The 72089-nt window shown below is 40.0% G+C and overlaps 1 protein-coding gene and 1 pseudogene across 2 annotated transcripts; both read right to left on the bottom strand.

Annotated features, from left to right (window-relative positions):
• Positions 1–21123: 21123 nt before the first annotated feature.
• LOC308408041 (Fc receptor-like protein 5) lies at positions 21124–60126 on the bottom strand (annotated as a pseudogene). Its single transcript has 12 exons — positions 60005–60126; positions 58942–58977; positions 58626–58741; positions 58156–58306; positions 57217–57480; positions 56816–57094; positions 34275–34541; positions 33874–34152; positions 23521–23643; positions 22883–22990; positions 22439–22593; positions 21124–21648 (listed from the first exon to the last, which is right to left on the bottom strand). The product of its transcript is annotated as an Fc receptor-like protein 5 (transcript).
• Positions 60127–62708: 2582 nt separating this feature from the next.
• LOC308408037 (uncharacterized protein) lies at positions 62709–65395 on the bottom strand (the record flags this gene model as incomplete). The annotated part of the gene is made up of 8 exons (XM_080900086.1): positions 62709–62990; positions 63158–63217; positions 63888–63944; positions 64026–64076; positions 64417–64472; positions 64593–64608; positions 64715–64834; positions 65146–65395. 8 exons carry the CDS (start codon positions 65393–65395, stop codon positions 62914–62916), a joined length of 687 nt encoding a protein of 228 aa, XP_080756212.1. The 3' UTR covers positions 62709–62913.
• Positions 65396–72089: the final 6694 nt, after the last annotated feature.

Below are 72089 nucleotides of genomic sequence, written 5' to 3'. Positions count from 1 at the left end.
TCTGTCCCTCCACACAGAGGACTCAGTTCTGCTTCTATGCGTCATCTTTATTTACTCTTTCTCACCCAGGCTTCTAGACTTCTGATTGGCCAACATTTCAACAGGAATATATCAAAACCTGTTGCTTCGTTTCTGTGTTCAAGTGTGGACGGGGGTTTTTTTTATAACGAAAACGGAAAATCTCAGTTTTGAAAAATACCCGTGTACGTATGGATGTAGCCATAAACTCTACCAGTGATGAGCAGTAATTACAAGCAAGCACAGCGTTCTTGCACCATTTCGAGCTGATGTAGACACACAAGCCACCACCATGAGTCTTACCGCATAGAGCTGCATTTCTGTCGGCACAAAATGTGGTGAGCCCATGTAGCTGAACGGCGGCGTCCGGGCCTCTGTCACTGAGCCATGTTTCTGTGAAAACAAGGACGCAGCAGTCTCTAAATTCCTGCTGTGTGGTCAGCTGGAGTCGGATGTAGTCCAGTTTATTGTCCAGTGAGCAGATGTTTGAGAGCAAGATGGATGGAAGAGCCAGTCGGCTTGGATTTGCTTTTAGTTTAGTACGGACCCCGCCCCGCATGCTGCACTTCCGCTTCCTTGCACACCGCTTTCGGTGACCCGTCCTCCAGCATCAGGCGACACCGAGGACTGAGGGCCTGGTTTCGGTAGCGACCCAAGGACGCTCAGCGCTTTCAGCAGTTCCGGGTCAGTTTTTGTGTGATGCTTGTAATTTAGAAGTGTTTGCCATTGGTAAACCCGAACACCGATTATTCTCGTTGTGGTGTTTATGTGGCTCGGAGGTCACGATAAAAAGGCAATAGAAAAAACACAAAAACTGCACTGTTTGGTCCAGAGTGGTCGCTGCGTGCTGTTGCCGCACCGCCATCTCACATCTCATCTACTTGTAATAATAATACTTGTAATAATTCTACTTGTTCCCACTGTGTTCCCCACCTGTTTCTACTCGCCTCATATCCTCTTGTAGTTATTGTCTCAGTCTTCCGTCGCTTTTTCAGTTTTCTGCCTCTGTTGTGTATTTGCTCTTGTTACCCAGATACTTAGCTGTGTGTATTCTAGTGTTCCCTGGATCATTACAACACTTGTGTGTTCATAAGTCAGTTTTCCTAGTATTGATTCCTTTTGGACATTTTAAACCTGACAGCAATAAAAACTTGTCTTATTTTGATTTTGTCTACGGATGAAGCTCTCTACAGTTTGTAATCTGTCCACTTAAACATGTTTTGTCTGTGGATATAGTTTCATTATTCCTCATCCTGAACAGAACTCATAGACTGGGCAGCATCGTTCCTCTTTTTAGTAGTCCTGTCAGCAATTTTTCTTTTTGTTTATAAAAATAGAACTTCCAAGCAAATCGTTTCTGTGGGGTACTGTGTGTTTAATAATAATAATGGATTGGATTTATATAGCGCTTTTCAAGGCACCCAAAGCGCTTTACAATGCCACTATTCATTCACTCTCACATTCACACACTGGTGGAGGCTACAGTTGTAGCCACAGCTGCCCTGGGGCAGACTGACAGAAGCGAGGCTGCCATATCGCGCCATCGGCCCCTCTGGCCAACACCAGTAGGCAAGTAGGGTAAAGTGTCTTGCCCAAGGACACAACGACCAGGACAGAGAGCCCGGGGATCGAACCGGCGACCTTCCGGTTACAAATGCAATTCCCAACCCCCTGAGCCACGGTCGCCCTGTTTCCCCGTCCTTCACTCGTGTATGTTTATTTGAAGAGGAAAAACCTTCCACGGGACTCTGATATGAAAATATACAAACAGAAATATAATTCAGAGCATGTAAATTGTCTTACAGGCGTAATCAGGTCTAAGTTACCCTCAACAACAAACTACGGTAGAAAAAACGTGTGGCCCTGCAGCGTCTTGCCTCTGCTATGTTCCCCCCCCCTCAGCACCGTGTGCACTTATTTGCATAAATCCATGATGCATAGATTTAAAGTATAAACCTAGCCTTTAAAGTGAACATATTCAAAGTTTTACTTTACCAAGCCAAAACACAATAAAATAATTTTAGTTTCACTATAAACATGAATTTACTTATTAAATTACTAATTACCCAAAATAAGTTTAACAGCAAATATAAATTGAACTATATTAACCTGGCTCCCACACTGTGTGTCCTGCTGTGTAGACTTGCCTTTCTTAAGCTTAACATAGTTTCCTTGTGTTTCTCTTCACTTATTACAGCAGTTCTGGTGAAATCACACTTCATAGGCTGACTAAGGCTGCACAGAAAACGTAACATAGCAGGAGATCAGGGACTGTCATGGTGCTGCGTCTTTAGACCCAGCTTTAAGTTACAGACCAAGATTCATATTCTTCAGTATCCTGAGTAATTGGGCCTAATTTTTGCTTCATACATTTATGATACCATATAATGTTTTTGTGTTTACACCATCAGGCTATAGTTTAGTTCTTGGTCATAGTTTGTTTATGTTCTGCTTCAGTTTAATCTTTCTTCTGTGTCATGGATTCAGCCAGACGCCTCCAGAAAGACCCTTTATATTGGTTCTGATTAGTATTAAGCATGATTAACTATCACCAACCTACTTAACACACATGATGACAGGCCACAGACTTCCACACTCTTATCTTCACCACATTCCTGCAGTCAGTCTCACACACAGAGACTAATATGTTGTAGTGATGGGATTTCCGGCTCTTTTTAGAGATCCGGCTCTTTCGGTTCGGCTCACTAAAAAGAGCCGGCTCTTTCGGCTCCGAACCGGCTCTTCAGGTTGTTTTGTTGCTTTAATTAATTTATTATTAACAATACTGTAAAATTATGCACAAAAGGAATTACTAACGTTAAAAAAAAGTGGTTTTATTTATATATGTTTATATATAAATATATGCGGTGGCCCCTAGAGACAAAACACGTACAAACTCCAAAACACATTTCTAGCATGAACTGAACTTCCAAAGCAGAGCTACTAGATCACTTAAATTACACAATTGAAAGCATATGTGTATTGTTTGTGTATACACAGGCACTCATATATATATATTCAAATAATTTAAAAAAAAAGTTCATTTACCTGTTATTACCACACACCAAATCCGGTCGTTGGTACTTGCTGGCTTGTGTAGCCACAAGATAACAAAAGCTCAACACTGCGCCCAGCATCCTGGAGCACTTCTGTTGTCTTTTATACGTGTTTTGAGTTTTTATGTGCTTCTGAGCTTTAATGTGCTTCTGAGTTTTTACGTGCTTCGGAGTTTGTACGTGTTTTTACGTGTTTTGGAGTTTGTACGTGCTTCAGAGTTCGTACGTGATTTGAAGTTTGTATGTGCTTTGTCTGTAGGGGCCACCGTAAATATACTTTTATTTATTCACTCCACATAAAATGTAATAAATAAATCATATAATACAAAAATCAGCTATTCACATTTCAACTTTTAACTATTTAAATTTTCAGCTTTTTCCTTTTACAAATTTAAAGTGAAAAGAACACAAAACACTGCAAACCACAACACAATTAAATATAAATTATAATATGAAAACAAGAAGAACATGCATATTGTCTGTCATATGGACCTGCATGAATAAACTTTCTGAATCCTTTATCTTCCACTACTGAAAATAGTTGTGGATGATTACTATACCTTTCTAATGTAAATGGCCTGCATTTGTATAGCGCTTTTCTAGTCCCTAAGGACCCCAAAGCACTTCACACTACATTCAGTCATTCACCCATACATTCACACACTGGCGATGGCAAGCTACATTGTAGCCACAGCTGCCCTGGGGCGCACTGACAGAGGCGAGGCTGCCGGACACTGGCGCCACCGGGCCCTCTGACCACCACCAGTAGGCAAACACGGGGTTAGTATCTTGCCCAAGGATATTTGGCATGCAGCCAGGAGGCAGCCTGGGATCGAACCACCGACCTTCTGATTAGTGGCTGACCTGCTCTGCCACCTGAGCTACAGCCACGTTGTTGTCCCTGGCTGTCTCTCCCTCTGGCTCTATTCCTGTGCTACTTGAGTGTAACTACCGCCCCTCCCCCCTCTGCCCAGCATAAAGCACAAGGCTCACGTGCACAGTGAAGCGGAAAAAAGTGCGAGAGAGAGGGTGAGAGAAGGGAAAAAAAAAAAAACCCACGTGACGGCTCGCGATAAGGAGCCGGCTCGCGTCGTTCACGTCAAAGAGTCGGCTCTAAGAGCCATTTCGTTCGCGAACGACCCATCACTAATATGTTGAGGTTGGAGGTGAATGATGCCAGTGCAGGCAAAATCCAGACATTAAAACAATTTTCATTGGTCAAACTAGGTTTTCTTTTTCATCCTATTAATTAGAGTCATACTTCAATTACAATTAAGCATGATTAATTATTTGGAGAACAGCATATAGATAAACATATAGATGTTAAATCCTCGTACTCCACTTTTGAGAGTGTGTTTCACATACCTTGTTAAGTCTTTGTCTCTGTGGTAGGTGTTCGTTACTCCCTGTTTTCTTTTGGTAACCTTTTTCTTATATGTTAGTGGTCAGCTTTACTTTCCCCATCATTTCCCCAGTTAGTCCCAGCTGTTCTTCCACCTGTTTCCTCTTCCTATGTTACTGTCACGGTTCTGGGTCAGTTTGACCCAGTATTTTGAGTTGTCATGTTTTTGCAGGTTTAGTTTAGTTCCATGTGTCATTTTCTGTCTCTCTATGTCGAGTCTGCGTCTTAGTGTGATGGTTTCTTGTTCCTGTTTTATTGTGAAGGTCTGCGTCTCATGTGAGTGTGTTCAGTTTTACCTCTGTCTCGTCCTGTTGATTGTTCCCATCTGTGTCCACCACCTGTGTGTAATTCCCCTGTGTTTCTCTGTGTATTTAAGTCGTGTCCTCTGTCATTGTAGTTGCTGGTCCGTCTGTGTATCCACCATGTCTCACCCGTGTGTTCTCCCTGCTGTCCATCCTCATTCTCCTCTGCTCGTTCTCATTCAGGTTTGTGCTCTGTAGTTTAGTTGTTTTCCAGTCTAGTTTAGTTCGAGCTCCATTTGCTGTTTGTCCATATTTATTTCGTGTTCAATAAACCACCTTCACTTCTCCACTACTGCCTGCGATTGGATCCTCATTTATTATTTTCACACGGCTTATCTCACTCGCCGTGACAGTTACCTTTTATGCATTTATTGTTTGAGTCTCGCCTTGTTTCTTGTCGCATTCAACCCTCTTTGGTTGTGTGTCTTCTGTCTTATCTGTTTAAAGTTGTTCTGTGAGTCACAGAGAATAAAACCAAGATTTTTTTCTTTTTTTGAAGTTTATTACCATGTTCTGCACAGTCATCACATGACAGAAACAGTAAACAGATTATTATCTTTCTTTTAAAAAATGGTTTAAAAAAAAAAAAACAACCTAATTTTGACTTATAATGAAACAGATTTAAATAATGAGAAAGCTGATTAAAATGAACATTCACAATAAAATTTGAATATTTACAGTATAAGAAATTTAAAAAAAAATGATGGGAGAAAGAAGTATGTACAGTTATTTCAAGTAATCTGATGGATACAAGAGGTCTGGTGTTTGCCTGAATGGGAAGTCTCTGGCAGTGTCACTTTATCTGACATGGATGGAGTGCTGCAAGAGTTTGTCTTTTGGCAAGTGCAGCATCACACAGGGTGGTCTGCAGGTGGTTCTTGTGGAGTCTTCTTTATTTTCCATTAAATACATTTTCGGTGCTGGCTCAATCGACAATCAAAAAACAGCTGAAGAGCTGCTGTTAAGATTTTAGAGCTGTGGCTGAATTTGGATTGACATTATTGTAGTTGCCCTGTTGAGGTGATCAAATGAAAGCATTTCATGTGTAATTATTAATGATGATAATTATCAAGGTATTTTCTCATGGTCATCATCTCACATTTTGTGCACTCACTTGTCTTGTTAATGACTCTGAGCTGAATCACAGATGTGACATTGTTGTAATCACCTTCTGCTGGACCTGAAATAAGAATCTGATTGACTTTCATGTTAAACACAGTTATTGTATAATCATCCAGCTTCCACAAGCTCTATATTAATGAAAGTGTAAACTTTACCATTTTCAGTGTTCTCACATCTTCTGACTGTCTCATAGACACAACGATCACCTGCAGGTCAGAGAAAATCAGTCACCTCATGTCTGTGATACTAATTTAAACACAAATGTTCTTGCAAATAACATTTATATTAAAAAGCTACAGCAGATGTAATAAGTACAGTCTTGTTGCAAATAGCATCAGAATATTTGAAACTGCATGAAAAACTAACCATGAAGAAGAGAGGAGTACACTTGCTGCTGATCTTCATCCTGACTGAGCATCTGGTCGTTAGCAGCACCTTTATTAAAAATGTAAAATTAGATGTTTGTTTTATGTTGTTGTGGATTATACATTCTTGTGAACAGTTTGCATTTTATGACTCAATGCTGCATCTGTGTATTTAATCATTTAAGATATACAATATGTAATATTAGAAGAAAAAACAGCTACTCACCTTTCAACTTTTTACAGCAATACAACAAGAGCAGGATGAAAATAAATGTAATTCCAGAAATTGCTCCAATGATCATCAGAACAGGAAATGAAGAGATTTCAGGACTCGAGACATCTACTGTGGATAAGAAACATACGTTTAAAGCTGAACTTAAAGTTTAACCAAACGGACTAACCTGCTGCATTATTTTGTTACTTTGATGTGTCTTTGCATTTAGCCCTCTGTAGGTTGATGATTTTCATTTCCAAGTGTTGTTTTATTTGTAATTTATTTATTGAACAATCTACATGTAACAACACTTACAGTTTAATGAATATTCATGTCTAAAAAGCATCCTGGTCTCAAAGCCAGATCATCAGTTGGTGCTATTATGATGGAAGAAAGTTTTTAAAGTTATTTTATTTTATTTTACAAAACAGTGCATAATCTCATTCTCTCCAATGATCTCTTTACTTCTAATGGAATTAACACAGTTTTGTCACTGATCCAGTTGGTTTTGCAGATCTTGTTATTAATCTGAAAGAAACGATGCAGCATAATTCAGTCATAAAAGCTGATTTAGAACTGAATTAACTTCCTTAAAAACTTATTTGAGTTCATCGTTACAGCAACAAATCACAACATTTAAGCTATTTTATTTCTGCACAGTTACCCAGAGCTGTTTGTGATTTAACTTCAGAATAAACTGTTTCATCAGCTGCTGCAGGAGCTGGTTTCCCTGCAAAGAAATGGTTTGTCAAATGTGATTTCAAGTACCTCTTTGTTCAAAGTGACGACTTGATTTATTTATACAATTTTCCTTCTTGTGTAAAACATTTAAAACCTAAAGCAAAAAATAAGTTACTTATTTTATTACATTACTTACCTTTGTGTCTCTTAGGTTTCGCTTTAATGTAATAGACCTGTGCGTACAACAGACTGTCATCTAAAAGAGGATGGACAGATAAGCAGCATTAACAAACTTGAGTGGCTTTAATTTCCTTTATATTTCTGTCAGTTAACACCTACAGTAACTCATCACAGGAACTGACTGAAGGAGGTTTTGAAGCTCTATTGAAGACGAGATTTTATGACAACCTGTTTCTTTCTCTGCTGCTGTTAAATCTCATTTCAGTGTCAGATCACTTCAACCTTCCTCCACCCTGGTTATTAAGGTCAGTGACCCTATAATCAGAATCAGAATGGGGTTTATTGCCAAATGTTGAGCAGGTTTACAACATTAGGAAATTGCTGCGGTGCTTCAGTGCAAACATAGTGTCATAAATAGCACTTAAATAGACATGAAAAAATAAAAGTAGGAATAAGAATTAAAAGTGCTACGTAGAAAGATATGTGCATGAGATATACATGAGAATAAGAATTAAGAGTGCTACGTAGAAAGATATATACATGAGTGCAGGTGGTGATCAGTGCCAAACATGGAATGATGCAGTGACACAGCGTAGGGTCATGTGTTAGTGGTGGGAACAGTCATACGGTTATTGTTCATGTGTCCGACAGCAGAGGGGAAGAAACTGTTCTTATGGCGAGAGGTTCTGGTGCGAATGGACCGGAGCCTCCTGCCTGAGGGGAGCAGGTCAAACAGACTGTGTCCAGGGTGAGAAGGGTCAGCTGAGATCCGAGCTGCACGCCGCAATGTCCTGGAGGTGTACAGGTCCTGCAGAGATGGGAGTCTGCAGCCAATCACCTTCTCAGCAGAGCGCACAACACGCTGCAGTCTCTGTTTGTCCCTGATAGTGGCTCCAGCGTACCACACGGTGATGGAGGAGGTGAGGATGGACTCGATGATTGCAGTGTAGAACTGCATCATCGTCCGTGTTGGCAGGTTGAATTTCTTCAGCTGCCTCAGGAAGTACATCCTCTGCTGGGCTTTCTTGATGACGGAGGTGATGGTGGGCTCCCACTTCAGGTCATGGGTGATGGTGGTACCCAGGAAGCGGAATGAGTCCACAGAGGTGATGGGGGTGTCAGTCAGGATGATGGGGGGGAGTGGGGCTGTGTGCTTCCTGAAGTCCACAATAATCTCCACTGTCTTCTGGGCATTTAGCACCAGGTTGTTGTGGCTGCACCAGGACACCAGACGTTCAACCTCCCTCCTGTAGGCAGACTCATCCCCGTCCGAGATGAGCCCAATAACGGTGGTGTCATCTGCAAACTTGATTAGCTTGACAGACTGGTGGGTGGAGGTGCAGCAGTTGGTGTACAGGGAGAAGAGCAGAGGAGAAAGAACACAGCCCTGAGGGGAGCCGGTGCTGATGGTCCGGGAGTCCGAGACATTCTTTCCCAGCCTCACATGCTGCTTCCTGTCCGTCAGGAAGTCAGTGATCCACCGGCAGATGGGATCAGGCACATTCATCTGGGAAAGCTTGCCTCGGAGATGGTCTGGAAGGATGGTGTTGAAGGCAGAGCTGAAGTCCACAAACAGGATCCTGGCGTAGGTTCCTGGGGAGTCCAGATGCTGCAGGATGAAGTGTAGGGCCATGTTGATGGCGTCGTCTACAGACCTGTTGGCTCTATATGTAAACTGCAGGGGGTCCAGGAGGGGGGCCGTGAGGGTCTTGAGATGGGAGAGAACTAGGCGCTCAAATGACTTCATGACCACAGATGTCAGAGCCACGGGTCTGTAGTCATTTAGTCCAGTGATCCTAGGTTTCTTGGGGACAGGGATTATGGTAGAGGACTTGAAGCAGGCAGGCACATGACATGCCTGCAGTGAGGAGTTGAAAATGCCAGAAAACACTGGGGCCAGCTCGTTTGCACAGTGTCTGAGGGTGGCAGGAGACACGCCGTCTGGGCCGGGAGCTTTCCGAGCATTCAGATTCTTAAACTGCTTCCTCACATCTGCTTCATGAATATGAAGAGTTGTGGTGGGAGGAAGTGGTGTGAAATCCTCTTTTGTGTGGGGTGAGGAGGGGGGTGTTGTAGGTGAACAGTTTGAAGGTGGTGATGGCTCTATGGAGGGGGGAGAGGTGGGGGAATTAGTGTCCAAAGTGCCTCTATTGTTGGGGCCGTTGGAGGTGTGAAGGCTGCCTGATGGCTCGTCAAAACGGCAGTAGAAGTCGTTTAGGGTGTTGGCCAAGAGCAAGTCATCAGTGGAGTGGGGGGTTTTAGGCTTGTAGTTGGTGATATTCCTAAAACCTTTCCACACAGAGGCCGAGTCATTCTCTGAGATCTGCTGCTGCATCTTCTCAGAGTGCTGATGTTTAATCCAATGATATCTAACTGATATCATTATAACCTTCTTAAAATGATGAAATAATGGTGTAGTCAATGTTGATTGCTTGCTAAATAAAAAACAAGAAAAAAAGGTATGTATTATTTTACTCACCGTTGTCTTTCTTGGTTTTAGCTCTATCGTGGGAGACCTGTGCATACAACACACTGACATCTGAAAGAGGATGGACAGATGATCAGGATAAAAGGTTAAGTGTGTTCATTTTCATTACATTTATATCTCTGTCAGCCAACACCACACTGATCACATAAATCTATTGAAGATCTGTTAAAGATGAGATGTTTGTGTCATGTTTAAAAACCTTTTCTATGAAAACCTGTTAGCCCTCAATTTAGTGTCACATCAGCTCAACCCTGCTCAGCATGACCCTTCCACTAAGCTCAAATCCAAACCTTAAGGATCAGATTTCACTCACTCTGTTGACAACAGGACTGAAATTAATTCCACATAATGCTTCTAGGTTAAAATATTACAATTACAATAATAAGGTGAACGTGAACGCGCGCAAAGCTACTGGTCCGGACGGGATTCCCGGCCGCGTCCTCAAGTCATGCGCGGCTCAGCTGGCTGGAGTGTTCACACACATCTTCAACCTTTCCCTCTCTCTGTCTGTAGTCCCAGCCTGCTTCAAAATGGCCACCATCGTCCCTGTACCCAAATCCTCCACCATCTCCTCATTGAACGACTGGCGACCTGTAGCCCTGACCCCCATCGTGAGCAAATGCTTCGAGAAGCTGGTCAGGGACTTCATCCGCTCTGCACTACCCGACTCACTGGACCCTCTACAGTTCGCATACCGCCACAACAGGTCCACTGATGATGCCATAGCCCTGACACTACATACTGCCCTCTCACACCTGGAGAAGAGAGACACGTATGTGAGAATGCTGTTTGTAGATTACAGCTCAGCATTCAATACCATCGTTCCCTCGAAGCTGGACAGGAAACTGCAGGATCTAGGACTGAGCAGCTCCCTCTGCAGCTGGATCCTTAGCTTCCTGTCTGACAGATGCCAAGTGGTCAGACTGGGGAGCATCACCTCATCCCCCATCACACTGAACACTGGTGCTCCACAGGGGTGTGTACTGAGCCCTCTCCTGTACTCACTCTACACCTACGACTGCACAGCCACTAACAACTCCAACATCATTGTGAAGTTTGCGGACGACACTACAGTGGTGGGTCTTATCACCAACGGTGATGAGACGGCTTACAGGGAGGAGGTCAGCACCCTGACCCACTGGTGTCAAGACAACCATCTCACCCTCAACGTCGCAAAGACAAAGGAGTTGATAGTGGACTTCCGGAGGTGCAGAGAAGTACACACCCCCATCACCATCAACGGCGCTGCTGTGGAGAGAGTGAGCAGCTTCCGTTTCCTTGGAGTACATCTGGCTGAGGATCTCACGTGGTCAGTACACATAAACAAAACAGTGAAGAAGGCGCAGCAGCGCCTCTTCTTTCTCAGGAGACTGAAAAGATTCGGCATGAGCCCCCGCATCCTCAGGACCTTCTATCACTGTGCCATTGAGAGCATCCTCACTGGATGCATCACCACCTGGTATGGCAACAGCACCGCCTACAACTGCAAAGCTCTCCAGCGAGTAGTGCGGTGCTCTGAACGGATAATTGGAGGTGAGCTTCCCTCCCTCCAAGACATCTACAGGAAGCGGTGCCTGAGGAAAGCGGGGAGGATCATCAAGGACTCCAGTCACCCCAGCCATAAACTGTTCAGACTGCTTCCATCAGGAAGGAGGTTCTGCAGCATCCGGTCCCGTACCAGCAGACTGAGAGACAGCTTTTTCCATCAGGCCATCAGACTGCTGAACACGTCATAGACACCTCAGCTTCACTACTGGAACTTCAACACTATGCACTCCACACTGTATATAAATGCCACTTGTTTTGCACATATTCAACTCTGTATATTTTTATATATTTTATTTATTATTTTTTTTTACTATTTAATTTGTAAAAATGTGTACACACACACACACACACGTAGGATAATATTTAGTATACACATCCAGGAATGCATACACTATTATATATTGTACATATATTTATTAGTTTCAGATTAGCCATTCTTGTATTTTGCTCGTTTGTGTTGTTGTGTTTTGCATATCTCTGTTGCTTGTGGGGCTCGCACACAAGAATTTCACTCGCATGTGCTGTGCCAGTGTGCCTGCACATGTGATGTGACAATAAAAGTGATTTGATTTGATTTTAATGTTTATTCCGTAATCTGGCATGAGAAAAGCAAAAAGTAATTTCATCACAAAAAAACATACCAAAATAAAGAAAAAACAATAACCTCTGAAATTTAAAAAACAAACAAATAAAAACATATATCCAAAGATTTTAGAAAATGAAGAAATAAATTGAATTTATGTTTGTATTTTTTTTCTGTATGTTGATGACCTCAAAGTTGAACTGACTTTGTGTCACACTGGAAGGACCAAGTGTTCAGCTTCTTTTGTTTTCTTAGCTGTGTGGTGTGCAGCTGATTTCTTAAACCTTAAATCACATAGTCTACATACTTCTGTGCTACTGTGTCTACTTTACCAATTTTTGTGTCATCGTGGTCTTTGATTGATTCATAAACACAAGAATCACCTACAAAACAAGCCAATGTTAGATTAAAAATTGAAGTTCTAATGTATAGATTTGATCATTAAATCAGCAAACTCAAAACAGATATATTGGACTTTGAGTTTAAAAATGTTCAGTAAATAAATGAATAAATAAAGCAACAATAAAACTTGTCATGGATCAGGCTGACTTTGGAGAGTAGAAACATGCTGACTGTGTTGAGCTTCATCCTTGATCATGTGATTCATTGCAGAGCTCTGATTTGTGCTCCGAGTCCTGGTAGAATTAAAATAAAGTAGTAACCCTGTAGATTTAATAAGAAACAGGGGATGCAGTTCTACTACTGGAGAGGGGAGATTTGAACCAACCTGACAAAGAATGAATCTGTAACGAATATACAGTATAGTAAATTGTTCTGGTGCAGAAATATTATAATAATAATGGATTGGATTTATATAGCGCTTTTCAAGGCACCCAAAGCGCTTTACAATGCCACTATTTATTCACTCACTGGTGGAGGCAAGCTACGGTTGTAGCCACAGCTGCCCTGGGGCAGACTGACAGAAGCGAGGCTGCCATATCGTGCCATCTGGCCAACACCAGTAGGCAAATAGGGTAAAGTGTCTTGCCCAAGGACACAACGACAAGGACAGAGAGCCCGGGGATCGAACCGGCGACCTTCTGGTTACAGATACGCTTCCCAACCCCCTGAGCCACGGTCGCCCTAATTACATGGAGTGTTTAGGATACATCTGTGAATTTTATAATTACATCATATTCAGTTTAATATCAGATTGATAATGGTCTCAACCTTTGACTGTTTGAAGCAACACAACAGCAGAAGAAGAAGAATCAGTAAAATTCCACAAACGAGTCCAACGATCAAAGGAGTGAGAAATGAAGAGCTTTCAAGCTCAGGTGCTGCTGTAATAATACCAGGTTTTAATTAGATGTATTTATACAGATTATCAACATAGTTTACATGGGGACATTTTAGAACATAAAATACTGTACTGTTCATAATATCACTATTCCTGATAATAACTGAAAATATTTAATTTGCCACATCTTCCTCTGTGGTGATTATTTATTTAAATAGTGATACAAAAGAAACTTCTGAATTTCATACCTGTTCATCACTTACACGTCATAATATTTTGATTAGTTTGTGATTTCTGTGGAAAATCATATGAGAAAGCTTCTAATCTGGAGCTGTTCAAACTTGAACAGATGTACACAACCACTCAGCCTCAATGTGTAGGACCATTTAAAGGTTTCTTTTATCCATGTTATTTATAGTGTTTCCTGTTCATATTGTAACTCGAGCAAAGGTCTTTAACCCAACAGCATATTTTGATTCAGGTGAGTGGTGATAAATTCTGTGAATAGTTTAATCATTCAAAAACATAATGTCAGTTTTACAGAGACAAATGTTTGTATTGCTTTTCTTCACTTTGTATATATACTGTAATGCGGGCTACCTGCTAATCCTTACTTAGACTTAGATCCTCCCGCGCCGATCGGCGCATCGGGCGACAAGAGAACGCCATCGAACTCGGTCTATTGCGGCAGTTGTTGCTTCATCCCATGACAGTTCAACTGAACGTAAATCTTCAAGGAAAGTCCTCCTCCATGTGGAGTTTATTTTTAGATCCACTGGCATCCAAGTTCACGGTCATTTTAGTGAACTTTTAGTGAAACTCTTTTCTTGCTGCGTCACGACTGACTTTTTAGCTAACGTAAGCTAAAGTGGCAGTTTCTGTTTTTGACGCTGTCGCCGGTACGAGATTCCGGAATGGCACCACTTACCTCAACATCCAGCTTTGAAAGCTGCATCAACCTGAGCTAAAAAGTGATCGAGCTGGAACAAAGGATATCCACGCAATACCAAATCCAGGGGGCTGAATGCAAACTTGACACGATCCTCCTTGGCAAAGCTCAAACCACCGCTACTAGCGCTGAGCTAGCCGACACAGTGCACCATCCAGCTGCTGTGTCCCAAGATCCCGCCAACAGTCAACACAGGCTCTCAACTTGCGTCGCTGGTGCTTCTGCCAAGGACGAGAACTCCTGGTTTCAGCTAGGGGCCAGACCCAAGGCTCTGGTCAGCTCCACTCCATTCCAACCAGCGCCATGGACCGTGGTTGAGACGCGTGGTGGCTGCAGAGGGGGCAGGAGGATCCGTCTCTCGCACCCTCACCCCTCCGGCGCGGTAGTACTGGAGAATAAATTCAATGTCCTGGATCCTGTGGACTTTCCTCCTCTGACCGCTAGCCCTCACCATCCCGCTGTGTCGCTGAGGTCTGCGCCATCTCCACCGCTACGCTCCCGGAGCCGCGGCGGGCAACCCGATGCTGTGGTGCAAATTCACCGCGGAGAGCTGTGCTTTACCCCGGCTCCTCGGAGAAGAGGACCCACGGCGCGGCTACCTGGGAGTCACCCACGCAGTCCGGCTGGCGCATCTCCATCTGAACACCCCCAGTGCCGCGGTGCGGGCGTCTCAGATGGCCAGCAGCCCCCGGTGGCACCTCCTCTCTCCACGCTGGTCCTCAGGGATTCCATCGTCAGGAACGTGCGGATGAGGGGGGTGCTCACGCTGTCATTCCCGGGAGCCACTGTTGTTGACATAGTGGACAGAATTCCCAACATTCTGGCATCCCACCCACAGGTTAACTGGCTCATCATCCACATCGGCACCAATGACATCCCCAAACAGCAATCTGAGCTGCTGAAGTTGGACTTCCTCCAACTCTTCAGCCTCCTTGGTCAGTTGCAGGTAGGGCTGCACGATTAATCGTTAGAAAATCGCGATCTCGATTCATACTTATGTGCGATCTCATTTCCAAATGACAACAATTTTTAAAAAAAAAAAAAAAAAAAGAAGACGATGACGATTGTACCGCATTTTGATCCGGGACGTAATCTGCATGAAAACAAGTGCTCACTCTTCCTGCTCAACAAATGACAAGGGCGGCGCCTTATACCACGTGATACAGAAGCTGTGCCGTGTGATGCTAAAATTAGCAGGGAAAAAACAACAGAGAGCACGTCAGGGATGACGAGAAAGTGACAGGAGAAAATCCGTCCCGGTCAACCACCCAAGCATCAATAACGGGAACCTTATACAGCGCTTCCCTATACCCGTCGAACTCCCGCAGGCACAAAGAAATTACGGAGGCTATCCGGCTGTTCAGTGATGACGTGACGAATCCTACTTCGGGGCCTAAAGTAGTCTGCGTTTAATATGGCTTTTGTGTTGTTAACATGTTTAATGTTATGTATTTTCTTCTATTTGATCTCAAAAAGCTCCTAAAACAGTCAGTGATCACTGTTGACCTCCCTCGGCTTTTATTACCGCTAATCATTTATTTAAGCTCAGTTTTTAAAACCTTAGGATGTAACTACAGCCCAGCCCATGCAGCAGTATATGAATGACTAACCTCGTATTATGGATGGATTATCTCAGTTGTTCTCCTGGCTGAAGTTTGGTCCTTTTACAGCATCCTGCCATGCGATTACATTTGTTCCTGACCACCGAGAACACTCACGTTAACTTTTATCGAGTGGAAAAAAAGTTAGCTTGTTTATATTATGCTAACATAGCTGTGTCGCTAGTGGTCACGTAGCACATCATTATATACCAGCTAGCCCAACTTCAGTAACCCTACAAACGTCACTGCTTTTTAGTTTTCTGTCTTCATTTATGCTGGAAGTGATAACAGAGCTGTACGTTTTAATTTGTTTCCAAAACCCCGCAGTCAGGACATGCTATATTGTATTTAGACAGAAGCTAGCGAGCTAACTCCCTGCTAACTTCTAACTCCGTTAAATGTCATAAATTCCGTTTTCATGGATGCCTGGATGTTAAACTCAATTGTTACACCTGGTAGAGCAGAACGCTGATCATTTTATTAAAGATGAAAGACTTTAGACAGTTTTTTAACTCTCAGTAATGCCATAGTGATCGTTGGATATATGGACCTGCAGCGGAATTTAGGTCCAGACACGGCTAGTGACGTCAGACTGAACAACCGGATTACTTATGACCTGACCAAAGATATGGCTCCCATCAACACTGTGCAAAACGAGGGATTTAGGAAAATGATCAACACCCTAGACAAACGCTCCACAGTGCTGTCCCGCAACTGTTTTTCTATTGTTGCACTACCTGCTCTATACACGCAGTGTCGAGCAACAGTGGAGACGGAATTTCAAGCAGTACAACATTTTGCGGCAACCACAAAACATGAGACATTTGTTGTTTTTATGTTTATTTATTGTTTTTATTTTCAGTTTCAACTGTTAGGAAGTTGATGTGCAGTTAATAAGTGCAATAAATATTTATATGGGAAAAGAAAATCGTGAGAGAATCGTGATCTCAATTCTAAGCCAAAAAATCATGATTCTCATTTTATGCAAAATCGTGCAGCCCTAGTTGCAGGTGAGTGCTTTTATCTCCGGGCCCACCCCCACCTGTGGCAGAGGGATAGGCCGTTTCAGCCGGCTGCTCAGCCTTAACACCTGGCTTTCCTCCGCCTGTGTCTCCCACGGCGTGGGTTTTATTAACAATTTTGATGCCTTCTGGGAGAGGAGGCATCTTTTTGGGGCAGACGGGCTCCACCTCAACGCCTGGGGACGCCGTTTGCTGTCCGCCAATTTGGCATTTGGCGTGCAGCACCCCCGCACATGGCCCTGTCACTACCCCAAACCGACATTACCTGCTGATCTGTCTGCCACTGACTGATGTTCCCCTGGTTCCAGCTCCTATATTTGTTCCACTTTTAACAGTAATACACAAAACTCTGGACTTGGACCTCTCTCTCCCACAGTCAACACAAAACCCGTCATAATCACAAACAGAGAGCAACAGAATTATCATAAATCCAGTAACTCCAAAAACATTAATAACCTCCAGCCTCTTCAAAAATATCAACATCCATTCAACTCTATTGTCAAAAATCCACCAGTCTCAATCAGTATGGCACTTTTAAATGTCCGCTCTCTGTTGAACAAGTCTTTTATTATTAATTATTTAATTTTAGATAATAAACTTGACTGTTTATTTTTAACTGAAACATGGCTGGGTTCGGATGCACCAGTTGTTCTCACTGAGGCCTCCCCACCAAATTTTAATTTCTCTTTTTCTATTAGAAGTGGTAAGAGAGGTGGTGGGACTGCATCTTTGGCCAACAACACACTCACCTCCAAACAAATTTTATTTGATCATTTTACCACTTTTGAATTCCATGCTATTGTTTTCAGCAGCCCTCCAGTTTTATCTGTCACAATTTATAGACCACCTAAAGACAGCGCTGCTTTTATCAAGGAATTCTCAGAATTTTTAACAAACATACATTCAAAATATAATATGATAATTTTAACCGGTGATTTTAACCTGCACATAGATAATCCTTCTGACCCTGCAGCAAAAGAATTCTTAAACATTCTTCACTGTTTGGATTTTACCCAGCACGTCACACAGCCGACTCACAACAGAGGACACACTCTGGACCTGGTCATCACCCATGGGCTGTCCACCAGCGTGTCCTCTGTTGTTGACTTGGCTGTCTCTGACCACTACTGTGTGTTTTTTAACATCACCGGTTTTATTCAGCAGGAGACCTCAGTGCGAACTGTGAGGAGGCGCTATCTAACCTCTGAAGTGGCTGCAAATTTTACCAGGGTTTTAGACGAATGCCCCCCTGTGATTTTACCTGCACCCTGCGATTTGATTTTTAATCATTTCAACAGCAAACTGAAGAAAAGCCTTGACTCCGTTGCTCCACTCACCACCAAAAAGATTAACGTAAAACATGCATCACCCTGGAGAAAAGAAGAAGTCAAAAAACTCAAAAGAAATTGCAGGGCAGCAGAAAGGAGATGGAGGAAAAATAAAAATACTATCAACCATCAAATATTTTGCGAGCAACTTAAAATGCACAATAATACATTAAGGAACTCAAGAAATTCATACTTCGCCAAAATAATCAGTATTAACAAAAATAATCCCAAGGTCCTCTTTTCCACCATAGATCATTTATTTAACCCTGATTTTAACAGCTCCCAAAGAACCCCCACAGACTCGCTCTGTGAGCAGTTTGCAGACCACTTCAGGGGAAAAGTCAGCGCCATCAGATCTGATATTTTATCTAATCGTGATATGTTTGTAAACACATCTGAGGGCTCGATTGTACCTGAGGAGACACTGGACAGCTTTGTCCTGGTTAATGCTGAGAACCTTCAGAAAGTTTTCTCCACAGTGAGACCCACCACATGTCCTTTAGATCCAATCCCCTCTTCACTCTTTAAAACACTTTATGGATTCTTTGAAGCTGAGCTTTTATACATGATGAATTGCTCTCTTCAGTTGGGTGTCTTCCCTGCTGCCTGTAAAACGGCGGTGGTGAGGCCCCTTCTGAAGAAGAGCAATTTGGATTGTAATGATTTTAATAACTACAGACCTGTATCCAACTTACCATTTTTAAGTAAAATCTTAGAAAAACTTGTTTTTACTCAGATTAATGACTTTTTGAATGATAGACAGATCCTGGAGATATTCCAGTCTGGATTTAGGGTGAACCACAGCACAGAGACTGCTCTCCTAAAGGTTCTAAATGATCTTAGATGTAACTGGGACTCCCAAAAGCTCTCAGTCCTGGTGCTACTGGATCTAAGCGCAGCCTTTGATACAGTAGACCACGCTATTCTTTTAAACAGACTGAAACACATGGTGGGCCTCTCTGGTGCTGTACACAACTGGTTCACTTCCTATCTCTCAGACAGAACTTTTATGGTGAGTATGGATACATGCTCCTCTAAGATCCATAAAATGACATGTGGTGTGCCTCAAGGGTCGGTTCTAGGCCCTGTACTTTTTAATTTGTATATGCTTCCTCTCGGCGGTGTCATCAGGAGGCATGGAGTGAACTTTCACAGTTACGCTGATGACACTCAGCTGTACATCTCCATGTCTCCTGATGACACCAGACCAATGGATGCCCTTTTTAACTGTATTCTAGATATAAGATCTTGGATGGCAGAAAACTTTTTACAGCTTAACCAGGACAAAACTGAAGTTTTAATCGTTGGTCCTGAGGCTCAGAGAGAGAAACTCTTGTCTAAATTACAGGCATTTTCACTATGTCCTTCACTACAAGTGAAAAACCTGGGTGTTATTTTTGACTCTGAGCTTGGTTTTATCCCACATATTAAACATGTAACCAAAATTGGATTTTATCATCTAAAAAATATAGCCAGAGTCCGCCCTTTTCTCTCTCGGGCCAACACAGAGATGCTGATGCATGCTTTTATTACCAATCGCATTGATTACTGTAATGCCCTGCTCTCTGGTCTTCCTAAGAAGAATATTTCAACTTTACAACTTTTGCAAAACTTGGCAGCTCGTGTGCTGACGAAGACCAGAGGGCGGGCTCACATTACACTGGTTTTAGAATCGCTGCATTGGCGCCCCGTGTGTTTCAGGATCGATTTTAAAGTTCTTTTATTGGTTTTTAAATGTCTTAATGGTCTTGGGCCTTCTTATCTCTCAGATCTGCTTTTACCATATGAACCCTCGCGGACCCTGAGGTCCTCTGGTACTGGCCTTTTGATTGTCCCTAAAGTCTGGACACATACTCACGGAGAGGCAGCTTTTCAGTGCTATGGTCCTCGTCTGTGGAACAGCCTGCCGGAAGAGCTCAGGGCCGCAGAGAACGAACATGTTTTTAAGAACAGGCTCAAGACCCACCTTTTTAATTTAGCTTTTACTTAGCATTTATTTATTTTATGCTTATTTATTCTATCTTGTTATTCTATTATTAATTTAGGCTTTACCTAATATTTATTGATTTTATTCTTATTCATTTTTTAATCTCCTCACTCTATTTATATGTATCCCGTTCTTATTTATTTTATCATTTTACCCTGTATATATCCTATTGTGTCATATCTCCAGTGTTTCCTCGGAGGGGGCTCTCTGCACCGGGGCTGTAATCGAACGTGGCTGCTGGGTCTCTGCGGGTCCTCTCAGCCTGGCTGGGGGGCTCCTTTGCCTCCCTCCTGCTGTGTGCCCAGCCTGGAGGCTGCGGTCTGTGACCGGCTCCCGGTGCAGACGGCTCCCTGTTATAGTGCTTCCTCACTTGGCTCATGCGAACCCAGCCCAATTTTTACTCTTGAAGTGTGCGCGTGTGTGTGTGTGTGTGTGTGGGGGGGGGGGGGGGGGGGGGGGGGGGGGGGGGCAGCTTTTAACTATGTAAAGCACTTTGTGCTACATTTTTTGTATGAAAAGTGCTTTATAAATAAAGATTGATTGATTGATTGATTGATTGATTATTTTAGGTCTTCCTCGCCGTCTCTTTCCATTCTTTGGGTTCCACAGAACCGCGACACGGGCAGGTCTCGGGTCCGGTAGCCAAAGGATGTGACCGGCAAATCTGAACCGACGCTTGGTGACTTGGACATGGAGCGGCTCTACTCCCGCACGGTGATATACTTCTTCATTGGTAACGCGATCCCGGTATGTGATCTTGAGCAGCCGTCGAAGACAACGTTGTTGGAAAACGTCAAGATGGCGGTTGATCTTTGCAGTTGATTTCCAAGTCTCCGCTGCATACAGTGCTGTCGGTATAACGATGGTCTTCAGTATCGATGTTAAAATATTCCGTGATGCCGTTGTCTGTTCGGACGCAGCAACTAGAGCTGCGGTACAACGCTTGGAACGCGGAAACGAAGCGGTCGGGTACGCCGTAAGACTTGATGATTTTCCAGAGCGTGTCTCGATTAAGGCTATCAAAAGCCTTTTTAAAGTCAACGAAGTTCACGCATAGCCTTTGCTGGAATTCGAGGCTCAATGCAGGACCTTCCACTTCTAAAACCCGCCTGCTCCTCGCGTAGCTGTTCGTCCACCGTTCTCAATAGTCGCCGAAGTAATACCTTTCTGAACACCTTCCCTGGGATGGAGAGGAGGGTGATGCCACGCCAATTATTGCAGTTTGACAGATCACCCTTCTTTGGGAGTTTCACGATGGTACCTCTTGTCCAGTCGCTGGGTACTTCGCCTCTTTCCCAGCATTTGTTGACCAGAGTTGTCAAAGCTCTGACCATAACGGGGTCGGCGTACTTCAGGAGTTCCGTGGTGATTTCGTCGGCGCCGGCTGCCTTTCCACTCTTGAGAGACTTAATTGCCGCCTTTGTCTCATCCATAGTGAAGGGGCCAGTGTCCACAACGAGTTCATCATTTTTGGCTAACTCATTGTCCAACAAGGGCGTGTCTGGGGCGGGTTGATTCAGGAGGTCTTTGAAATGTTCTACCCAACGCTTATCTTGGTCTTCCTGCGTGACGAGAGGATTGGTACTCCTTGACCCGAAAAGGTGCCAGTGAGGTCACGCACGATCCGGAATAGCATTCTCGTATCATTCCGATCAGCAGCTTCCTGTGCCTCCTCTGCTTTCCGCTCGACCCATTCGCGTTTATCCCTTCGACAGCTTCGCTTCACCTGCCGATCAAGGCGTCGGTACCGCTCCTCTGCGGCTTGCTGTTGTTCATTTGATGTCGTCTGATCCCGGGCGATTTTTGCTCTTCGTTGTTCATCGATTAGCTGCCATGTTTGATCTTGGATCCAACGATCCTTGAAGGTACCTCTTCACCGCCCGATGGCCTTCTCAGCGCTGGCCGCCACAGCAATTCGAAGACACTCCCAGTGTGCCTCCAGATCTTCGACTTCTTCCAAGATGGCAAAGCGATTTCAGATCTCAACGTTATATCGGTCGCAGAAATCGCAATCCTTGAGCTTGGCAACATCGAAAGGGCGTACGCGGCGAGCATCTTGTCTTGTTCGTTTGAGCCGCAACTGGATCTTTGCCATAACAAGATAGCGGTCAGACCAACATCCGCGCCGCGTCGAGTGACTACGTCAGCAGTAGCTAACCTCCATCACCTCGATATGCAAATGTAGTCGATCTTATTTGCTGTTAGACCATCCGGGTTTCTCCACGTCTTCTTGTGAATTTGCTTGTGACGAAAGTATGAGTTCCCGACGCAGAGATTGTTTGCCGGACAGAAACTAGTCAATCGCAGGCCATTGTCATTTGTATTCGCGGCCGATCTATGCGGGCCAATCACCTGCTCAAAGCCATTTCGATCAGGTCCAATCTGTGCGTTGAAGTCGCCCATGAGTATGACGAGGTCATGCCGGTGCACCTCGTCCAGAACAGTTTGAAGCTCGTCGTAGAAGGCATCCTTGTCCATATCATCAGCGTCCTCGGTCAGAGCATAAACTTGAATCACAGTGGTTTTCGCATGGGCGGAGATAAATCTTGCCACGATCAGTCGTTCAGAGATTGGTTGCCAACTGACCAGAGCGGCTACCGCTCATTCCGATAGGACTAATCCTGCACCTTTAACGTGATCAGTGACGTGTCCCGCATAAAGTATGCTCTTCTTGTCGCTGACAGTTCGCCCACTACCAGTCCATCTTACCTCGCCCAGGCCTAAGATGTCCAACATGTATCGCTCAAACTCGCGCAGCACTTGTGCTAACCGTCCACTCTGGAATAAAGTTCTGACGTTCCAAGTCCCGATCCTTGTCCTTGTCTTTGCCGTAAAGAGGGCGCCGGGCATCAGGCGATGGATGTCCGATTGACGGCTTTCTTCCATCGCCGTCATCAGGTGGCGCTATTCACCGGTAACATCCCGTATTCGATATTTCTCTCTTGTCGTTTCTGTAGCGGTAAAAAAAATTTATGGGGTCGGGTTGCTAGCCCAACGCCCAACCCTCCTCCTTTCTCATCCGGCTTGGGACCGGCCATGGCGGAGTTCTACGTGCTAATAAACAGCCTAAAAATGTTTCAGCTCAGAAGAACATTCACATTTTCTCTGCAGACAGTGTGATTTTTTTAATAATGATAATCATGCAGTAGATAATGAGCGAGCGTGTAATTAGATTCTATTCTAAATATTGTATAAAGAACATAATGAATAGTGGAAAATTGAAATAATCACTCTAATCTGTTGAATACTGGTCTGCGCTCTCCCTTTACACCTGTACACTCCATTATGGGGTTAATAAGCATATTTAACTTCCTGAATTGATTTTTCTTTGGATGTTATCCTTTCATACACACACTCAGTGTCTTCTCCATGGATCTCACATCTGATCATTATCTTATCACATTTTGGGTTCCTAGAAGAATAAAAAAACTCACCGTTTTTATCAATCCTGACTGACTGGCTGTCCTCCGAAACTGACTGGCTGTCCTCTAAACTGAAGGTAACAACCTCTCCAATGAAAAAATTGGACCAGTTGGGTTCAACAGGTAGCACAGCATCTAGAATCCAACACAAACAGATCATTAGCAATCCGAAACAATTTTATGTACTCAAAGCAAAATCTGTTCATAAAATGAAAATATATTGATAAATAAAACGATGGAAATAGAAATGGGATGTGCTGTACAGTGATGAACTACGCTGAGAATAATCTTTACTGAATAAAAGAAATTTAAGAGAAAGCGTTTCAGTCACCTCAAGCATGTCCAGTGCAGAGGAGCACTATAATAAAGACAGAGACATTATCAAACTAAAGACAAACAACTATAAAATAAATCAAACACGTGTGGTTGTACCAGTGGCTGCTATGATTTGTTTGTTTGTTGTTGGTAACAAACATGAGAGTCCTCTGATCACATGACCTGCAATGGTACAAATGACTGATGCTCTGTTCTTCTTACTAAAACATGTTTATGCATCAGTATGAATCAAGCAATAGAAGTCAGTGATGTACTCACAGAATAGGCCCAGCTCACAGAGCAAAGTGGCTCCCATCCTCACATCCAGCAGTGACACGTCTGAAAACTTCTACAACTTTCTGTAAAGAGAGAGAGTGAAGCAGCAGCACAGCAGATACCAAAGAGGTGTGAAGGAAATCAAGAGTTTTTATTACTTCTTTCTGCTTCCTTCCTTTTACACAGAAATAAAAATGTAACAAGATCTAACTACAGCATGATGTATTTATACTCTGCTGCAGACACATATCAGGCAGAGATTTTTATCAAAAGGACTGTGACACAAATATACTGAGACTAAACAATAATAGACAGTTACAAAGTTCTATTACACAGACGTGAGCTTCACCGAGTGCCCAAAGAGGCAAAATAATTCGACACAAGTCCAAGACAAGTTTAGTTTATTTTACAAGAACAAGAAGAAAACAACAGGAGCAACACTCTGAATTTGTCTTTGTATACCATACACACACCAATTACACTGTAAATGGATATATTAAACATTTGTCTTCTCATATATTCAGTTAAAATATATACATAAATCAATTTCTCACAACTATCAGTATCCTAAATTAATTTTTACAAATTCCCAAGGAGACAGAAAAAAGATCAACAAGTATATCTAAATATTAAAAACAAACTACCCTCTGTCTGCATGCTGTTAAACTACTGGAACTAGTAAAAGCTGTTTATGTCCCTGGGAATTTATTTGAACACTCTGGGGCATGGCATGGAAAGAGGTAAGTTTGTTTTTATTTTACTTATCAGTCTTCAGATTGCTAACAAATATCTATATACAGGGTTCATATGGGTGCTTGAAATCCTTGAAAATGCTTGAATTGTATTGTTGTCTTTTCAAAGTTTGAAAAGTGCTTGAATTTCAGATGTGGTGCGTAAAAGTGCTTGAGAGTGTAACTGTATTTCATTCACCACAAATAATTATCTGATTGAATAGTTTTCCTATCAGATAGAGAAGTAAAATGAGTCGCAAAATGTAAAAGCAAAATTTCCCCGCCTGGGATGCCTTGGGTCTGTTTCAACGTGTGACCCCGCCCCTCCCTCGGCCAGTCAGGGATGAGTGCGCTAACATACCTGTTGGTTGCTGTTGTAATGAGTGTTTGATGGAAAATGACAATGGCGGAGTTTGCGCTCTTTAGTCGCATGATAGGTGAGTGCTAGTAAATAATTTTCCTGTACATGTACGTAACACATGCTATTTTTTAAAATTATGATTATTATTTTGTTAGTGTGATGCAGTATGGCGCTGCTATTATGGAATATGCTGTGAACTTAGCTAACATTACTTAGCAGTGATATGAGTTAATTTACTCAAGTGAAAGCTTTAAACATTAGCCTGATACATAACTAGCCAACTTAAAGCTTTCTGATTAACCGTCTCCATTTCAAATTGGGTCTAACGTGCGGACTTCAAACTATATACCAGTTTTTAAATTGTGTTGATAGGCCACATAAAACCGATGTTTTTTGTTTTTTTCTGAATGAAACAGTGGCGTTTAATCCGGGAAGAAACGGTAAAAACTGCGTTTTCTAAGGAGAGCGCTAGTGAACACGCTTTGCTTGTGAGTGAAAAAAAACAAAACAAAAAACTCCTTCCCTATTGGTGGAAAAAATGTACCGTGTCGACCAATCAAAAAATGATATGGCAACATGTGGCATTTGGTTGTTTAGGAGTGACCGGCGAGAGAGAGCAAGTGAGCGAAAGAGAGAAAGAGAGAGAGTTTTGATACGTGAGAGATATGTGACATTTACCGTGTTTGGAGTCTCAAGTGTAGTGGTGTAGTCGTTGTCGTAGTGTAGTCGTTGTTTTGTTTTGTGTGTCAGTTCTACTAGTGAATGTCACAGTTGCCACCAAAGGCAGATTGCAGTGTAAACGCTGAGTGACACACCTGCTGTCAGACCTGCAGGTTTATCCCTGTGCTGTTCTCATCTGTCTTATAGTGGACACAAACTATTTTTTGGAGTTGCATAAATAATTTGTGTGCCTTCTTATTTGATGCAGAACACCTGATTGTTCTGTAAATAGTTTTAAATGGTTATATAAAAACGTCTGAGCATTGGCTGCATTTTTAGGTAAATAGTACCATATAACTTTGTTGTTTGCAAAAGTTGTGCATATTTTTTAAAAGTGTACAATTTGTATTTGCATTTCAAGTTATGAAAATGATTCCTTAAACATGCTTGTGGTTTTTGCAGTGAAAAATATCACTTTCTACTCGTATTTTACATTTTGTCTGAATTTAGATAAATTGTGCTGATACAGTTTGTCAAAATGAGAAAATAACAGATTGGCAAGATAAACAGTTTTTAAAGGTGAAATATAGAGGCTAAATCAAAAGTCAAAAACGGCCAGTTATACCCTGGACCCCAGAGGGTTAGAGGCTAAAAGCAAAGTTTTCACCAAGTACTGTTTTTATTTGTGTGTATTGCTGCAGCTTATTTGAGTATTAACTTAGTGCCTTTGGGTGAAATAATGGTAATATGAGTGATCCATATGGTCACGAAGAATAGCCACTTGTTTCTGTGCTACCAAAGTTCCCCGGCTTTCATTCAAAATGTGTTTATCGTCAGCACCGACACATTAAACTGCTTAAACATTATAAATGTCTTCAAGCTCACACTGAGGCCTGTGGGGCACAATCAGCCACTTAGACAGTTCACACATTTATGTGTATTTGTACATGAATATTTCATACTTTAAGGCTGCCTGTTTATTTAAGGGAGATGAACAAAATACATTGGAATTGTACATAATCACATCACAGATGATAAACTAAATAGATTTTAAGTAGATGTTTGTGCATTCTTAAAGTCTCATATGTTGAATTGAACTATGTGATCTTTTCAAAGCCTCCCAGTCAGTGCTGTTCTCCATGCCTGTCTGACTGTACACGATGTTATTAGCACAAACACTTTAAAGGTATTATTTAGGACTTCAGCAATAATACAGACAGCAATGTAGTTAGCAATAAAACAGTTTCATTGGGAATTAACAAACAACAAACAAACATCTGTCTCCTATTTTTTGTCACACAGGAAAGAAGCATCAATATCTGATGAGAAGACTTATTTCCTTTTTGGGGGGTTTTCAACAGGAGATGAATATCTCTAACAAGTTGATTTGTTCACATTTTCACATCTTCATTTTTAAGTGAAATGTGCATTTTGAGTTTATACACTATATGCATATAAGGAGCTTTGTCACCAATGATAACTACCCTCATAAACACTGCATGCATACAGCATTCAAATGGATTTAAACTGCAGTAGCTGCATAAATGAGGACCACTGATCAAACACTAGCAAGAGAATGAACTGTTACTGTTCCCTTCCTGTCACAGATGTAGTCACTGAGTTTGCTGCTGCTCCTTTGCAACGAGATGATGATACATTAAGGAGTGATGCACAAAATCTATACACTGCTTCAAATATACATTGAATACATTTGGTGTGAAGCCCCGTATCAGCTGATGAACACAAACTTCATACTTACTGATGTTCATGTAAATGTTCACAGCAGGTGTTGGTAATCCATGCACTTTCACAGCAGTGAAATGATTAACTAAAAATACTTTTACATTGTAATCAACAAAGCAGAGTGTCACTAATTCAAAGTATCTCATTAAACTAATGCAGACTCCTTTAACATATCTTTACCTTATGGTGAAATTTTAGTTTGGTCATAAGTTCACTCACAGAAAGTAAACGTGCACAAGTTAAAAAGGAAATGGTGTCCTTAACCAGAAGTGACTGTGAGACAAGATGAAGTCCTCTCTCAGCTCCTCTCTGTTTTCTTACAAGTATTCGTAACTACTGTATTAATAAATAATGAAATTGTTTTGCAGTATTCAGTAACTCAGTAATGTTGCTAAGATTGTCTAACTTTATAATGACAGTCTGTTCAAACTTCAGGAGATAATCATTTAGTTTCAAAAACAGAAAGAAACTCAACGACAAAAATCTGATTAATGACATTTACAAACATTTCACTCTTGTACAAACTGTTTTCAGTGAGATCAGATGAAGTAAATTCAGATGATGAAACTCAGTTACACAGCTACATTTTTGGATAGCAGAGCACAGCTGCAAACACAGCAGCTGTTTATAGACTTGAATGTGTCTTACAAAATTTGAGGTATAAGTATCACAGATCAAATAAAGGAAGCAATACGAGGAAGCAAGGCTGAGTTGCCATGGAAATCTGATTACGTACAGTTACTAGTGAAATACAGTTGTGCTTACTTCCCTCCTTGCTTCATAAGATGGTGGACTCCAGCTCATACTGAGGCGATTTGCCACAGAGTGTCAAGAGGAGGGAATGAGAATCAGCACCTCCAGCGCTGAGCTGTGATTTTCAGCTCAGAAACGATGAAGTTCTTACTGTGGTTTAGGGATGAGTTGTGGCCCAAAACACAGGCGAGTGTGGAGTGAGAGATTGGCAGCAGGATTGTGTGATACTGGATGATATACAGTGATGGACAATTTGGAAACATATTTAAATATTATAAGAGAGATTATTATAAAAGAGCTGTTATGAAAAAAAATGACCTAAAACTCATTTTGAACCTTTTAAAAAGATGATTAAAAACATTTACAATAAAATTTGAATATTTATAAGAAATCAAACAAAATGACAGGAGAAAGAGTATGTGCAGTTATTTACACTGCAGGATTAACCTGTTCCTGGACTAGTTCTTTTAAACAGTCATACAAGACATCTGATGTTTGCCTGAATAGGAAGTCTCGCAGTGTCACTTCTCATGACATGGACGAAGTGCTGCACAAGATTGTCTTTTGGAAAGTGGAGAATCACACAGGGTGATCTGCAGGTGGTTCTTGTGGAGTCTTGGTTTTTGTTTTGTGTTTTTTTTCCATTAAATGGATTTTTGTGGCTGGGTCAATCAACCACTAAGATGACACTAAGAACCCAAATTAACAGTATTTCTGTCCTGCCTGGAAAGGCAGGGCTCAATGTCTACTCACAATTCTTTAGTGACACACAAAACTCACACCATGCATAGACATCAACTGCTGAGTTAGTCTGCAAGGTGGCTCTTACTATATGTTAGTTAAAACTCTGTGCTCTGGACCATATACCATATGCTCAATAGTGCAACGGTGCTCTCTAGCCACAAGAGGGATCTCCCACACAGTTGACAGCCTTTCCAACAATTTCATTGATACATACATATGAAATGAAAATACACATTTGTGCTAAAAGTTCTATGTCCTATTTTACTATTTGTACATGTTTACTTTTATGGCTAAAAGTCTAGATTTTGCCATTTGGACTTTTTTTCTTTTGTTGTTGTTTTTTTGTTCATTTAACTCTGTTTCACAAGTCTGACACATTTATTCAGCATGTAACAGCTACAAAAAACTGATCTATGGTATATATTTGAAAGAAATATAAACTCAGGCAAACAGGATCATTGCTTTGAATTCAAAATCTCCTTTTCACTAAAAGTGAATTCAAGTTTTTAAAAGACTTTAAAGAGAAAAAGAGAGGGGAAAAAAAAGAGCGCTGCTGTTAAGATTTTAGAGCTGTGGCTGAATTTGGATTGACATTATTGTAGTCAGAGCTCTCCTCTGGGTCACCACGTTGCCCTGTTGAGGTGATCAAATGAAAGCATTTCAAACACCCTCTGTTTTGTCCACAAATGCATTTATTATCAGTGAGAATAATTACCAATGTATATTTTGCATTTCAAATCTCACATTTTGTGCACTCACTTGTCTTGTTAATGACTCTGAGCTGAATCACAGATGTGACATTGGTGTAATCACCTTCTGCTGGACCTGAAATAATAATCTGATTGACTTTAATGTCAAACACAGTTACTGTATCATCATCCAGCTTCCACAAGCTCTGTATTAATGAAAGTGTAAACTTTACCATTTTCAGTGTTTTCACATCTTCTGACTGTCTCATAGACACAACGATCACCTGCAGGTCAGAGAAAATCAGTCACCTCATGTCTGTGATACTAATTTAAACACAAATGTTCTTGCAAATAACATTTATATTAAAAGCTGCAGCAGATGTAACAAGTACAGTCTTGTTGCAAATAGGATCAGAATATTTGAAACTACATGAAAAACTAACCATGAAGAAGAGAGGAGTACACTTGCTGCTGATCTTCATCCCGATTGAGCGTCTGCTCATTAGCAGCACCTTTATTAAAAATTATAAACAATATGTTTGTTTTATGTTCTTGTGGATTATACATTCTTGTGAACAGTTCACACTTTATGACCCTGTGCTGCATCTGTTTATTTAGTCATTTTTAAAAATAAAATATCTAATATCAGAAGAAGAAAAAAAACAAAGTCTCACCTTTGAACTTTTTGCAGCAATACAAGAGCAGGAGGAAAATCAATGTAATTCCAGAAATTAGTCCAACAATCATCAGAACAGGAAACAAAGAGATTTCAGCAGTGGGGACATCTGCTGTAGTTGAGAAACATATTTAAAAAACTGGACTGAATAAGTCTGGACTGGACTATAAGTTATTATAATAACATGAGAGAAACAGATAATACACCAGTGTCTGCCAGGTGCAGCCCACACAGTCTCTCCTGTGTAATTTACTCCCCATAGAAACGTTAAGCTTCTGTTTCAAATCATACTTGGGTAATGTGTCAGCACTGTGCTCTTTTTTTTCAGTAATAATAATTATACAGTAGATATTGAGCCAGCCGAGAAGTGGATTCATATCGTCATCTATTCTAAATATTGTATAAAGAACATAATGAATACTGACAAATTGAAGTAATCACTCTAATCCAGGGGTGGCCAGCCCGCGGCTCTTTGCCTGGTTTCATGCATTTTTAACAGAGTGGCAGAGTTTTTATTTTTTTGTTGAACGCATTAGCAAGCCATTCTGCCTTATATGTCAGACGTCATTAGGGCATTTCATAGCTTCAAATCTCCAGCTCCACTTCAGCTGACTCCATGCTAACATCGACCAGGAATTTTCAAAAGGGACTGAACTTCGCAGGCACCAGTTGGCCACTTTGAAAAGTCAGGCAGAAAAGCAGATACTGTTTTTCCAAAAGTTTACAAAGCGCTCAAAGACCGTAACACTTGCATTGTATCAGCTGGCTTGGAACATTGCACGGGCTAAAAAGCCATACAGTGAAGGGGAGTTTGTTCAAAAATTCCTCAGTGACATTGTTGAAATCTTGTCTCCTGAAAACGACAACGTGTGTCCCGCCACACTGTTGAACACAGAATATCGGACATTAACCTGGCTATTGAATCACAGTTGCACTCTGACCTTCAAGCGTGTGGGTATTTTAGCGTCACATTGGATGAGAGTTTGGATATACAAGACAAGCCTCAGTTGTCTTACATCAGATAATGATCTTATCTATCACGTTTTGTATTTCTTGAAGAAAAAACAATAAACTCACCCCTGTGATCAATCCTGACTGACTGGCTGTCCTCTGTGTAGTAAACTGGGTTTCCTCTTCCTCCTCTGCACCTGTAGAGTCCTTCCTGTGAGACACTGATTTGTCCATTTGAGTGGAAAACTGCATCTTGTGTGGTCAGAGGAGTTCTCATCTCTGTACCAGTAGTATTTCCATCCAGATGATGATGATGATGAGTTCACAGAGCAGGTCAGGGTCACACTGCCCGCTACTGGAATGTCTCTCATATCAGACGTTATTTGAGCCCTTGGTTGATCTGCTGTTGAATTTAATCAAAGGGAGAAAGAAAATTAAGCCTGTGTGTGGGGTAAATATATACCACACACAGGCTGGGAACACACCACCCTTATATTATCTGCATATCTCTGTTGTATACATACTGTTCTGTGTCCAACAATACAAATGAAGGACAAACCAAATGTAAATGGTATGAGTACTCTTACAGAGACCTGTGATGCATTTTATTCTTTTAGGCAGCTGTGGCTACAACTGTAGCTGCCTCCACCAGTGTATGAATGTGAGAGTGAATGAATAGTGGTATTGTAAAGCGCTTTGGGTGCCTTGAAAAGCGCTATATAAACCCAATCCATTATTATTATTATTATTATTTTTAATTTCATTATGATTCTTCTTTGGATTTATAAAATAATACTTCTGCTTATTCTGTGTGATTCCTTCTTATTACCACAACAGAAGACACAGAACTTCTTACTAATGGAAGTTTATAATTCCCAGATCATGTAGCAGCACAAAGTAATTTGAAATAGGAACACTTTATTCATTTTTAATTTCAGACTTTCATAAAGCATTTTCATTTGTTTACATTATTTGCTCATGGCAACAGTTTGCTTTGATTAGGAAATACTCTTCTTCCTACATGATCAGAAGAAACAAATCAAATTCAAATTCAAAAATGAACATATCTCTGTATCTATAAACCTCCTGTTGAACACATACACACTGATATCAAAAACTCACACATCACTGTTTGTTCCATCAATACAACAAAATGTATAAATTTATCTACCACTGCTCATGCAAAGTTCTCAAATAAAGTGTGTGAAAGCATCAATTTCATGACAAAAAATGAAGAAAAATCTTCACACACTTCACCTCGGTTGGCAAAGCAAACCAAAAAGTCAGTCACTAAAAATGTTTATTGATGCCACCAAGTCACTCTCTCTCTAGCATGCCTCATCCCACAGTAATGCAACTGAACCAGGAAAACATTGCATTACAGTGGTGCCTCGCTTAAACGCGGTTCACCTTTCGCATCCTCACTGCTGATTTTTTTATTTTATTTTTTTATTTACAGTGCATTGTGTTCTTCGTCCTAATTGGCTGTAGACCATTGTCAATCAATCTCGTGCCATGTCTCCTGTACAGAATGCATTCAGCTTATCAAATTTACATAAATCTTCGATCGCTAGCAGTGTGAGTTTTATCCCCAACAAACACAACAATGTTGATGAAACATTTTGCACCGTCATTCTATAATACTGGACTTTTTTTTCTACAAAGGTTTGAACTTTGAGAGTGTTTAAACCAGAGGGAAAGTATGAAAATTTTAATGAGAGAAAAGTCTGAAATGTCTGAGAAAAGTGTATAAAGTGTGTAGTGGGCAGTTTTACAGCCTTAAAAAAATCTATAATAATTGTAAAAAAAAATAAAGCTGAATACTTCATTGATTTCACCCATCAGTAGCTCTATCAATTGCAAAGACAACTTCAAATCAAATAAAAAACATACAAATCTTATTATCTCTAAATAATGGCTAATATAATGTGTGTAACATACTACATCTCTTTGGATTGTTACAATAAACCTGCTCATCATCTGTTCATTATTTAACTTCTGACAGTACCCGTTACTCTTTGCCAGGGTACGGACATCTACAACAGACAGGCTCAGCCCCTTTCTATAGGTGCAGAGAAAGTGCATAAACAAAAGCACACACCACAAACAACAAAGGTAGCTCATGAATGATTGGCAGGTTCAGCCCACACATTCTGTCCACTTTCTATTCCCACAGAAATGACTTCGGTGTCTGTTTGCAAAAATAATTTTTCTAACAATTTTCTGTTTATGTATTTCTGTCATTATTGTCCTCAGGTGATGGAGCAGCAGGTCAGCATTGGCGTCTCTATACCAGCTGAAAGTTCATGACACAAAGTGGTGACAAACTGTCTACAATGAGGCTACTATCAGCTGCAGCTCTTTGTCTGACTAACAATGTAACATGCTTTGTAGACCATTGAATTCATCCTGTGCTGACCATGATGACATTTGTCAAATGGAGATCACACAACAAACATGACTTACTTGATGCTGACAATGTGAAGGCTTCACTCCACTCTGTTGAAGAATATGAGTCATCTCTGCGTCGACTCTTACACATGTAGTCTCCACTGCTGGACTCAGAAACTGTGAATGTCACATCATTATTGTGTGTCCACTGTGTGGGTGTCCTGGGTCCTCTCCATTCATACTCCCACTCAGTGGTTTCACCTCCTTCCTGCACCTCACATGTCAGAGTGATCGTCTCACCTCTGAATATCTGAGGCCAGTTGGGTCGTTGTTTTACAACAATTTTATTGGAAACTGTTTACACATATTAACAGTTGAGATACAAACAGAAACATGAAATCAACACAGAAAACTTCACATTGTGTGTTTGATAATCATGAGTGAATGTATATTTCAAACTAAATGACTGAACTCACTGGTTTTCTCAATGGTGACATCATCACTTATATCAGTGTAGTAAACTGGGTTTCCTCTTGTTCCTCTGCAGCTGTAGATTCCTCCTTGAGATACTCTGATATCTCTGTTTTGTTGATCTCTGATTTGAACTTCAGAGGTTGTTTGGGTTCGTCTGAACCACTCATATTTCCATCCATCAGAGCTCTGCACAGAGCAGGTCAGTGTCACACTGCCCCCTACTGGTATGATTGTTGTTCCTGCTGTCAGTGTGGCCCAGGGTCTATATGCTGTTATCAAAAAGACGAAAAGAAAACACAAAGCCATTGAACAACATTTTAAAATATGCTTTCATTTTATTTAAATTCCAACTTCCAAGAAGAGATGTCTTTGCTGAGCACGCATCATTCTCAGGGACTCCTCTCATCCTGCCAATAAACTCTTCCAGCTCCTCCCCTTCAGCTGACGCTACCGGACCCTACAGACTAAAACCAGCAGGTTTATGAACAGCTTCTTCCCCACTGCTGTCACCTTACTGAACTCAGTCCCCAGCTGAACCTTTCCATCCACACCCACTTATCCCTCCTAATGACCATGATCATGACTGTCATTCATTCTCAACATTCAGAATATGCTTACATTGGTTACTGCTATAGTTTAGGACACTGAATCAGTATAGTCTCTGGTATAGTTTGTACACTGTTCACTATTATAGTCTGTTCAGAGCGCTACGCTTCCACTGTGAATATATTCATAGCACTCTGTAGATCTGTTTACCATATGTAGCACATCTGTATATATTTAGCAAAGATTTATATTTGTTCATAGTACATCTGTATATCTGTCTGTAGGTCATCTGTATATTTGCTCTCTCTGTACATAATCTGTTCATAACTATCCCACCATTTATTTATTCTACCCTTATCTGTGTATAATTGCTCCTATTTTTTAGCACTTACTACTCTTGCACTCTGATCAGATGCAAACTGTATTTCCTTAACCTGTATTTATAAATGTGTAATGACAATAAAGTTGAATGCTAATCCTAATTTAAATTTATTTTTTTAATACAGTTTAAGATCATTTTAATTTTTTCTAACGTGGTGAGAGAGCTACGATTTTGAGGTTAGTCGGGTAATTCAGGTTGTAGATCTCTAAATAAGCACAGTACAAATGTTTGTCCATTCTTTGGCCTGAAGAAGTTACACTGAAAGGAAACTAATGAAGTTCACTGTTGAAGGAAACACACTGATGGGTTCAGAGGGATCTGCCTGGTTTCACATTTAGATAACAGAAACATCGTCACCTTAAATTATATGGAGATTTGATGTTTATTTTTTTTCATTATTTAAATTAAATTTCATCCACAGTTATTCTTGTTATACATTAAAACATGCACATGTTGTAATGACAAGAAACATATTGTCTGAGTATTTTGGTTGTAGTGTGTACTGTGAACAAAGTTAGGTAAAATGCAAGGGTCATGGTTAAAGTTCAATGTTTCAATACATCAGAAATAAAATAGTTTCAATGAAACATTTATTAAACAGATTTTTTTATAATTCAGATGAGTATTTTAACTGGAATCATCACATTATTAATCACTGAGGACTTACCTAATACAGTTACAGAGACAGTATTACTGTTCTTTATATAATGTGACTCCTTCCAGGTACCAGAGCACTGATATTCACCACTGTGATATGTCGAGCTAATTTTTAATGTGTAGTCTTTGTTCTCCCTGTAGCTGACATAGTCTCGACCATCCTTGTTGATTGCATAATACCAGTCAGTGTCTCTTCCTTCATTCATGTTACACTTGAAGGTAACAGACTCTCCAATGAAATATCTGGACCAGCTGGGTTCAATAGTTAGCACAGCAGCTAGAATCCAACACAAACAGACAATTAGCAATCTGAAACACTTATTTAATGCTCAAGGCAAAACATTGATTGAAAAACACAAATAGGATATGTATTAGAGTCATACAGGTTGAGAATAATCTTTGCTAAATAAAAAGGAAGAAATAGAAAAAGTGAAAACTGTTCAGTCACCTTGAGCGTGTCCACTGCAGACGAGCGTACAGAGCACTACAATAAAGACAGAAACTTCAGACATTATCAAACTAAAGACACTCAAATCATGTGAGTGTTTTGTTGATGTCAGATTTGAAATGTAACATAAATAAAACACTGTTGGTAATGATGTGTCTCATTTCTTGATCAATAGTGAGTTAATGACCTTCTTAAGGAACAATCCCACCAGGGTTTAAAGTGCAGTCTCTTTCTTACCAAGCTCCTTAAAACACTTGGAGATTTACATCTACTATGATCTGAGTCAGTGCACTAAAATAGAATCCAGTCTACAAACAAACATGATGATAACAGACATGAGTGTCCTCTGATCACATGACCTGAAATGGTACAGGCCATCCTCTTTGGGCAGCCAATGAAAGACTGGGTTCCAAAAGGGAAATGATCTCCCCAGTATTTACTTTGTATATTAGAAAAAAATCTCAAAAATTAATGCCATTGACAAATTGCAGTGAGTCACTTCTGTCAACAAGAATTTGTCTAGAAGGTGATATTTGTTGATCAACACTGACATATTTTAACTAATTTATGTGTCTTCTACATTTAAACCTGCCTATTGGGAGGTTGTTTTTTTTAAATCTCCAATAATGGCTGGACGAGCTCTAATCTTCCTTTAGGAAGCAAGTTTCATTTAGTAAGGAGTAGGATCAGTGTAGTACTCTTTTATACCTGGACTAAGGAAACAAATTTCTGTTAGTCTGCATTAAAAGGCTGTTTAAATCTAGCACTGGCTTTAATCACTGCCTTTATGTGTTTAATAAAATGTAACCATGATTGGTTACATTTTATATTACGATGTAATAAGCATCAAATTATCACTGATGGAGAAACAAACCTTTGTTAGATAAACTAAACCAGCTCCACTCTGATCTGAGTCAGTGCACTAAAATCTAATCCAGTCTACAAACAACCACGTTGGTAACAAACATGAGAGTCCTCTGATCACATGACCTGAAATGGTACAAATGACTGATGCTCTGTTCTTCTTACTAAAACATGTTTATGGATCAGTATGAATCAAGCAATAGGAGTCAGTGATGTACTCACAGAATAGGCCCAGCTCACAGAGCAAAGTGGCTCCCATCCTCACATCCAGCAGTGACACGTCTGAAAACTTCTACAACTTTCTGTAAAGAGAGAGAGTGAAGCAGCAGCACAGCAGATACCAAAGAGCTGAGAAGGAAACAAAGAGGTTTTAATACTTCTTCTCTCTGCTTCCTTCCCACCACATCATGTGATACATTTATACTCTCCTGCAGAAACATATCAGGCAGATTTTTATCAGAATGGCTATAAAAAAATATATATATACTGAAACTAAACAATAATAGCTTGACTGAGTGCCCAAAACACAAGTCAAAAACAAGCTTTAACTGTGAAGTACTTTAGTTCATTTTACAGCCCAGAAACACAACGAGAAACATTGTTCAGATTCAGATTGCTAACAAGTATCTATCAAGCATTAGATATTAAAGTAACAGCGACGGATATTTTGTTGCCTTTGTCTGCTGCTTGTATGCTTGGTTTGATTATTATGAGCTTCATCACCAGTAATAATTACCCTCATAAACACTACATGTATACATCATTCAGATCGTTTTAAACTGCAGTAGATGCATAAATGAAGACAACTGATTAAACACAACCAAGACAATAAACTTTTACCATTCCCTTCCTGTCACAGATGTAGTCATTGAGTTTGCTGCTGCTCCTTTACAAGGAGATGACGATACACTAAATATTGATGCACAAAATCATTACATTGCTTCAAATATACATTAAATGGATTTGAGGTGAGCCCCCATACCAGCTGATAAACAGAGATGTCATACTTACTGACAGCAAATGTTCACAGCAGATGTTGGTAATCCACACACTTTCTCACACAGCAGTGAAATCAAGAACTGACAGTAATTTTATTTTTATTTCATTAAACTAATGCAGATTCCTTTAACATATCTTTCCACTGTGGTGACATCTTAGATTGGTCATAAATTCACTCACAGAAAGTAAGCGTGCACAAGTTAAAGTAGAAATGTGTCCTTAACCAGAAGTGACCGTGTGACCAGATGAAGTCCTGCCCCCTTTCTCAGCTCCTCTCTGTTTTCTTACAAGTAGTTGTAACTGCTGTATTAATAAATAATGAAAGTGCCTTTTAGCTACACTTAGTAACTAAAAAGCACACTTACACACTTAGTTACTCATTTCCATGGCTACATTTTTAGATAGCAGAGCAAAGCTGCAAACAAAGTAGCTGTTTATAGACTTGAATGTGTTTTACAGAATTAACGCTGTAAGTCAAATAAAGGCAGCAATAAGAGGAAGCAAGCAGTTCAGCAAGGCAGAGTTACCATGGAAATCTGATAACGTACAGTTATCCGATTGTTCAGTCTGACGTCACTAGCCATGTCTGGGTCTAAACTCCGCTGCAGGTCCATATATCAAACGATCACTATGGCATTACTGAGAGTTGAAAAACTGTCTAAACTCTTTCATCTTTAATAAAATGATCAGCGTTCTGCACTACCAGGTGTAACAATTGAGTTTAACATCCAGGCATCCATGAAAACGGAATTTATGACATTTAACGGAGTTAGAAGTTAGCAGGGAGTTAGCTCGCTAGCTTCTATCTAAATACAATATAGCATGTCCTGACTGCGGGGTTTTAGAAACAAATTAAAACGTACAGCTCTGTTATTACTTCCAGCATAAATGAAGACAGAAAACTAAACAGCAGTGACGTTTGTAGGGTTACTGAAGTTGGGCTAGCTGGTATATAATGATGTGCTACGTGACCGCTAGCGACACAGGTATGTTAGCATAATATAAACAAGCTAACTTTTTTTCCACTCGATAAAAGTTAATGTGAGTGTTCTCGGTGGTCAGGAACAAATGTAATCGCATGGCAGGATGCTGTAAAAGGACCAAACTTCAGCCAGGAGAACAACTGAGATAATCCATCCACAATACGAGGTTAGTCATTCATATACTGCTGCATGGGCTGGGCTGTAGTTACATCCTAAGGTTTTAAAAACTGAGCTTAATAAATAAATGATTAGTGGTAATAAAAGCCGAGGGAGGTCAACAGTGATCACTGACTGTTTTAGGAGCTTTTTGAGATCAAATAGAAGAAAATACATAACATTAAACATGTTAACAACACAAAAGCCATATTAAACGCAGACTACTTTAGACCCGGAAGTAGGATTCGTCGCGTCATCACTGAACAACCGGATAGGTGAAACACAGTTGTGCTTCCTGCACCCTTTACTTTATAAGATGGTGGACTCCAGCTCGTATTGAGGCGATTTGCTGCTGAGTGTGAAGAGGAGGGAATGAGAATCAGCACCTCCAACTCTGAGCCGTGATTGACACTGGATAATTGTTGAAGTCATAACTGTGTTTTAGGGATGAGTTCTGGCCCAAAGCACAGGATTTTAAGGATCTTGTGGCAAGAATGGAGTGGGAGATTGGCAGGTGGATTGGGTGATACTGTGTGACATCTGCAGTGATATGGATGCAGGACCAGTGTGGTGTAGTGAAGTGAGAGCTGAGTGTGAAAGTGAAGCTGTCTGTTGGCAGGTTGATTTACAGTGGGGCAAAAAAGTATTTAGTCAGCCACCGATTGTGCAAGTTCCCCCACTTAAAATGATGACAGAGGTCAGTAATTTGCACCAGAGGTACACTTCAACTGTGAGAGACAGAATGTGAAAAAAAAATCCATGAATCCACATGGTAGGATTTGTAAAGAATTTATTCGTAAATCAGGGTGGAAAATAAGTATTTGGTCAATAACAAAAATACAACTCAATACTTTGTAACATAACCTTTGTTGGCAATAACAGAGGTCAAACGTTTACTATAGGTCTTTACCAGGTTTGCACACACAGTAGCTGGTATTTTGGCCCATTCCTCCATGCAGATCTTCTCGAGAGCAGTGATGTTTTGGGGCTGTCGCCGAGCAACACGGACTTTCAACTCCCGCCACAGATTTTCTATGGGGTTGAGGTCTGGAGACTGGCTAGGCCACTCCAGGACTTTCAAATGCTTCTTACGGAGCCACTCCTTTGTTGCCCGGGCGGTGTGTTTTGGATCATTGTCATGTTGGAAGACCCAGCCTCGTTTCATCTTCAAAGTTCTCACTGATGGAAGGAGGTTTTGGCTCAAAATCTCACGATACATGGCCCCATTCATTCTGTCCTTAACACGGATCAGTCGTCCTGTCCCCTTGGCAGAAAAACAGCCCCATAGCATGATGTTTCCACCCCCATGCTTCACAGTAGGTATGGTGTTCTTTGGATGCAACTCAGTATTCTTCTTCCTCCAAACACGACGAGTTGAGTTTATACCAAAAAGTTCTACTTTGGTTTCATCTGACCACATGACATTCTCCCAATCCTCTGCTGTATCATCCATGTGCTCTCTGGCAAACTTCAGACGGGCCGGGACATGCACTGGCTTCAGCAGCGGAACACGTCTGGCACTGAGGGATTTGATTCCCTGCCGTTGTAGTGTGTTACTGATGGTGACCTTTGTTACTTTGGTCCCAGCTCTCTGCAGGTCATTCACCAGGTCCCCCCGTGTGGTTCTGGGATCTTTGCTCACCGTTCTCATGATCATTTTGACCCCACGGGATGAGATCTTGCGTGGAGCCCCAGATCGAGGGAGATTATCAGTGGTCTTGTATGTCTTCCATTTTCTGATGATTGCTCCCACAGTTGATTTTTTCACACCAAGCTGCTTGCCTATTGTAGATTCACTCTTCCCAGTCTGGTGCAGGTCTACAATACTTTTCCTGGTGTCCTTCGAAAGCTCTTTGGTCTTGGCCATGGTGGAGTTTGGAGTCTGACTGTTTGAGGCTGTGGACAGGTGTCTTTTATATAGTTGATGAGTTCAAACAGGTGCCATTCATACAGGTAACGAGTGGGGGACAGAAAAGCGTCTTACAGAACACGTTACAGGTCTGTGAGAGCCAGAGATTTTCCATGTTTGAGGTGACCAAATACTTATTTTCCACCCTGATTTACGAATAAATTCTTTACAAATCCTACCATGTGAATTCATGGATTTTTTTTTCACATTCTGTCTCTCACAGTTGAAGTGTACCTCTGGTGCAAATTACTGACCTCTGTCATCATTTTAAGTGGGGGCACTTGCACAATCAGTGGCTGACTAAATACTTTTTTGCCCCACTGTATTTATACTCGGCTGCAGACACATATCAGGCAGAGATTTTTATCAAAAGGACTGTAAAACAAATATACTGAGACTAAACAATAATAGACAGTTACAAAGTTCTATTACACAGACATGAGCTTCACCGAGTGCCCAAAGAGGCAAAATAATTAGACACAAGTCCAAGACAAGTTTATTTTATTTTACAAGAACAAGAAGAAAACAACAGGAACAACACTCTGAATTTACCTTTGTATACCATACACACACCAATTACACTGTAAATGGATATATTAAACATTTGTCTTCTCATATACTCAGATAAAATATATACATAAATCAATTTCTCACAATTGATTAATTAATTTTTACAAATTCCCAAGGAGACAGAAAAAAGATCAACAAGTATATCTAAATATTAAAAACAAACTACCCTCTGTCTGCATGCTGTTAAACTACTGGAACTAGTAAAAGCTGTTTATGTCCCTGGGAATTTATTTGAACACTCTGGGGCATGGACAGAGGTAAGTTTGTTTTTATTTTACTTATCAGTCTTCAGATTGCTAACAAATATCTATACACAGGGTTCGTATGGGTGCTTGAAATCCTTGAAAATGCTTGAATTGTATTGTTGTCTTTTCAAAGTTTGAAAAGTGCTTGAATTTCAGATGTGGTGCGTAAAAGTGCTTGAGAGTGTAACTGTATTTCATTCACCACAAATAATTATCTGATTGAATAGTTTTCCTGTCAGATAGAGAAATAAAATGAGTCGCAAAATGTAAAAGCAAAATTTCCCCGCCTGGGCTGCCTTGCGTCTGTTTCAACGTGTGACCCCGCCCCTCCCTCGGACAGTCAGGGATGAGTGCGCTAACATACCTGTCGGTTGCTGTTGTAATGAGTGTTTGATGGAAAATGACAATGGCGGATTTTGCGCTCTCTAGTCGCATGATAGGTGAGTGCTAGTAAACAATTTTCCAGTACATGTACGTAACACATGCTGTTTTTTAAAATTATGATTATTATTTTGTTAGTGTGATGCAGTATGGCGCTGCTATTATGGAATATGCTGTGAACTTAGCTAACATTACTTAGCAGTGATATGAGTTAATTTACTCAAGTGAAAGCTTTAAACATTAGCCCAATACATAACTAGCCAACTTAAAGCTTTCTGATTAACCGTCTCCATTTCAACTTGGGTTTAACGTGCGGACTTCAAACCATTTACCAGTTTTTAAATTGTGTTGATAGGACATGTAAAACCGATGTTTTTTGTTTTTTTCTGAATAAAACAGTGGCGTTTAATCCGGGAAGAAACGGTAAAAACTGCGTTTTCTAAGGAGAGCGCTAGCGAACAGGCTTTGCTTGTGAGTGAAAAAAAAAAAACTCCTTCCCTATTGGTGGAAAAAATGTACCGTGTCGACCAATCAAAAAATGATATGGCAGCATGTGGCATTTGTTTGTTTAGGAGTGACCGGCGAGAGAGAGAGATTGAGCGAAAGAGAGAGAGAGAGTTTTGATACGTGAGAGATATGTGACATTTACCGTGTTTGGAGTCTCAAGTGTAGTGGTGTAGTCGTTGTCGTAGTGTAGTCGTTGTTTTGTGTGTGAGTTCTACTAGTGAATGTCACAGTTGCCACCAAAGGCAGATTGCAGTGTAAACACTGAGTGACACACCTGGGGCCTGTTCTTCGTACCGCGCTAAGTGAGTTAGCTGGATGAGATTGTTGACGATTTCGCGTGATCCTGGATCGTTCGGTTCCCCGAAGCCCATCCGGGACTTGCTGTCATAGCAACAGAGCCGTAAGCGTAAACCTGCTGGGGAGCAGGTTTACTTTATGTAAACAGGATTAGATCGCGGCCACGCAGGTATGTCCGCGTCATTCATACGAAAGCAACAGCGATATTCCACCACTGTTTCACCATAAATAAATAACATCAATGTAACTAAAGATAATGCAGCACTTGATCCTTTTATTGATGTCACACAGATACATACAGGTCATTTCCTAAAAAAGGGAAATGTACTATTAACATTCTATTACATGTATGTGATTATTACAGATGTAATTCATATTTCAGAGTAGTAATTGTAAATTACTTCGTGTAATCAAGATGAGAGACCACGGCTATAAAAGCGAAGGTGGATTTGGGAAGTCTGTCGCAGTCATATCCTGTCCGTTTACGCGAGCAACCCATTGCGGAAGGTGCAAGATTGATAAGGAGAGTCCTCAGAATTCAGCGTATATTGCGGGACAGACAGGATCCTTTAGCTCAGCGAGACAGTGTGCTCATAGAGAGATATCGATTTTCCCGTGAGGGTATTATTCACTTAACCAACTTGTTGACGAGGGGGTGCAGGACCACCACCTGTCTTTTTTTTTGCTCTGCCCTTTTCTTGGTTGCTGTTATGAACAAACAAACAGAGTATTCCAGGGTCTCTTTCCAAGAGACGACAAGCAATATAAGTGATAAATATTACCATTCTGTAGAATATTCTTATATTTCACTTTTACTTGTTCCCATGTTCTAGTGGGTCCTGTTGTGGCTCTAATGTGAAAGGGGATATAATATAACATATTATAATATAATATAATGTAATATAATATTGGATAATATGGTGTGATATGATAAATCTACCCTACCGCCTACTGGTGTTGGCCAGAGGGGCCGATGGCGCAATATGGCAGCCTGGCTTCTGTCAGTCTGCCCCAGGGCAGCTGTGGCTACAACCGTAGCTGCCTCCACCAGTGTGTGAATGTGAGAGTGAATGAATAGTGGCATTGTAAAGCGCTTTGGGTGCCTTGAAAAGCGCTATATAAATCCACTCCATTATTATTGTTATTATTGAATTACTTACGAGTTTGATTTGTCAGCAACTTTCTGCCAGCCCTCTCTCCTTGCTTTTGCAGCCTTTGCAGTGTTCCCTTGCGTTTTAATTAAACTCTGAAACTCCTGAAATCCCTCACTCAAGAGTTCTTGCTCTGCTGCCGAAAAATACCGAGCGCGCTCCTTCGACATTTTCGCCGACCAATCAAAGGGTTGCCGATCAATGTTTCTACTATCGATGCGTAGCCCCTGTTGGGCCACCCAGTGATCTCACATTACTTCATCCAGCTATACTAATCGTCAACAACAGGTGTGTTCGGGGAACCGGAATAGCGAGCTCAGAGTTAGCGCGATGATTTGGTCTTGGATGTTTCATTTGATCTTGGATGTAGTAAGCGACGTACGAAGCACAGGGCCCTGGGCCCTATTTCAGGAAGCCGGTTTAGTGCAAACTCTGAGTAAGTATACCCTGAGTTAACGAAAACTCTGGGTTTTCGGTTTCACAAAGCGAGTTTAGATTAATTCTGAGTGAGTTACTATGACGACACACTCCATGAAGCTAACCTGCTCCCTAGCAGGTTTACTTCAACTAACCCTGACTTTCTCTGCCTCTTTGTCAGAAACCTGACTGTAGGAAGTGTCAGACATGGCCTGCCCCTTCCTTGAAGAGCCAGTAGATGTTGAAGCCCAAATTCTCCGCAGAGCTCTCTGCCGGGAGAGAGTGATTAGAGCGCGTTCGGACATTTTATCATTTCCTGATGATCTCCTGTGTGAACGTTACCGTTTTTCAGCACAATCTATAATTCATTTGAATAACATCCTCAGGCCTAATATTGCTCATGTGACACATTGCGGACATTCTCTCAGTTCTGTACATATTATTTGTATTGCACTTCGGTTTTTTGCAAACGGGAGCTTTCTGTATAATCAGAATCAGAATCAGAATACTTTATTGATCCCTGGGGGAAATTATTTTTTGTTACAGTGCTCCATTTTAAACCAACATTAAGACAAGACAGACAATACACTAACTAAGAATAGTACAATATATACATATATATACATACATACATACATAAGTCACTTATAAATAAATAGTTGGAAAAGAAACATGTGTAGCTGTAGCAGCAAACAGTGTGTTAAGTGGATGCGTTGTACAGGGAGATGGCCACAGGCAGGAATGATTTCCTGTGTCGTTCAGTGGTGCTTTTCGGTAATCTCAGTCTCTCACTGAACGAGCTCCTGTGACTGACCAACATGTCATGGAGTGGGTGGGAGGTGTTATCCAACATTGTCTTTATCTTGGACAGCATCCGCCTCTCCGACACCACCTTGAGGGAGTCCAGCTCCATCCCCACAACATTGCTGGCCTTACGGATCAGTTTATTAAGTCTGTTGGCATCTGCGACCCTCAGCCTGCTCCCCCAGCATGCAACAGCATAGAGGATCGCACTGGCCACAACAGACTCATAGAAAATCCTCAGCATTTTCTGGCAGATGTTGAAGGACCTAATATTGGTGACGCTGAGCACGTTTCCAAGGCTACCGTCTGTCGGGCAGTCAGGAATGTTACAGTTGCACTGAAACGTCTCCTGTACTCGTTTGTGGTGTTCCCCGGTCATAGACCCACAAGATTTATCAAAGAGGGATGCCACAAAATTGCAGATATCAGGATGAACAAAACTCAATTCATGATGTGGTGATACTTGAACTACTACTTAAATTTTACATTTATTCTCACGGTTCCCAGGCGTGATTGGCTGTATAGATGGCACTCACATTCCAATCATTGCTCCTTCAGTAAATGAAGGAGACTATGTGAACAGGAAGTCTTTCCACAGCATTAATGTACAGGTACATAGCTCCCTGTAGCATTTCAAACTAACAAATGATTTCATTATAGTAATGGATGCTAATTTGTGTTCTCTGCACTGTGAAGATCATATGTGATGCTGCCAACATTATCACAAATGTGGAAGCCAACTGCTCAGCCTCTGTGAGTGGTGGTGGTGGAGGACCCCCACCTGTTTTTCGGGCCTCCGCTTTTTTTTCTGTTGGCTATAACGGGTCACATTTGAGCATACAGAGTAAGCAAATATGTACTTGTAATGTGCTCAGATAATTTCAATAAGTGCTTACAGAGGGGAAATTAATGTAGCCTCTAACGGCTGTGTTACTTTTTTCCCGCAAAATTTGCATGTTATCGGCATATGCTGCCATCAGAATTTCGGCCTCAAGCGCTGTAAAATACATTGACCGCGCCTTCTTTCCCTCCGTCTCCATGGTGACTCGCTTAATCTGTGCTCCACTAATCAGGGCTTTATGTATCCTCGTGCGCGCGCTTAACTTGGGGTTAAAGCAACTCCGCGTTGACTGAACTAATTGTTATCAGCCTTTCTGAAACCGAATATTCCGAGTTGGACAGTTCGGGGTTACTCAACCCTGAGTATCGTTTTTCACTCTGAGTTTTCTAAACCGACTTCCTGAAATAGGGCCCCGCTGTCAGACCTGCAGGTTTATCCCTGTGCTGTTCTCCTCTGTCTTAGAGTGGACACAAACTATGTACAATTGTATGTACAATAATGTACAATTTGTATTTGCATTTCAAGTTATGAAAATGATTCCTTAAACATGCTTGTGGTTTTTACAGTCAGAAATATCACTTTCTACTCGTATTTTACATTTTGTCTGAATTTAGATAAATTGTGCTGATACAGTTTGTCAAAATGAGAAAATAACAGATTGGCAAGATAAACAGTTTTTAAAGGTGAAATATAGAGGCTAAATCAAAACTAGTCAAAAACGGCCAGTTATACCCTGGACCCCAGAGGGTTAGAGGCTAAAAGCAAAGATGTCACCAAGTACTGTTTATATTTGTGTGTATTGCTGCAGCTTATTTGAGTATTAACTTGGTGCCTTTGGGTGAAATAATGGTAATATGAGGGAGCGATCTATATGGTCACAAAGAATAGCCACTTGTTTCTGTGCTACCAAAGTTCCCTGGCTTTCATTCAAAATGTGTTTATCGTCAGCACCGACACATTAAACTGCTTAAACATTATAAATGTCTTCAAGCTCACACTGAGGCCTGTGGGGCACTCTCAGCCACTTAGACAGTTCACACATTTATGTGTATTTGTACATGAATATTTCATACTTTAAGGGTGCCTGTTTATTTAAGGGAGATGAACAAAATACATTGGAATTGTACATAATCACATCACAGATGATAAACTAAATAGATTTTAAGTAGATGCTTGTGCATTCTTAAAGTCTCATATGTTGCATTGAACTATGTGATCTTTTCAAAGCCTCCCAGTCAGTGCTGTTCTCCATGCCTGTCTGACTGTACACGATGTTATTAGCACAAACACTTTAAAGGTATTATTTAGGACTTCAGCAATAATACAGACAGCAATGTAGTTAGCAATAAAACAGTTTAATTGGGAATTAACAAACAACAAACAAACTTCTGTCTCCTATTTTTTGTCACACAGGAAAGAAGCATCAATATCTGATGAGAAGACATTTCCTTTTTGGGGGTTTTTCAACAGGAGATGAATATCTCTAACAAGTTGATTTGTTCACATTTTCACATCTTCATTTTTAAGTGAAATGTGCATTTTGAGTTTATACACTATATGCATATAAGGAGCTTTAACACCAATGATAACTACCCTCATAAACACTGCATGCATACAGCATTCAAATGGATTTAAACTGCAGTAGCTGCATAAATGAGGACCAATGAACTGTTACTGTTTCCTTCCTGTCACAGATGTAGTCACTGAGTTTGCTGCTGCTCCTTTGCAACGAGATGATGATACACTAAAGACTGATGCACAAAATCTATACACTGCTTCAAATATACATTGAATACATTTGGTGTGAAGCCCCGTATCAGCTGATGAACACAAACTTCATACTTACTGATGTTCATGTAAATGTTCACAGCAGGTGTTGGTAATCCATGCACTTTCACAGAAGTGAAATGATTAACTAAAAATACTTTTACATTGTAATCAACAAAGCAGAGTGTCACTAATTCAAAGTATCTCATTAAACTAATGCAGACTCCTTTAACATATCTTTACCTTATGGTGAAATTTTAGTTTGGTCATAAGTTCACTCACAGAAAGTAAGCGCGCACAAGTTAAAAAGGAAATGGTGTCCTTAACCAGAAGTGACTGTGAGACAAGATGAAGTCCTCTCTCAGCTCCTCTCTGTTTTCTTACAAGTATTCGTAACTACTGTATTAATAAATAATGAAATTGTTTTGCAGTATTCAGTAACTCAGTAATGTTGCTCAGATTGTCTAACTATATAATGACAGTCTTTTAAAAATTCAGGAGATAATCATTTAGTTTCAAAAACAGAAAGAAACTCAATGACAAAAATCTGATTAATGACATTTACAAACATTTCACTCTTGTACAAACTGTTTTCAGTGAGATCAGATGAAGTAAATTCAGATGATGAAACTCAGTTACACAGCTACATTTTTGCATAGCAGAGCACAGCTGCAAACACAGCAGCTGTTTATAGACTTGAATGTGTCTTACAGAATTAGAGGTATACGTATCACAGATCAAATAAAGGAAGCAACACAAGAATCAAGGCTGAGTTGCCATGGAAATCTGATTACGTACAGTTACTAGTGAAATACAGTTGTGCTTACTTCCCTCCTTGCTTCATAAGATGGTGGACTCCAGCTCATACTGAGGCGATTTGCCACAGAGTGTCAAGAGGAGGGAATGAGAATCAGCACCTCCAGCGCTGAGCTGTGATTTTCAGCTCAGAAACGATGAAGTTCTAACTGTGGTTTAGGGATGAGTTGTGGCCCAAAACACAGGTGAGTGTGGAGTGAGAGATTGGCAGCAGGATTGTGTGATACTGGATGATATACAGTGATGGACAATTTGGACACATATTTAAATATTATAAGAGAGATTATTATAAAAGAGCTGTCATGAAAAAAATGACCTAAAACTAATTTTGAACCTTTTAAAAAGATGATTAAAAACATTTACAATAAAATTTGAATATTTATAAGAAATCAAACAAAATGACAGGAGAAAGAGTATGTGCAGTTATTTACACTGCAGGATTAACCTGGTCCTGGACTAGTTCTTTTAAACAGTCATACAAGACATCTGATGTTTGCCTGAATAGGAAGTCTCGCAGTGTCACTTCTCATGACATGGATGAAGTGCTGCACAAGATTGTCTTTTGGAAAGTGGAGAATCACACAGGGTGATCTGCAGGTGGTTCTTGTGGAGTCTTGTTTTTTTTTTGTTTTGTTTTTTTCCATTAAATGGATTTTTGTGGCTGGGTCAATCAACCACTAAGATGACACTAAGAACCCAAATTGACAGTATTTCTGTCCTGCCTGGAAAGGCAGGGCTCAATGTCTACTCACAGTTCTTTAGTGACACACAAAACTCACACCTTGCATAGACATCCACTGCTGAGTTAGTCTGCAAGGTGGCTCTTACTATATGTTAGTTAAAACTCTGTGCTCTGGACCATATACCATATGCTCAATAGTGCAACGGTGCTCTCTCGCCACAAGGGGGATCTCCCACACAGTTGACAGCCTTTCCAACAATTTCATTGATACATACATATGAAATGAAAATACACATTTGTGCTAAAAGTTCTATGTCCTATTTTACTATTTGTACATGTTTACTTTTATGGCTAAAAGTCTAGATTTTGCCATTTGGACTTTTTTTCTTTTGTTGTTGTTTTTTTGTTCATTTAACTCTGTTTCACAAGTCTGACACATTTATTCAGCATGTAACAGCTACAAAAAACTGATCTATGGTATATATTTGAAAGAAACATAAACTCAGACTATCAGGATCATTGCTTTGAATTCAAAATCTCCTTTTCACTAAAAGTGACTTCAAGTTTTTAAAAGACTTTAAAGAGAAAAAGAGAGGAAAAAACAGTGCTGCTGTTAAGATTTTAGAGCTGTGGCTGAATTTGGATTGACATCATTGTAGTCAGAGCTCTCCTCTGGGTCACCACGTTGCTTTGTTGAGGTGATCAAATGAAAGCATTTCAAAACAAACTCCCTCTGTTTTGTCCACAAATGCATTTATTATCAGTGAGAATAATTACCAATGTATATTTTGCATTTCAAATCTCACATTTTGTGCACTCACTTGTCTTGTTAATGACTTTGAGAATCCCAGATGTGACATTGTTGTAATCACCTTCTGCTGGACCTGAAATAATAATCTGATTGACTTTAATGTCAAACACAGTTATTGTATAATCATCCAGCTTCCACAAGCTCTGTATTAATGAAAGTGTAAACTTTACCATTTTCAGTGTTTTCACACCTTCTGACTGTCTCATAGACACAACAAACACCTGCAGGTCAGAGAAAATCAGTCACCTCATGTCTGTGATACTAATTTAAACACAAATATTCTTGCAAATAACATTTGTATTAAAAGTACAGGTACAGTCTTGTTGCAAATAGCATCAGAAATTTTGAAACTACATGAAAAACTAACCATGAAGAAGAGAGGAGTACACTTGCTGCTGATCTTCATCCCGATTGAGCGTCTGCTCATTAGCAGCACCTTTATTAAAAATTATAAACAATATGTTTGTTTTATGTTCTTGTGGATTATACATTCTTGTGAACAGTTCACACTTCATGACCCTATGCTGCATCTGTTTATTTAGTCATTTTAAAAAAATAAAATATCTAATATCAGAAGAAGAAAAAAAACAAAGTCTCACCTTTCAACTTTTTGCAGCAATACAACAAGAGCAGGATGAAAATAAATGTAATTCCAGAAATTAGTCCAACGATCATCAGAACAGGAAACAAAGAGATTTCAGCAGTGGGGACATCTGCTGTAGTTGAGAAACATATTTAAAAAACTGGACTGAATAAGTCTGGACTGGACTATAAGTTATTATAATAGCATGAGAGAAACAGATAATACACCAATGTCTGCCAGGTGCAGCCCACACACTCTCTCCTGTGTAATTTACTCCCCATAGAAACGTTAAGCTTCTGTTTCAAATCATACTTGGGTAATGTGTCAGCACTGTGCTCTTTTTTTCAGTAATGATAATTATACAGTAGATATTGAGCCAGCCTAGAAGTGGATTCATATCGTCATCTATTCTAAATATTGTATAAAGAACATAATGAATACTGACAAATTGAAGTAATCACTCTAATCTGTCTTTACACCTGTAGACTCCATCATGGGGTTAAAAAGCATGTTTAAACCTGAATTAGTTTTTCTTTAGAAGTTTAGTAGTTTTCCATTCATACTCCCACTCAGTGTCTTCTCCGTGGATCTCACATCTGCTAATTATCTTATCTATCACTTTTTGTATTTCTAGAAGAAAAAATAAATAAACTCACCAGTTGTGTTAACGTGAACTTGTTGGCTGTCCTCTGTGTAGTAAACTGGGTTTCCTCTTCCTCCTCTGCACCTGTAGAGTCCTTCCTGTGAGACACTGATTTGTCCATTTGAGTGGAAAACTGCATCTTGTGTGGTCAGGGCTTCAGAGGATTTCTCATCTCTGTACCAGTAGTATTTCCATCCAGATGATGATGATGGGTTCACAGAGCAGGTCAGGGTCACACTGCCCCCTACTGGAATGTCTCTCATATCAGACGTTATTTGAGCCCTTGGTTTATCTGCTGTTGAGTTTAATCAAAGACAGAGAGAAAATAAAGCCTGTGTGTGGGGTAAATATATACCATACACAAGCTGGGATCACACCACCTCATGTTATCAGTGTATGTTGTATATATATTCCTCTGTGTCCAACAACACAAAGGAAGGAATATGACCAAATTTAAATGGTATGAGTACTCCTACAGACCTATAATGCATTTCATTCTTTTGCTGCTTTTTCTAAAAATTTCACTATGATTCTTCTTTGGATTTATATACTAGTACTTGTGCTTATTCTGTGTGATTCCTTCCCATTACCACAACAGAAGACTAACCAAAGACACAGAATGTCTTACTAATGGAAGTTTAATTCCCAGATCATGCAGCTGCACAGAGTAATTTGAAATAGAAACACTTTAATAATGAGACTTTTAATTTCAGATTAATTTTTTTCATTTGTTTTGATTATTTGTTCATGGCAACAGCTTGATGAGGGAATAGTATTCTTCCTACATCATTAGCAGAAATATATCAACATATCTCCCCAATTGTCCCATAAAAAAGTTTTGCAGAATCATAAAAAAAGGGTTACAATGACAGCATTAAATGTACTCAGAATTTCATATTTCAGATGAGTATTTCAACAGGAATCATCAAATTATTGGTCACTGAGGACTTACCTAATACAGTTATAGAGACAGTATTACTGTTCTTTGTATAATACGCGCGCTTACAGCTGCCAGAGCACTGATATTCACCACCATCACCTGTAGATGTCATTTGTAATGTGGAGTCTTTGTGTGTGCTGTAGGGGGTAAAATTTTGACCATCCTTGGTGATTTTGTATTGCCAGTCAGTATCTTCTCCTTCATTCATGTCACATATGAAAGTAACAAACTCTCCAATGAAAAAACTGAATGAGTTGGGTTCAATAGTTAGCACAGCATCTAGATTGAAACACAGACCATAAGGAATCTAAAACACTAGTAGTGAAGGCAAAATCTGTTCATAACATGAAAATATAGTGATTAAAAAAATAAATAGAAACATGATAAAGAGTGATGCTTTAGTTTGAGATTGATTTTTAGTAAAAAAAGAAAGAAGTTAAAACAAAGTGAAAACTGTTCAGTTACAGAATTAGGATTACAAATCAAATAAAGGAAGCAATAAGAGGAAGCAAGTAGTTCAGCAAATAGCATTCGTATTAGCATTCAGGGAAATTGGCAGATTAATTGGAGGTACATTTGCAATGATGTTGACCCTGTACTGGTCTGTTTTGGTAAAGGGTGGACTGAGTGTGAAAAGCGAAGCTGTCTGTTGGCAGGTTGATCTATCTTCCTTCCTATGTGTGTGGTCACAAGCTCTGCATAGTGAGTGAGAGAATGAAAAGGCTGCAATAAGCTTCCTCTAATGTATCTTAAAAGTTGTTGTTTTTTTTGTTTTTTTTAAAAACTGCTTCACTGAAAAGTGACTTGCTGCAAAATTATAGTGCAAAAACAAACTATTACCAGGTGCTGTCAGAGGATTGAGCTACAGTCTGGGGGTTATAATTTGAATCTGATCTAGGTCACTCCACCAGAAATCATGAGGTCTTTTATTCTCAGTAGATAAAAATCTGTAGCACCGAAGACATTAATGATCAAGTGTCTTTTAAACAGCAGGCTTCTCAGAGAAAATAGTAGTTATTATTTATCAGTTTGTTCACTGTTTGTGTCATGATCTGGGTGAGTGGCGGGGAAATTACTTCAAGTTCCCGAGTTCCCTTTGTCTCCGCCCCTGGGCAGGTCCGTTGTCTCTCCAGCAGCCTGCACACCTGGAGTTGATTCAGGATAACCTGGTTGAGGAGTTAAGCTCCACATTGACTCTCCTTCACTGCCAGTTTGTCAACAACCTCAAGTTGGTAATTGGCTCCATAGTCCATGCTATTGTCACTTTGTACAGTGCTTACCTTGTTTTCGTGTGCCACAGCCTTCCTGGACTCACCACGCCCCTTACCATCAGCTCCAGTTTCTCTCAGACAATCTCTCCAATCTGAAAACCTCTCTGATTCTTACCTGCCTGCCCTCCAGCCATCTCACACTCTCTCAAACACAGCACAACTCAGGTCAGCCAACTCAAATCTCTAACTCACCTGGATACTCACTGCATCTCTTTCAAAGCCAATTCCACTCCAGCTACAAGGAAGATAAGATAAAATAAGATACACCTTTATTAGTCTACGGAGCCCCGCAGGGGACATGGGAGAAAAAAAATTAAGACGGACTTTTGCGAGATCTCGCAAAACTAACTCGGGATCTCGCAAAAGTTTTAGCCGCATTCTTCGGAGGCTGCCAGCTGGAAGCCGACCGGGAGGTCGAGGCACGATGTGCCGGGAAAGCGGTGTTCCTCCCGGCTGTAGTAGGTCTCGACCTCCCGTTAGCTTCGAGATGGTGGGTGTCAGATCTCCGAAAACGTCGGAGACTTTTGCAAATATGTGATGTCTTGTAAACCGAGCAGATATCTGACGTTTACACAACTACATTCACGCCTCAAAATATCTTAAACGTTTATTTTGTGACCTAGAAAGAGTAATATTACAACTAAGTAGCTGCCGCCATTGTTGGAATTCAACTGCTGCGAGATCTCGCAAAAGTTTTGCGAGGTCCCGAGTTAGTCTTGCAAGATCTCGCAAAAGTCCGTCTTAATTTTTTTTTCTCCCATGACCCCTGCGGGGCTCCGTATTAGTCCCACACATGAGAAATTTTTTGGTCACGGCACAAAGTACAAGACGTACCCAGAACCGTTCCCTGTGGGGCCCTCGTACTGCAGACGACCCTGTCCGACACACAGCCCTGAGTTCTTACATACTGTGGTCGGTCGGTGAGGTAGTTCAGTATCCATGTAGTGAGGTCATGGTCCACTTATGTATTCTCCAGCTTGTCTTTTAGAATTGTGGGAAGAATGATGTTAAAGGCAATGGAAGAATCAATCAAAGAACATGATTCTCACAGCGGTCTTCAGGTGAGAGAGGAAATGACGTAGGAGGTGAAAGCACAATAACAGTAATATTCACCACCTCCAAGCCTCCCTACTCCTCGCCACCATCCTAACTCCTAACTCCACCCTAACATCTTTCAGTCAACACCAAACCCATCACATGAACTGACTGCTGGAGCTTCTTGCTCTAAAGAATAAGATTTTATGATAACTTTTTATCGTTCATTTAAGTGTCAGATCAGTGCAACCTTCCTTCCTTCCCTGGTTAGCAGGGCCACTGTCAGTGGATCCTTCCACCCTAACACTAAACTACAGTATGTTATATTTTTATAACATAAAATCCTTACCTTCCTTAGTGAAGTTTTAAGCTCAATCAAAGAATATGTGAAATCTCCAGATTCAACTAAAAGAGTTACACATTTATACATAAATGATCATAATCACAGTTTACACATGTATAATTCACTGCATATACTTCAGCATTTTGTGTGTCATCGTGGTCTTTGACTGATTAATCGAGACAAGCTTCACCTATACAAATCAACTAAATGTTAGATTAATGATTAAAATTTCTATATTTGGATTTGATCATCTTTTAAATAAACTGGCCAGAACGTCACATGCATAACAAAATTAATAAAACTTATTGTGGATAAGGCTGACCTGGGAGAGCAGGAGCATGTTGACCATTTTGAGATTCATCCTGGTTGATCATGTGGTTCGTTGCAGAGCTCTGATTTGTGCTCCCAGTTCTGGTGGGACACATAATGTAGTAAAACTTCAAAGAAACACAGGATGTAATTCTAGTTTGATAAAATGGGAGAGGGGAGATTTGAACCAACCTCATAAGGAAGGAATCTGTAAAAAAGACAATTGCATTGATTTATTGTATTGTGTTACTGGTGCAGTAACAGTACATGTAGTCTTCATATGTGGTTCTGGATAACTACATCATATTCAGTCTAATATTAGATGAATAATGGTCTCACCCCTTGAATATTTGAAGTAACACAACAGCAGAAGAAGAAGAAAAAGTAAAACTCCACAAATGAGTCCAATGATCAAAGGAGTGAGAAATGATGAGTTTTCAGAGTGTGTAATAAATAACAGGTTCTAATAAGATGCTGTCATGGTTCAGCTCAAAAGGCATGATAATAATAATGGAAGAGGCACAACTTCAGCCAAAAGTGACTTTTTTTTTTTTTAACAATAATTAACTTGTTAGTCAGTGTTGCCATTGTGTCAAGTAAGAAAGCTGAGACACCCAGCTCGCAAGTGCTCCACAGAGACTGTCCATGTTTTCCTAACTTCACAAATTAAAACCAACCTATCAGAACCTGTGCTATTGACACAATCACTTTATTACAGCTCTTTGTCAAATGTACAGACAGTTGTTTTATGAGCTTGTTTAATAGAAAAATGAATATTGTAGTTAGAAATATACACTATACACTTACAAAATGATATGTTCTTTTAGACTTAGAATTAATCTCTTAAAAATACATAGGAGCACACACTGGTTTGTGAAAGTTGTCAAGTTGCACTGCCTCCTTGAGTACAGTGGTCGAGATGGACCATTCTGCCTAATCGCTGTTTATGTATGTGGCTAGAAACCAGCCATATATGCAGAACGGTAAGGGTTGAGGAGAAGAGAACTCTATACCAGCTGAAAGTTGATGACACAAAGTGGTGACAAACTGTCTACAATGAGGCTACTATCAGCTGCAGCTCTTTGTCTGACTAACAATGTAACATGCTTTGTAGACCATTGAATTCATCCTGTGCTGACCATTATGACATTTGTCAAATGGAGATCACACAACAAACATGACTTACTTGATGCTGACAATGTGAAGGCTTCACTCCACTCTGTTGAAGAATATGAGTCATCTCTGCGTCGACTCTTACACATGTAGTCTCCACTGCTGGACTCAGAAACTCTGAATGTCACATCATTATTGTGTGTCCACTGTGTGGGTGTCCTGGGTCCTCTCCATTCATACTCCCAGTCAGTGGTTTCACCTCCTTCCTGCACCTCACATGTCAGAGTGATCGTCTCACCTCTGAATATCTGAGGCCAGTTGGGTCGTTGTTTTACAACAACTTTATTGGAAACTGTTTACACATATTAACAGTTGAGATACAAACAGAAACATGAAATCAACACAGAAAACTCAACATTGTACGTTTGATAATCATGAGTGAATGTATATTTCAAACTAAATGACTGAACTCACAGGTTTTCTCAATGGTGACATCATCACTTATATCAGTGTAGTAAACTGGGTTTCCTCTTGTTCCTCTGCAGCTGTAGATTCCTCCTTCAGATACTCTGATATCTCTGTTTTGTTGATCTCTGATTTTACCTTCAGAGGTTGTTTGGGTTTGTCTGAACCACTCATATTTCCATCCATCAGAGCTCTGCACAGAGCTGGTCAGTGTCACACTGCCCCCTACTGGTATGATTGTTGTTGCTGCTGTCAGTGTGGTCTTGGGATTATCTTCTGTTACGCCAAACCAGAAAAAACTAAATCAGGTTTTTTTTTCTCTTTCTCTCCAATTACAGAATCATCCATCCACTCTCTTCTACTTATACAATTCACGGTCAACCCACGCAGACATTGGGACACCATTCAAATTACACACAGAAAGGCCCTAGTACCCAGAACCTTCATCTTGTGAGGCAACATTGCTGACAACTGTTTTGACCATGCTGCCTGCAATTGGAAAAAATATTCTCAGTCTCTGGCTCAATATGGGATTACTGTGACAATTATTCAATTTAAAAATCTCTAAATCAGCAGTGTAACAGTTTTTCAGTTGACCTGAAAAAGTCACACTGAATGTAAACTAATACAGTTACATTCACTGCTGAAGGAAACACAATGATGGTTGAAGAGGCATCTGTCTGATTTCAGTCAGCACAATTTCTGTAAAGCTTCTGATGTTTCTTTTTTCTCTCTCTTTTAAGTGAAATTTTATCTGTAATTGATATTATTACACATTAAAACACACACCTTTAGTAATGGTAGATTACAGAGTCTGTCACAATTTTAGCATTGCTTATAATGTAAAAAAGGTAAAATACAGTAATGTAAGTCCAGTAATTTATAATAAATAAGTATTTGCAAAGAAATCATACAAATATGTAGTGGTGATGTTCATTAAAGATTTACCTAAAACAATTACAGAGACAGTATTACTGTTCTTTGTCTAATGTGAATTCTTCCTGCGACCAGAGCACTGATATTCACCACTTTGACCTGCAAATTGAATTTCAAAAAGTTGGATTTTGTTCAGGTTGTAGGGAACAAAGTCTCGACCATCCTTGTTGATAACCGTGGCTCAGGGGGTTGGGAATCGCATCTGTAACTGGAAGGTCGCCGGTTCGATCCCTGGGCTCTCTGTCCTGGTCGTTGTGTCCGTGGGCAAGACACTTTACCCTACTTGCCTACTGGTGTTGGCCAGAGGGGCCGATGGCGCGATATGGCAGCCTCGCTTCTGTCAGTCTGCCCCAGGGCAGCTGTGGCTACAACCGTAGCTTGCCTCCATCAGTGTGTGAATGTGAGAGTGAATGAATAGTGGCATTGTAAAGCGCTTTGGGTGCCTTGAAAAGCGCTATATCAATCCAATCCATTATTATTATTATTATTATTTTGTATTCCCAGTCAGTGTCTTCTCCTTCATTCATGTCACATATGAACATAGCAAATTCTTGGATGAGAAAACTGGACCATCTGGGTTCAATATTTAGCACAGCATCTAGATTCAAACACAGCCACACCATTAGAAATGTAAAAGATGTTTATGTAGGATGTAGGGTCTGCATGTTCATAAAATAAGAATTATGCCGAGAATTAAAAAAATAAAAACAGAATGGAAATAACTTGATGCAGTATGTCAAAATTAACCTTTGCTATAGAAATTATTAAAAAAATGAAAACAAAAAACTGTTCAGTCACCTTGAGCATGTCCAGTGCACAGGAGCGTACAGAGCACTACAATAAAGACAGATACTTAAGACATTATCAAACTAAAGACACTCAAATATTGCATAAATAAAACAGTGCTGATAATGACCCACAGCTTTTTTTACATCTTGGCTCATGTGATGAGGCACATGATCCAAAGTGAGTTAACGACCTCCTTAAGCTGGGCTTGCATCGTGCGATTTTTGGCCCATTTTGAGCCGATTTTTTAATCGTACGACCGTTTAGGTGATCGGCCCGATTTTGGCCTTCATCATGCATCGTGTAGTATACGTGGGGTAACAAGAAGCAATTAACACCTCACGACCAGCTCCCGATCATCAATCGCTTGGTCGGAAGGATTTCAAACCGGTTTGAAATCCTCATGACCGTCGTGAGGATGTCACCGCAGCTGCTCACACTGCGCATGCGCAAACACATAAATGTTGGTGAAAAAGACGGAGCAGCACAGCAGTGCAGCGTGTGATCTGGACACAAGCGATGGAGACACTTGTAGAACTTTGGAAAGCTCATCTGAGCCTTCAAAATTATCACGACCACAACAACCGTGAAAACAGTTGGAGTTACATTGCTGCTCACTCACAGCTGCCTGGTCAATGTTTTTCATTAGCAATTTAGCAAAGTTGATGGTGGTGGTGTGAGTCTGTGTGACTGAAAGACAGAGAGGGAGAGCGACAGAATTTCTGTTATAACCTTAATTTTATGGAGGCACAGTGTGAGCACTCAGGTCGGATCAGAGCATCGGGCCATATAGTGTGAGACCCTGCATCGTGACCTACGAACTTCTAACCCCTGCGAGTCAATCGTACAGTTTGAGCAGAAGCTGAATAATGCGACTGAAAAAAATCGCACAGTGTTTGCCCAGCTTTAAACGAGAACTCCCACCAGGGAGACTCAAATATGGCATAAACAAAACACTCAGGGTTTTACCAGTGGCTACTATGATTGGTACAAATGACTGATGCTCTGTTCTTCTTACTAAAACATGTTTATGGATCAGTATGAATCAAACAATAGAAGTCAGTGATGTACTCACAGAATAGGCCCAGCTCACAGAGCAAAGTGGCTCCCATCCTCACATCCAGCAGTGACACGTCTGAAAACTTCTACAACTTTCTGTAAAGAGAGAGAGTGAAGCAGCAGCACAGCAGACACCAAAGAGCTGTAACATACATCTGCTGATTGCTCTCAGATAAACATGTTAAATACTCTTTGTCATAAACAATTAGTAGCATGTCTTTTTTTCCACAAATGCAGTTTTTACATAAACCACTATTCAAAGCTAAGATTAGCTAACTAACTGAACCAAACCAGATGTAAAAATACCTCTCCAAATAAACAATAAATCAATTTCCATCTAAAATGAGAAAGAAATCTGCCCATGGTGCACTCCACTTAAGACAGCCAGGACATGCTCCAGCCCTCCTGAGACCCAAAGTTTTAACATGGTAAAACATGGATTCATAGACGATTAAAGCATTGTTGACAGATATGTCATACTCACTTATGGTACTGCTCACAGCAGTTGATGGTAATCCATGCACTCTCTTAGACAAAAATCCTGAGCTTCGCTAATGTGATGTATCCTATTACTCCACTGCAAACTCTTTTATAATACAATTCTGATTTGGTCATAAGATCTCCTACAGGAAGTGACTGAGCTTGAGAAAAATAAATACAGTGTCCTTAACGGAGTTAGAAGAACAGAAGATTTCTGAAAAGATTCAAACATACAGCTCTGCTATCACTTCCAACATAAATGAAGATGGGAAACTAAACAGCAGTGACATTTGTAAGGTTACTGAAGTTGGGTTAGGTGGTAGCCCACACCCCCCGCGCACACGAACGCACGAACACATCCTCCAACCACACACACTCATATTTTGCTCCATTGCGGTTTATTTCACACCTCAAACATTTAGTAAACAATTAAGCAAATACAAGTAATCTGCAGGTAGTAGGAAAATAAACTACTAACTCTTTTACGCTGCGTCCACACCTACACGGGTATTTTTGACAACGCAGCTGTTTTGTCCACACGTAAATGGCGTTTGTAATCACCAAAAACTGAAATTTTTTAAAACTCCTTTTTTGCGTTTACGTGTGGACAAGGAATACAGAGTTCGTCATGCAACATCAAAGGTATGTGCCTTTTTTCACATCGCCACGTTATTGTTTACATGAGATGAATTGCTATCAATAAATTTTTCAAAAAATGCCTCTCTGTGCAAAATGGGTTCAAAACATAAACAACTGTTGGATACTGTTTGTCCGTGATTTAGACAGGGGGAACAAATTGTGGCAGGATCAGCCTGATATTATTTGTATCCCACTGTAACTTTACTGTATAAAGAGCTAACAGCTCCAAAATGTCCAAAGTAGTTAGTCATTACAACAACATGTGTGTGTGAACTAAAAATCAAGAATGTGGGATACTGTTTGTCTGTGATTTGGAGAGCCCAGCGCTGCTCCCGACGCAGGGAAAACCAATTCTACAGGGGAGACCTACCTTGGCACTTGTGCAGGTGAAGCCAAAGGGCAGATATGCTTCACCATATTTTCTAGTCTTTGGCTTAGAATGAAGTTGCTTTGGAAACATATTCAGTTATGCAAGTTATGCAGGCTTGTTTGCACAACAAGGCTAAATAATTATATAAACTTTTCTGAATCTAAATATTGTACTTTGGTAGAATTAAATAATAAGTGTAGTGCAGGTCTATGATGATTTTTAGTGCTACTATGATTCTGGTTCTGTCTTGGTTAAGTCCTCAGTAGTTCTGATTTTGAACTGTTGTAGACCTGTTTTAATTCCGGATCAGTTCTGGGTCTGGTTGAATTGGGGTTTAGTCCTCGTGTCTTGATACAGCCCTGACTTTGTTCTGCCTTGCTGCTTAATTAAAAAACTAGTTTAAGGTGTCCTGCACATGTGAAATATATTTTTTTCCTATGTGAAGTCATTCTTTTTTGAACAAAACTCAAAACAGAGCATATTAATCTTCCAGTCATTTCTACCCCCCCCCCCCCCCCCCAAGAAAAAAACAAAAAATCCCACATGCATACTACCCTTTTGGGCTAAGCCCCGGGTGTTTCAAATGTCTGGCTCCGCCTCTGCCACACATAGGAAGGAAGATAGATCAACGAGGAAACAGCACACAGGAGGGAGACATGGCTTAACCTAAATAACGTGAAGAGACAGGGGGACGCAAAGCAGAACACACCGATGTCAGACATGGGCCTTCAAAGTAAAACAGGAAACACACTGACTGAACTGAGAGACACCATACCGACAGAGTACAGAGGACAAACACAGGCAGAGATGACTAGACACTAAACTAAACCTACCCCAACACGATAATAATGATAATAATGATCAGAAAGCACAATTGAAGATCAGAACCTAAACCATAATACACAATAGTACAAAAACACAAGAAACAGAAGATGCTGGGCCTGGGTCAAAAGGACCCAGAACTGTGGCAGTAGCTGATAAACAGTCATGTGTCACGCAACTCTATCTGGTGTGTTGGAGCAAAAAACATGAAGGAGTATAAGTCAACTTGAACAGGTTTCTTTTTCAGCAAACACCACAGAACACTGCAAAGTGAATAATATATCAGGTTTAATAAAGAAATGATTTATATGACACACGTAATCAGATAACAAAAACTACTGACAAAAAAAGTTAATCAACTTATAATATTGTTTTAAAAAAGCTTTTTGAAATGAGTCAAATGATACGTATTCAATTCAAGGTAACAGAAAAACATACTTAAAGAAATAAATAAATGAATAAGTGCTTATGCTAAAGTGAAAACAGATCCTAATCTCAACGCTTGCCATCACTTTATAATAAAGCTCTATTTTAATAATACAGTCCATTAGCTTTTTTCCCCCACAATGATCTCTTCAATTCAGATTTGGGACCGAATCTACTTGCTTGAAAACTTATTGAAGGTACTCATTACCAAGAGCTGTTTGTGGCTTGATTTCAGAGTAAACGTCTTCATCAGTTGCTGCAGGAGCTGGATTTTCATACAAATAAAGACATCATTAGTCAAAGTTAATTGCCAGTAACCTCTTACTTACATACGACAGCTGTTCGTTTTTATACAGTTTTCTTTGATCTGTAAAAAAATTTGTAAATGAGACAGAAAGATAAATAAATTATTGATTGTATTACTTTACTTACATTTGTCTCTCTTGGATTTAGCTTTATTGTAGTAGACCTGTGTGTAGAACTGGCTGTCATCTAAAAGAGGATGGACAGATGCTCAGCATAAACAAAGGGTGGAACGATTTTTCTGTCAGTCAACACCAAACTTATCACATGAACTGACTGAAGGAGGTTCTCGCTCTATTAAAGGTGAGATTTCCTGATGACCCCTTGCTGTCATGTTTAAAAATCTGTTTCTTTCTCTGCTGCTGTTAGCTCTCATTTCAGTGTCAGAGAAGCTCAACCCTCCTCCACCCCTGCAGAGGATTACAGATTACTGCTGTCTTCATATTCCTTCTGATTCTGGGAGACACAGCAAACCTTCTGGCAACAGCAAGTGTGGACGATCCATCCTGAAGGAGCTGGTCTACCTATCCAACTAGAATGGGATGCAGGTACTGTTGTCATTTTTGGGCTTGCCATTTTGTTGCCTCTCCAGTGAACCTGCTGTCACTTTTAGCAGGTCATATGGAGTCACCATGGTTTATGCTTCCTAACTGGATGTATTTATGCCTCTTAAATTTAACTGGCTTTTGTTTTATTTATTTATTTTTGAGGAATGCACATGACAAGCAGACAGCATGTTTCTTCGTCTCTGTTAGAAGGCTCATATGAATGAATGATTTTAAATTTAATATAGATACTACTGTCCTATGAAAACATCTAATCTACTGTATTTCATGTTTTTATAACATCAAATTCTTACCTTTCATTGTGAAGTTTTTTAACTCAATCAAAGAATATGTGAAATCCCCAGATTCAGCTGGAACAGAGTTACATAGTCATACATAAATAAACATCACACAGACTCTATATACCTTATTGCCTTATTTATGTACTTTACCATTTTGTGTGTCGTCGCAGTCTTTGATTGATTCATAGAAACAAGCATCATCTACAAAATCAAGGCTGATGTTAGAATAACTAAAAAAATTAAAAAAACATAAAAAATACTGATACTCAAAGCCATGTAAATATATTAAATGTGGTTACAACATTACAAACAGCAAAGGCATAGCATTTTTACATCACTATAAACTTTCCAAAGAACATTTAAAAAGAACAAAGAAAACAAAAACGAAATGACAATTTCTGGGTAGATGATCAGATACATATACAAATTTTAATTATTAACCACTATAGTATGTGGATAGCATCCACTTCCTTATTTAGTACATTTGTTACATATTTACATTACAGACCAACAGCAACAATAATAGCAAACAAAGGCTGACCTTGGAGAGGAGAACTGTTTTGTCTCTGAATTTCATTCTGATTTGTGTTCTCAGTCCTGGTGGAACATAAGGTGTAGTAAAACAGTAGATTATTATTATTATTATTATTATTATTATTTAAGAAACACAGGATTTAATTCTTGTATGCTAAAAAGAGAAGTGAAATGTGAACCAACCTGACAAAGAATGAATCTGTAAAAAAAGACAATTACTTTTTTTAGTGTTGTAACACTACATGCAGCTTTTTAAACACATCATAGATCATATTCAATCTAATACCAGAAGAAAATGGTCTCACCCTTTGACCGCTTGAAGACATACAACAACAGAAGAAGAAGAAGAAGAATCAGTAAAATTCCACAAAGGAGTCCAACAATCAACCGGGTGAGAAATGAAGATCGTTCAGACTCAGGTACTGCTGTAATAAATAATATACCCTAATTAGATTATTATAATGTGAATCACCACCACAATTTACATAGGGAGTTTACAGAACATATCAGCTATATTACAATGTTCTTAATAGTAACTGATGATTGCACATTTTATTGCAATCTGTGGTGGGTTTTTTTTTTTCCTGCTTTATTTGTCATCAATTCATATTCCCATTCACTGTCTTCTTTGTGGATCTTATGCTCTTCATATGTATATAAATGACTAATGACAATATTGATTTCCACATTCTTTATTCCTGGAATATTCACTCTTTGATAGTGATGGAAAACTCACCCTTTTTATCAATCCTGACTGACTGGCTGTCCTCTGTGTAGTAAACTGGGTTTCCTCTTCCTCCTCTGCACCTGTAGAGTCCTTCCTGTGAGACACTGATTTGTCCATTTGGGTAGAAAACTCCATCTTGTATGATCAGAGGTTCAGATGAGTTCTCATCTCTGTACCAGTAGTATTTCCATCCAGATGATGATGATGAGTTCACAGAGCAGGTCAGGGTCACATTTCCTCCTACTGGGATGTTTCTCATATCAGATGTTATTTGGGACTTTGGTTGATCTGCTGTTGAGTTAAGATAGAAAAAGAAAAAAAGTAAATATATTATACTGTACACAAAGGTCAGGATCTACACTGTACTAATGTTACAAGCCTTCATTTCCCCTCTTGTCCACCTCTGCTTCAGTTTCCAAAAACAAATACAAGGAAAAGAGACCAAACTGAAATGGTACGAGCGCATCACATTTTTATCACCCAACATTGTAAAAGCAGTGTTTCCCCTTTCCTACTCCATGTATAAAAAAATACTTTTACTTTTTTTGTGTGATTCTTTGTAGGTCCCACTGCAACAACAAATTCGTGAGATAACCCAACAAGTGTTAGTAAGCTTAGTCTCAGATGTCAGACCACTCAGGAGGAGATGAACATGCTTTACAGAGAAACCAGCCATCTTCCCATGTCATAAAAAAAATCCCTTTTTAGTTTGGAAAAAAAGGCTCAAAACTCACAAATTACTGTTCATTAACTCAATAAACTCCTGGTCCAAACTTAATAAATAAATTCTAAAAATGTTCACAACACTTGGCTCTGTAAATGATGATCAATGTCACCAAATCATTATACATAGTTCTAGGATGTCTCATCCCACCTTAATCCAGCTGAACAAGGGAAATAGACTACTGATTATAGCGTTATCAGTCACCATGGCAACAAGTAAAAAATGAGTAAATTATTAGTAAGGAAAATGTTGACATCTCCTCCTGAAATATTACAACAACAAACCTACATCCATATGCTCTTTAACCTCCTACAAAACTTATTTTCTTCTTTTTACATTTTTTTCACACCCGGCATGCCCAGATGTGAGCCCTTTCTGTGGGTGCATAGACAGTGCACAGGCTACAACCTCCTCCATGCATCTGAACTCACGCACAAGGCTCAGATTATGTCCACTCTGGTTTTACTTCCATAGCAATGGGTTCAGATTGTAGTAATGACTGGGTGTCAAGCTAAATCTGGCAACCTAATCATTTTTTCCCCTCTTTATTTATGTTAATATTGCACTCAAGTGATGGAGCAGCAGGTCAGCATTGCGGTGGCATCATTAGCCGTGTGCAGATCCAAACTCAGCACCAGGTCCTAAAGTCAAACGAACACTGTGGCATCACTGAGAATTACAAACTGTCTAAATTCTTTCATCTTTAATAAAATGATCAGTGTTGTTGCTCTACCAGGTGTAACGATTAAATTTGACATCCAGGCATTCATGAAAACAGAATTTATGAACTTTAACAGAGTCAGAAGCTAGCAGGAAGTTACCTAAGGTGGTAACATGGTATAAAGATGATATACCATGTTCTGACTGAGGGAATTCTGAAAAATTCAAAGTACAGCTCTGCTATCACTTCCGACCTCAATAAAAACAGGGAACTAAACAGCAGTGATGTTTTTAGGGTTACTGAAGTTGGGCTAGCTGGTATATTTTGAAGTGACACGGGGTGACTAGCTACACATCTACGTATAGCATAATATAAACACATTAGCACAGTTAAGCTGGAGGATGAACACTAATTTTTTTCAAGTTGATAAAAGTTAACGTGGGGGTTCCCAATGGTTAGGGACAAATGCAATGGTATGGCAGGATGCTGTAAACAGAACAAACTTAAGTCAGGGGAACAACTGAGATAATCCATCCAAAATACGAGGTTAGTCATTAACGCAGAGCTTCCCAAAGTGTGGGGCCCGGCCCCTAGGGGGGGTGCACTGCTAGCATAATGGACAGGTTTTTTGACGGGGCGCCCACACAAACGCAAAGCAGGAGATGCAGCATTTTTCTTGTGAAACAAAGGGGGTTGCGAAAAAAGTTTGGAAACCACTGCATTAACATACTGCTGTATGGGCTCTAGGTGCATCGTAAGGTTTTCAAAACTGAGTTTTAAAATGAATAGTTCTAATAAAAAGCGAGGCAGACTGACAGTGATAACTGACTTTTTTTGGGGTTTTGTTCAGATTAAATAGAACAAGATACAAAGCATTAAAACATGTTAAAGACACAACAGCCTTAATAAATGAAGAGTAATTTGGACCCGGAAGCAGGGTTCATCACATCCTCACTTAAAGACTGGATACCAGTTGAAAGTTGATGACAAAGTGGTGACAAACTGTCTACAATGAGGCAACTATCAGGTGCAGCTCTTTGTCTGACTAACAATGTAACATGCTTTGTAGACCATTGAATTCATCCTGTGCTGACCATGATGACATTTGTCAAATGGAGATCACACAACAAACATGACTTACTTGATGCTGACAATGTGAAGGCTTCACTCCACTCTGTTGAAGAATATGAGTCATCTCTGCATCGACTCTTACACATGTAGTCTCCACTGCTGGACTCAGAAACTCTGAATGTCACATCATTATTGTGTGTCCACTGTGGGGGTGTCCTGGGTCCTCTCCATTCATACCACCACTCAGTGGTTTCACCTCCTTCCTGCACCTCACATGTCAGAGTGATCGTCTCACCTCTGAATATCTGAGGCCAGTTGGGTTGTTGTTTTACAACAACTTTATTGGAAACTGTTTACACATATTAACAGTTGAGATACAAACAGAAACATGAAATCAACACAGAAAACTTTACATTGTACGTTTGATAATCATGAGTGAATGTATATTTCAAACTAAATGACTGAACTCACAGGTTTTCTCAATGGTGACTTCATCACTTCTATCAGTGTAGTAAACTGGGTTTCCTCTTGTTCCTCTGCAGCTGTAGATTCCTCCTTGAGATACTCTGATATCTCTGTTTTGTTGATCTCTGATTTTACCTTCAGAGGTTCTTTGGGTTCGTCTGAACCACTCATATTTCCATCCATCAGAGCTCTGCACAGAGCAGGTCAGAGTCACACTGCCCCCTACTGGTATGATTGTTGTTCCTGCTTTCACTGTGGCCCTGGGTTTATGTGCTAATATGAAATAAAATATACACATCATGATCTATTATAAAGCTACACTTTAAAATATGTTTTCAGTGGATTCAATTTCTGACTTGAGGTAAAATCTACATATTTCACTATGATCATATTTCAGTTTTGTTTTTTGTTTTTTTAATTTTTATTTTCTTTCCGGTGTCCATCTCAACACTGTTCCAGTGGTGTAGTAAATCTTACATCCCAACAAAAGAATGGTATAGCAGTTTTTCAGTTTTCTGGCCTGAAGAAGTCGCACTTAATTAATACATGAACAAAATAGTGAACTACTTGTAACTAATTAGTAAAGTAATGCAGTTCACTGCTGAATGATAGACAATGATGGGTTAAGAGGGATTTGTATTTGTATGATTTTTGCTTAGATAACAGAAGTTTTTTTTCCTATTTCATTCACAAGTGCTGCTGTTACACATTAAAACGAATATGATGCATTATAGAGTGCATTAGCATTGTGTATATTGTGAGCAAAGTAACATGTAAGAAACAGTGGTTGTGTTCAAAGTTTCAAGTTTCCATGACAACATTAATCAAATGTACACTGTATTTTATCATCCAGATTAGTGTTTAAATGTATTGCTTGTTTTTTCACTGAGGACTTACCTAATACAGTTAGAGAGACAGTATTACTGTGCTTTGGTTTATGTGAGCTCTTTGTACGACTTGAGCACTGGTATTCACCACTGTCACCAGTAGATCTAATTTCTAATCTGTAGTTTTTCAGTGTGTTGTACTGGATAAATTCTCGACCATTCTTGTTAATTTTGTATTCCAATTTGCTGTCTTTTCCTTTGTTCATGTTACATTTGAAGGTAACAAACTCCCCGGTGAAAAAAATGGACCAGCTGGGTTGAATAGTTAGCACAGCATCTAGATTCAAACACAAGGACAATATAAGCAATCTGAAATACTTTTATGACATCAAAGGCAACATCTGTGTTGATGTTTTCATAAAATGAGAAACGTATTAAAAATGAATAAATAAAAACAGAAATGGAAAGTGTTTAAGGGTGAGTATGCAGTATTTTCTGTTCAATCTTTACTAAATAGATAAAAAGGAAGTGTATTGGACATTTCTTTACTCTATATATTGATCACTTTAGTATTATTAATATCACTTGCTCACTTAGTTATATGCATGTACAATAGCACCCCAAATGGGCCTTATGCTCTATCACACATACACATACAGACAGAGTGGGGCCATTGTGAGTTCAGGTGAGATCTTATACAGACAGACAGTGAAACTCCCATCCTTATCTCAGAGAAGATCGAGGGAGGATTCGGGATGTAATTCTTTAGGTGCTAAGTAAGAAAACAGCGTCGTAATTCTTAAACTCTGAAGAGAAGGATTTAAGGATGAGGCTGAAGGTATCGCCCCCTCGTGACATGGGCCAACTTCAATTTCCTTTGTCTCTAAGTTTGGTCAAGGTATAAAAGGACAGCTGGAAGACTTTGGTCTCTGGGGAGTAGTGATGGGAATAACAGCGTTACTAACAGCGTTACTTTTTTCAGTAATTACTATTCCTATCGTTACAACGGCATTACCGTTGCTAACAAGAAAATGCGGTGCGGCCCGTTACTATTTTTCAACAAACAGACGGTTGAAGCTGTGTTCAGCTTACTACACCCTATATCAGTTGCACGGAAGTAGCTGACTACGTAAGTAATCTGGAAGCTACAGCTTTAACCCTTTAAGACCTACCATAGAACCAAGTCCACCAGAGCTTATATTATATTTTTACATGCTGTGGAGCCATTTATGGGAGCATTTCAAGTTGCTGTACATCAATACAACCATTATAGCCCAAATTTTAATAATATGTATTCATTAAGTGCATAGTAATTACATAAATTGCAAAAAAGTGCAATAAACTACAAAAAAATTGAAAATCGTTTTTGTTTTTTTAACATATATTTGTAGTTAGAGAAATTTAAGAGGCTTATCCCTCAAAACTGTAAATACAAAAAAGTTGCACAAAATAGTTTCCCACCACAGGAAATTTATTTTGAGTGTCTTCATAGTTTTATTTTTGAAATACACCAATTTTTATATACTGCAGGAAAAAACGAAATATTACAATGCAAATTTGTAAAAAAAGCAGCATATGCATCAAAATAAACTATTTCCAGCAGTGCAATTTGAGTCCTAAGCATCCCAGAAACAACACAGAAAGTCATAAAGTCAAAGATAACTTTTAAAAACACAAGTATAGGCTCATTAGGCCCTGATAGTAAAAAACTACATTTCCGCGAAAATGATGTCACTTCCGGTTTTGGGCAGGTAATGGCGGACATGCGAAAATTCGCACTGACGTCTATTCTAACATAGGAAGTGTTATGAACAGCTTATCGGATCGGCAAAGCGTGTTTCTGGAATATTATGTTTTTGTTGCTGCAAGCGCTTTTTATGCAGTTTTTGCAAAGCTATATGTGGAAGGAAACTGTGACCTAGGACAAGCTGGTGGCATAAGATGTAAGTACAACTCCTTCGGTTTCATATGCAAAAAAATTATTGTGCTAGCTCACGTGGTTGCAGCACTACCGGGATTTAAAAATAGTTACGCAAAACAAAGTGTGCCCGCTCCGACCGGCTTTAAAGGGTTAAGCAGCTATGGGCGCTCCCACTGACGGTAATCACTTTCTGCCCGATGATCACTTTCAAGCACAACAACTGAAGCTAGGGGGGCAAAAAAATCGCATGAGTGCTGCTGTTTGACTGAGGAAGAATATAGTAGCCGATCACATGACCACTTCAAGATGACAAAGCAACAAGGTGATATATACCAGTTTTTAAATTGTGTTGATAGGCCACGTAAAACCAGAGTCATGATAAACAATATATATACTTTTTCCTCATAGTTTCTGTCTTAGGACAGCGCTAGCAAGCACTCTCTGCTTATGAGCAAAAAACAAAACAAAAAACAGCCCTTTCGTGTTGGTGGAAAAATGTACCATGTCGACCAATCAAAAATGATGTGGCAACATGACATTTGGTTGTTTAGGAAGAGGGGGGAGGTTTACGAGTGACGGTGAGAGAGAGAGAGAGAGAGAGAGAGAGAGAAAGAAAGACAGCAGAAAAAGAGAGAGAGCGAGTTTTGAGATGTGAGAGATTTGTGACGTTTAGCGTGTTTGGAGCGTGTAGTTAATGTGTTGTCTTGTGTAGTTAGTGTGTAGTGTTGTGGGTAATTTTGTGTTGTGTGTCAGAACAATGAGGTGACTGCTGTCTCCAGGTAGAAAAAGGAGTGATACACCTGCTGCTGTCAGACCTGCAGGTATCAGGCTGTGATGTTCTCCTTTATAGTGGACAGACATTTTTGGAATGGCACAAATAATTTGTGTGAAATCTTATTGAATGTAGAACAGCTGATTGTTATGTAAATAGTTTTGAAATGGTTATTTAAAAAAAGGGGTAAAATGTAAATGGCTGCAAATAACTTTGTTGTTTGCAAAACTTGTGCATATGATTTTCAAATTGACAATTTATATTTGCATTTAAAGTTATGAAATATGATTCAATAAACATGTTTGTGGTTGTTACAGTAAAAAAATATAACTTTTTCTACTCGGATTTTATGTTTTTTGTCTGATTTTAGATCAATTGTGTTAATACAGTATGTCAAAATGAAAACAGAACTGTAAATTCAGACACGTGAGGTTGTGCTGAAAAGAATGATACCAAACAAGGCAAAGTAAATAGTTTTTAACCCTTTAAAACCAGCTGGAGTGGACACGCTC

Source organism: Rhamphochromis sp. 'chilingali', assembly GCF_963969265.1.
Source record: "Rhamphochromis sp. 'chilingali' genome assembly, chromosome: 1".
NCBI lineage: Eukaryota > Metazoa > Chordata > Actinopteri > Cichliformes > Cichlidae > Rhamphochromis > Rhamphochromis sp. 'chilingali'.
Note: the sequence above shows the minus strand (reverse complement) of the source record. Positions and strands in the feature narration are given on the sequence as shown.